At 38.0% G+C, this 72089-nt stretch overlaps 1 long non-coding RNA gene across 1 annotated transcript; it reads left to right on the top strand.

Annotated features, from left to right (window-relative positions):
- The first annotated feature begins 29020 nt into the window (after positions 1-29020).
- On the top strand, positions 29021-47171 carry LOC150082116 (uncharacterized). Its single transcript, XR_016547305.1, has 4 exons — positions 29021-29148; positions 37423-37615; positions 41620-41716; positions 46907-47171. It is a non-coding gene; the product is annotated as an uncharacterized LOC150082116 (long non-coding RNA).
- The last annotated feature ends 24918 nt before the right edge of the window (positions 47172-72089 follow it).

Below are 72089 nucleotides of genomic sequence, written 5' to 3'. Positions count from 1 at the left end.
TGGTAATATCTTAAACTGGACTCTTCACTAACGCCCTTTCTCATGACATACATTTGTAGATGCAAAGCAGTGGTAAGATAGTGGCTAGTACCAATGGCAAATTTTTAGTTGGTAACGGCAAATCATCAAACCATCCATCATGAAATGAAAGCCTTACATAGGGGGCGTGCCTATAAATGAATTGTTCAATGTTGAATGAATATAGCTACACAACAGTTTATAAGGATCATGTTAAGTAACCTGGTTAGCTATTTTGACACGGTTATTCATGAGCTGGATGCACGAAATGATTTCGATATTTATTCGGATTTTATCGAAGCATTGAGTCAGACCTTTATTAAAGGTTATTCCATAAGCTTTAACATGTTGGAATTATAGACAAGATTCTTAGAGTGTGGCCCCAAAGGATCTTGGATCATTGTTGTTTTTGATTTTTTCTAATACCTTCCACGAAGGGACAGAGAGAGAATGTCAAAATTTGCAGATGATGTAAAGATTGGTAGAATAGTTAATGATCAATGCTAAGCGCTGCCTCTTAAAGACGACTTAGACTTCAAGAATGCTCAGAAAAGTGGCAACTATCTTTTAATACATGGTATCACACTTAGGGAATAGCACACGCTAAATAATTTATACACTTGGTGGGTTCGAATTAAAAACAGTGGAGGAAGAAAAGGAGTTAGGATACGATGGGGCACGAAATTCTGAGCAGTGTACACAGGAGACCTATTCTGTCCTATCGATGATTTATCGTATATTAGCTTGAAAAATGGCTTTAATTAGCCATCGAACATTAAATAGAGAATTTTAAGGTCACAATAACCAGGAAAGTACTGCAATAAAACCAGAATTCAGTCCCAAAATTTAAGGCTGTCATTTACTTATTGGATAAAAATACATTAAAGCGATACTGAGTAGAACATGCGGACGAGAATAACTTGTAGAAGACAAATTTAATTGGGAGCAGCGAATCTTTTCTGAAAGGTATGAGGTCCCTGATGGATTAATGAGGATCTCATCACCGTCTTTGTCTAAGGAGTGCAATTCTTTAATTGGAACAATTACTCTCCGCGTATCATCTTTATTGCTGTCCCTCGGACGCTATTTCTATCCGCACGTGACCTTTTGCTTATTGTCGTCCACTTCACCTTTCCCACCGTTAAATGACCTGTATACCAAATATACCCCGTTGTTATCGCGTGCAGATGACTCTCCGGAGACCCGGTGTCCTTTCTATAAAGCACATTTGCCACTACTGAAGTTAAATGTTGAACTCACTCACCACAACATCCAGAAATTGATGTGTATTAGCAGGGGAAAAAACGTTCTCTTCAGAGATCAGTTTGCTCCCAAAACTCTGTAAATAGCAAACAGGTGGGCAGCAATGTCTGGTGAATAAATATTTACTGAATAATTCATGAATTAAAAATTCCCCGCTTCAATAAATATTAAATCACGCTGTTCACCACCAACAAAGCAGGTTTGCACAGAAATGTAATAACATTCCATGGCCCTTGTGTCCTTTCTGGAGTTTTTTTTTTAACATAATAAAGAGCAAAGCTGAATTCCAAATTCCGCACTATTAAGTTCGTCATGGCATATCTGTAGAAGAGGAGTTTAACTGCACTATTAAGGTGCCTTCAAGGTTTCATTCCAGAGACAACTCGGTGACTATAAATTACTTGAGGTACGCATACCTCAGAGAATTATCATACGACTAGGTTACTCCAAATAGTAAAAGTTCTTTCATAGCTAAATAATCAGTAGTTCAAATTGCCACTGACCACCTAGACTAAGTCCTCCTTCTATAACAAACCTAAAAATTTACAGCTTTGAAATCTAATTCTAAATTCTTAGATTAAGAGTGACTTGTCCCTGCACCAGTCTACACAACCGTGCTTGCATACATCACTTTAGTTGGAACTACCACCTGGTAAGCCACAAAAATTCCAGAATCATGAATTTTCAAATAACAGAAATTAATCCTCTGAAAATTTGAGCAAAAATCCCATGTCGACCACTACGTGCACACTCTCCCCTCGAACTTTCCAGATCTCATTTTAGCTTCCTCGTCAATGCCACGCCTGTTGCAAGCAGTTATCACAGCGAAAGGCAGCTCCAACACGCAATTACATAGATGGTCATAATATTTTGGCGCATCAATGTATATGCGCGAGACGATCGAAGGCTAAATGCATGCCAATGAGGACTAGAACAGCCTCATACTTTTTTCCATAGCTATCCAGGTTCCATGTTCCTTCACGAACACCTCAAGAAAGAATGGGTTGGCTTTTCTATGATTGTCAGTCACCAAAGACCCAACTCCCTAAAATGTTCTGCCAATTTTTGTTTTGCTTTAACCATAACTCCCATGTCCAAGAACGGAGAGAGAAAAATATCTAAATATTTACCCATAAAAGGGCTGAGTTAAGCCTCCATAGACCCTCCCTCACCCCCTTCAACTGAAGGAGCGAGCCCGAATGAATCACGTGAAAAAAAAGCGAAATTATGAGTGAAGTTGTGAACAACACCTTGATTAGACGTTGTCCACAACTTTTCGTTGTCAACTAGCATAAAAAAAGATATGATTTAGGCATAAGAAAAATTTGGAACAGGAATTAAATAAACTTGTAATACACTGGTGTGCAAAATTTAAGGACCAGTCAGGTTTCACCTGTAGCTTCTCATAGGAGTGGCCTGGATAAGAGAAAAGCATACCAAAGGAACCTCGTGAGGTACAGAAATGAAGGAAACAACACCGACACAACAACGGAAACAAAACGGTACAGAGGGACTTTATTCAAAAATGGCAACATAGCACTGGCTGCCATGATACAGATGCATGGCTGCCAAAGATGGAACAAAGGGAAGAGGTGGTCCTCAGGACGAGATATAGCCACCCCTAATGTCGATGCAGGCTTTGCACCGCCTGTCCATACTTAGAACAATGTTGTTGATAAGTTCTTGCGGTAACATCGTCCATTCCTCTGTCAGCATCAGCTTCAGCTGGTGAACACTTTCTGGCGGGTGTGGACGTGCCGCTGAGCGTCTCCCCAGAGCATCCAATATGTGTTCGATGGGATTTAGATCGGAGGAACGGGCAGTCCAATCCATACGAACAATGTACTCTCTTTCCAAAGGCATATCAACAGCTGCAGTGCGATGGGGTGTGGCGTTATCATCCATAAACACGAACTCGGGGCCAATGGCACCTCGGAACAGACGCACATGGGGAAGGATTACCTCAGTACAGTAGCGTGCACCGGTTACAGTACCGTCTTCCAGTATCTGGAGTTGTGTACGTCCAAAGATAACGCCTCCACAGAAGAGAACACCTCGACTGCCATATCGATCCCTTTCAGTGATGTTTGCTGGGTGATATAGTGTGCCAACCTGTCGCTAGATTAGCTGACGTCCAGAATCGCTGCTGAGACTGAATCTACTCTCATCAGTAAAGAGTACTGAAAAAATCTAATTATCTTAAGGATTAATTATTACAAAGAATACGCAAATTTCATCAATATACGAGGGGTGATCATTTTAATTCGCGGACTGGTGCAAGATCTTATCTTAATTTTCATTATCCGAATCTTCTGTGGATTTCTCCTTCTCGAAATGCTCTCCAACTTTACACACTTTTGCCACCCTCGTACCCACGCATTAAATGCTTCTTTCAAGCCATTTTTTCTAAAGACTGCAAAGTGCTTCTGTTGCGGCTTTGCGAGCATCGTTGCGTCGCACGCGAAACGCTTGCCTTTCAGAGCTTTCTTCAGACGTGGAAACAGGAAGAAATCACACGGGGCTAAGTCCGGTGAATAAGGGAGATGTGGCAGAATCTCGGCACCGATGGCAGTGATTACTGCCTGCAAAATATTAGCGTATGGGACCTCGCTGTTTATGCACGCGATTAACGATAGATTTAATAAGGCATACATTTTTTCAGCCGTACCTACAGCAGGAATTTTCAATCTCTCTTCGTTACCAGCTGCTCTAAAGTGACGTCAATCTGGTCATCAGATCACTGAAGCGCTGTATGACCATCCACATAGCTAAAATTTTCAAAATTTGCCTTTTAACTCAATTTACTGAATAAAAGAAATTACTTCATAGTGATAAACCAAAATTAAGGTTAGTCTTTTTGTTTTCTTTTGCTGTTTAAGGAAGGGTTATTTTTCTTCGAGACCAAAATAACTGGAAAATCTTATTTAAACTCCAATTAATCTTATTAAAGGAAATTCGAGTAAATAAAAGCAATTTACCCAAGGAAGCGAACATAAAAAGGTGTTTTAATGTCATAGCTGGCTTCCTAACTGGAAATATCCAATTAGAGAATATATTACTAAAAGTAATTGTTATTTTTTTTTTCACATCCAACTAAATGGAACTTAAGTGACCAGGAATTAAGCTCAACATCGGCTACCAGAACACATTGATGTTCGAAGCTATTACTTTTTTTTCCCTGTGGTTTGACAGCTTTTTTTGTTTCTGTCCACTAGCGAGAAACGTTATCATCATATCACAGCCAGCAAGCTCTTTGACTTCGGAACCAAAACACACTGGAAGAGAGGCTTAATCTTAAGACTCTCTTACTTTTATTAGACGTAAAACGTTGGATTAGGTAGGTGTTTAATTAGTCGTGTTGAGGTTGTTGGCTGGGATGCGTCTCCTGATAAAAAAACAACCGACATCCAACATCGGAGGAGGAGAAAACAGTTGAAAGGGTTTACTAAAGCTTAGCGGGAACCTGCTTGAAATACAAAGACAGCAACTGCTTTATTCACCTTACATAAACAGAAAACCATGCAAAATTGATGTTTTAATTCATAATTTATTTTAGCAATGAAACCCAAATTTAAAGATTGATGAGATTGTTTATAGACTATCCCTGAACCTAAGTTACAACAGCGTTGGGATAGGCTATAAGATGGAGTGCTTCTTGTGAAGCATTCCATCACTGTTGCTTCATCTACTATACTAGATTTAACACCCTATGACCTTTTGCTTTGTTTCCCAAGCTTAAAGCCCTCTTAAAATGTCCCAGATTTTCAACGAATGGAGAAATTACTCAGAACGCGACACACGAACAGCTGGAAGTTCCAAAACAGCCTCTCAGGAATGCTTCTAGAAGTTGTCAAGGAGATTACTTCAAAGGAGATCTATCATAATCGCCAATAAGCTTCATTATTTCCCAAATATTAGTTGAATCCCTGAACTTGATAAAACCTCGGTACATAACTGGAATCTCTGGATATCTCCACAGTTACTGGAGCTTAACTTATTAACAGTAATTAATCCATGGTCACCAGTTGGGTAACAAACTTGTTTGAATCCTGGGTAAAATATTTGCAGGAAATTTGCCCCTCTCCATCTGCAGTCAAATTTCTAGGTACCCATTTTGCTGAAAATTATTTTTCGTTTAATTCGTTGGGGAAGTTTGACGGAGTCGATGGCATGTCTGGTGTTTTGTAACCCAATCTAATGACCTTTTAAAATCATTATATGGACAGCTTAAATGTCTTCTGTGGTCGACAAAGTCACGAGTCGCTTTAATTTCATCTTTGGTGACGCCATGACTTGGTTTCCGAATTCATGACGCCATGAATTCGGAAACCTAGTTCCAGACATTGAAGTGTAATGTATAGCGTTGAAGACCATAAAGGTCAGATCCTTTCAGAAAAAGTATTTCAATGGTACAAGGCTTTCTTCTTTTTAGAAATTACAGGTTTCAGTGGACATGACTTTTTTAAAGCTAAAAGAGTAATGTTTAAGATGTTACAAAATAAAAATTGAGTAACATACCGTGTAATTTAGCATTATTTTGATTTTAAAGTGAAATATACGGCAGGTCAAACATTTCAAATGCCCTTAGGGAGTAAACTGTCATCTCGGACTATGTAGTAGTGGTAAATGATACAAATGCAACCAGTTGACCTCTGAATTGTTGGTCAAAGCGAAGCTCATCTTTAAAAAAACGCCTAAGGTTCCCCACTGGTAATAAATTGAAATCAAAGTATCTCTAAAAATTCTTTTCATTAACATATGTCAATACATAGCTTTGACTTCGTGGCATCTTTCAGTTATTCCATCATTGACGGGATTTGAACTCAAGGTCTTTTCCACTAGATGTGGAGAAGCCTGCGATTTTACCAACTGCGCAGGACCGTTACATTATCCATTCAGTGGTTGGTTTAAATGGAAGTTTATTGGCACAAGGGCAACTAAGGCCAAATTGCGCCCGTCACAGTAATTCTGCAAATGATTTTTTCCAGTCATGTCAGATAAGTTCATATAAATGAATTAGTTTTAAAAAATTAAATAAATCGGATCATTTTGCGTCATCACTGAGAATATGGTTCATGTGTAATGAATTGTTTTGGGTTAAAACCGATTTAAAATTTGTTAATCGAGCAGCATGATTATAGGGACACTCGAGGAGAATGTGTTTCACTGTAAGTAGGGCAGAACAATGACGACAGTGATGAGATTCATAACCTGTCAACAAATGGAGGTGGGTCAGATGGGAATGCCCAATGCGTGTCCTTGCAGGGACAACCTCTTCTCGTCTGTTTAATCGTGAACTAGATTTCCAGTATTGTGGCTTTTGCTTTATTTGGAAAAGTTTGTTATCGGTCTGTTGCTGCCATACTGATGTCCATTGGCCAATACATAACTGTTTTATGGTGAGTTTAAAGTTCGTATAAGGAATCGAGGCAAGTGAAGACACGGGGTTGACTGGATTTTTTGCTGCTTGATCTGCTTTTTCATTTCCTGGATTCCAGCATTCCCGGGAATCCAGCAGAATCTTACGTCTGTGTTATGCTCTGTGAGATTAATTCACTCTGCTCTGATTTCTTTCAGGATAGGGGGAGAGTTCGGACATTTATGTTGTAAAGAGGTTACTGCACTCAAGGAATCGGTATAGATTATTATCTCTTCATTAGACCTGTTGTTGACGTGTTCGATAGCCATTTTTATTGCATGAAGTTCAGCGGTATAAATACTGCAACTTGGGAAAAGTTTTTCAGAGATTGCACAAGTGGGAAGAACTACTGCAGCGCCTACATTTGTATCAGATTTGGATCCATCAGTATATATTTGCAGACAGTGTGTGTTTGTTGATGCACGAGCTAAATGTAGCTGCTGTATAATTTCATTGTTCAGCGCCTATTTTCCCCATTTTCGAAAAAAGTCATCACAAAGTTTTAAAAGTGGACCATGGAGGTTCTATTTCTCCGGTATCTTGGTGGATATTGTCCAATGGGACACTCCAATACTGAGCAACATACTTCAATCTGATTCCAGCAGGTTTATTTTCATTTGGTTTATTCCTGTAGAAATTTATGAAAGACGGGTTAGAGAGGTAAGGACAGATAGGACGTGAGGGCATACTCCGAAGTTTGGCAGGGTACATAAGCAGCGGCATCTGTCTCCGTAAGGATAATGGAGGTTCATGTGCGTCAATATATAGACTATGCACTGGAGATGTTCGGAAGGCACCTAGAGCTATTCTAAGTGCATTGTGTTGAATGGTATTTATGGACTGTAATGCTGACTTTCTAGCTGAGTCATATACGGGTGCACCATAATCTAGTCTGGATCGGATTATGGTTTTATATAAGTGAAGAAGGGAGTATCGGTCAGCTCCCCATGATATTGCAGAAAGAACTCTTAAGGATATTCATTTTTTTCAAACAAATAGTTCGTACATGCTGTATGTGTTTCAGAAAGTTTAATTTCTTGTCCAATATTAAACCTAGGAATTTAATATTGTCATTGACTGGAATAGTATGATTTCCCAGGCGCAATTCGGGATCAGGGTGCAGTTTTCGTTGCTTGCAGAAGTGTATAGCAAACGTTTTCTGTGGAAATTGTCGGTAGCCATTTTGTAACATCCATGATTGCGTTTTGTTTATTGACAATTGGAGTTTCCTTTCAATGGAGAACATATTTTGCGAGTGACTAGATATAGTGAGATCGTCAGCGTAGAGATAAGTTTCTACTGAATTCGGGATGGTTGTTAGAGTGTATTCTAACTGCGAAGAGTGTGGCACTGAGGACTGACCCTTGTGGGACTCCTTCCTCTTGTATGCAGATTTTCGAGAGTGCACTTTGATAACGAACCTGAAAGGTTCGATATTCGAGAAAGCTCTGAATTAATGATGGTAAATGTCCCCTTAGTCCTAGGGCATGTAAGTCACGAAGGATGCCATGACGCCACGTGGTTTCAAAGGCTTTCTCTATATCTAAGCTCACCATGACCAAATGTTCGTTCTTTATGAATGCATTTCGCACATTTGCCTCAGCCTTTATCATAAGATCTAGGGTAGACCTGTTTTTACGAAATCCAAACTGATCGTTGTTCATAGTAGTTTGAGTTTCAAGATACCAGGTGAGGCAACTGTGTACCATTTTTTCCAGAGTCTTACCCAGACAGCTAGTAAGTGAGATTGGTCTATAATTATGCGGGTCTGATTGGTCTTTTTCTGGTTTTGGAATTGGTAGAACAACAGAGTGTCTCAAGGAAATGGGAAAATAATTTGCAACAAATATTCGGTTGAAAAGTTTTAGGAGAGAGTAACGAGTTCTCTCATTTAGATTCTTTAACATTAGGTAGTATATGCCGTCTGGACCAGGTGTACTATTGGCTGAGTTTTTTAAGGATTCTTCTAATTCATACATGGTTAGTGGTTTATTATAAGAGAGGGCTGACTTCGTTCCGAAATTTATTTTATATTTTTCAGTTATTGTTTTGGCTTTCAGGAAAGTTGGATCATATGAGGTTGAGGCAGAATGGTGAGCAAAAGATTCCGCGAGGATGTTTGCAATATCCTCTGGAAGGGTTATCTCCTGTCCTTTATAGACGATGATTGGGGAAGGAATTGATGGAAACTTACCAGTAAGGCATCTTATTTTCCGCCAGATTAGTTCTGCACTTGTGTCTTTAGCGACAGATGAAGCAAAACGAATCCAAGATTCCTTTTTAGCTTTTCGCCGGGTGTAACGGGCATGGGCTTTTAGTTTCTTGTATATAATGAGACTAGCAGCGGTTGGATTCTTAGAAACTGATTCCACGCCTTGTTCTTCTCTCTCTTAGCAGTGCTACATGCTGAATTCCACCAATAGTTTTTGTGTTTGGATCCTTTATTTGAAGTTTGAGGAATGGTAGTAGCAGCAGCAGCTGTCAACATTTGTTCTGTGATGTGTTTAATGGCGTTATCTATGGAGTGATGTTGGATAATATCATCCTCTAGTGTAATACTGGATGCATATTTATTCCAGTCAGCTTTTGAGAATTTCCATTTAGATCGAATGCTTACTGGTAAGTTTCTCCTTGTGCAGAGCTTACAGATTATAGGAAAATGATCACTATTTAATGGGTTCTCTGAGACTCTCCAATCGAAGTCTGGAAATAATGTGGGTGAGCATATCGACAGGTCTATAGCAGAGGTTGAGCCTGTTGGAAAATGGACATAGGTGTGGGAGCCTGTGTTAAGCAGAGTAAGATTGTTCTTTACAAAAAAAGCCTCTATCGTGCGTCCCCGGTTGTCTGTCTGCAAAGATCCCCATAACACTGGGATGCGCATTAAAATCGCCCAACAGGCAGAAAGGAGAGGGTAGTTGTAGGATAAGATCATTTAGTTCAGTTATCGAGCAGTTCTGATTTGGTGAGATATATATTGATACAAGTGTAAGCGTTGTACCAAGAGCAAGGCGTACTGCAACAACTTCTAAAGTGGTTTGTAGGGGAATACGTCTGGAAGGGATTTTACTGTCAATCAGTATAGCTACACCACCATGTGGAGTGATCCCATCATGCCTGAATATTTTATAGTTTTTAACTGAAAGTGTCACTTGCGGAGAAAGATTCGTTTCTTGTAGACAGATGCCTACTGGATGATACTGATTTATCAACTGATCCATTATTTAGCTTTTGAAGTAGGTATTTCTGACTGCTTTTAGAGCCAATCTGTTTATAACGTTCCAATTTTATTTTATCTTTTCTCAGGAAAGTGGGTCATGCAGTATCCATGTCTTCTTCAGCATGTATTTCTAAAACGGTTTCATCATTATGAGTTTTGTCATCGATTTCCATATCTGCAGTTAGAATCTTTTGAGGTTTAACATTTCTCAGACTCTCAGTATCTGAGTGTGATGGAGTAATAGTTGGTGGTACGGTGACTGGGGTATTATTTGGTTGGTCTTTTACGTGTTCTTTAGGGGACTCCAGCGGACTCGCTGAGACAGCCCGTGCCCAGTCGGAAATGGATGTAGCTGGTGGTATGGACACTTCAGTTTCAGTTCCTTCCGATTTGTATTTTTGTGTTGTGGCTGCATATGTGAGTTTCGGTACTGTGAGCAAAACTTGTTTCCCTGCTTCTTGGTAAGTTACTTTGTTTTCTATTTTGTACTTCTGTATCTTCTTTCCAGTTTTCCAGGTTTCACCGATTTTCGAGTAAGCTGGATGGTTACCTTTACAGTTTGGACATACTGATGTTTGTGCTGGGCAGTCTATCTGTGTGAGGCGCACTATAGCCTCAGCAGCTTATGCGCCATTAAACCTCCATAACACACACACACACTCTATCTGTGTGTGTTCCTTAGATCCACAGTTAGGGCACACTGAAACCCCTCTACACACTGTTTGAGCATGGCCAATTTTTTGGCACTTGAAAGGATTGGGGATATAAGGTCGGATATGGCAGTTCAGATATCCAGCCGTAACTGTAGCTGGAAGGATTGGTGTTGAAAAGGTCAGTATAACACTACGAGTGGGAACTAATTCACCGTCTTTCTTGATTTTAATTCGCTTTGCCTATACAACTTTTTGGTCTTATAGCTCTTGGACTAATTCCTCTTCGGTAACATTTATTAAGTCCCATTCAGACGGCACTCCTTTGGATGAATTTAAGGTGGCATGTGGAGTTACTGTGACAGGAATATTCGCGAATTTTTTAATTCTTAGCAGGGCTTCAGTGTGCCTGCTATTCATTGTCTCTATAAGTAGATCTCCGGAGCGGAGTCTTTTCACCATTTTAGGTGGTCCAGCAGCATTCTCGAGACATTTCTGGATAAGAAATGGAGAAAGTGCACCTGCTGGTCGACTTGTTTGGGAATGTATAATAAGATACAGTGGTGTTTCCTTTTTGGATCCTTCTGTTCTTTGTCTCTTGGGATGGGAACTGTTAAAGTCAGTTTGGTCTGTCCTTGAATAAGTTGAGATATGAGGCTCAACAGATGGATTACGGACTTCGTGATCCGTGTTAGCTCCTTTTAGCCCTTGGCAGAGAACCTTTTCTGCCAAGGTTACCGGCCCCGCCACGGGGAGGCAGGAGCAGTGCCGCTAGAGTGACCAAGCGGTGTAATTTAGTTTGTTAGTTTTAAGGAAAAGAAAAGAAAGGTGATTTTCCTTTCTGTAACTTACTTACAAATCGTAAGAATGAGTTAACGGTAAATTACCTTAAACGTAAGAAAAACTCTCGAAAATTAACAAGAACTGTCACACTGAGAAGACGCTCTGTAAATCGCTCGATCACAATAACACTTGGCACCCTGGGCCTCCATTCAGTGGAACTGACGTTCAACTTTATGAACTAAAGTTCCAGGTGCTGCCCTGGAACGTTAGTTCATCTCCGCCTCGTTTCATTTTTAAGGTACAGGACGCTGCAGAAATGAAATGGCTGTTTGGCTACCCGGAATCAGCAGATCGGAAACGCGCCACCACCACGGGAAGGTGGACCAGGGGCTACCAACCGGCGGCAGCAGAAGAGAGGGACGCCAAGAGCCCAACAAAATTCGAGCCAAAGACTCTAGCCAAAAATAGTGAGAGAGAAAAAATCTTATACAAAAATTAAATACTGTATCATCTGTATTAAATAAAGTTAATAAACAATTAAATAAAGTATCATCTGTTTATCTCAACATCCCATCTACTCTGCCATAAATTGATCAACTCTTGCCAAATTCTTTGTCGTTCAGCTTTAACATCGACAAATGGCATCGCCAAATGTTTTTTCTGTTTCCTTTGTCTTTTATTTAAAAGAAACCACTTGCTCTCCATCCATCAGGATTCAGCAATTTCCCAACGAGACTATCATAGCAGTGTTCCTAAATAAATGGCGAAGCCATTTGTTTAAAAACAGTGCAATATCAAAGCAAGTCGTTGCAAAGCTGTTGTTTTTAGGAATATGGGCAACTGGTCATCTGGCTCCATTGTGCACTGTCTTTTAAAAAGTGTTCACTGACTGATTTGCATGTTGTACGGGCCGAAAATCAGAATCAACTCACGAAAAAAAACCATACCTCTTCGAGTGAATTTGGCTACCCACAGCCCCAGTGGAAGTCTTTTGGAAACTCTGGTATATGACGCGATTCGAAACCGGATTTCTGCAAACGAATGAGAGTGATTTGATACTAACTTCTACACTACTTTATGGTAGTTAAATAGTTTTTGACTCTCAACAGTGAGTTTGAGGAAGGTCAGTTCATGACCAAGTGTCCTGAAAACGAACGCCTGTTGTTGATCATGTCCTGGTATTAGTTGTTGGTGCAATTTCATGTCGGAATCTGACTTGAATTCTTAGACAGTTTAAATCCTGCTGGCCGCAGGAACACAAGATCAAGACAGTTTTTATCAACCTTATATAATTTCAAAAAGGCCAAATAACATCAGTTATTTTACAATTTCAAAGTTATAACTTTGTATTGTCATTTAGAAATGGTAACTGTACTTCAAAGGGCAACACTCCACTACTCGTTAAAGAAAGCGAATTGTCCCTCTGGTCTGGTGTCAAAATGTACAGGCGTGTATGGGCAGAATTTCCCATGCAGGGTTCTACCCGCACACGTTGAAACAAAACAAAAACACTACAGCGAAACAAGTATCCAACATGACATTTAAATATCTTGTTTAGTCTGTCGCATAGAAAAAATGCATTGAGGATAAAGCCTGAACAGATTCGTTTTTCTAATGAAATATTTCAAACTGAAGTTTGTATTATAAATACTGTAGAAAGAAATACCACAGATTTACAGTCGGATCATCTATTTACACAGTTAGTTCCATTTAAGGTCTTTGGTCATTAATAATCTTTCAAGGTCAAGTATCGAATAACAGAACTGTTCCACTTTTAAGATTTCTTTAATGTCTGCGAACCCATACCAACATTAAATTTGTTATTGTATCATTCATGTGGGATCCTAAAAGGTTTGTTAATATAATAAAATCTATTGTATTTGCCCACATAGTGCGCTAAAATTAATCTCTGGAGTGTGATGTTTAAACTTAAGTACATGTGGTAAAACTTTCCATCTGCTTCCTCTAAGTGTTCCTCAGCCAGTTTCTCTGGCCAAATTGTTCCCGTATGCAAGCCTTCTAGATTATTAATTCTCAAAGAGTTCTCTGATCAACTTTCTGCATTATAATTGTCATAGTACGTAAGTAACTAACGCTGAGTCACGGGCACAGTTTCGGCAAGCTTACTGGTTGCTGAAAGACCAATCAGGGATGCGCCAGACGATGTCACATTCTCTGCTAGAATTTTTGGCTCTTTATTTGGAGTTCTGGTTTACCACAAAGGACTGAATTCGAAGACACCAGCTATTGTGACTTTGGTAAGAAATTAAATTATTTCATTTGAAATCGAATTCGTTTCCCAAGAGTACAGTACATCAACGATTCAAGTGGAGAGAATTTGTAGCATCAAAATAGTTTGGCCCATATAATAAAAACAAATATTTGCTTTCGATTTTTAACAAAAAATAAACCGAAGCATAATAAATGAAGTTTTCTACAACCTCCTTTGTTGGTATTAGAACGTTTACCTCTGTAATCTTAGAATTTATTCCACGAATTTTAATGCTGACGTCAGTTAATAGCTTTTTTGGTAGTCTTCTATAAAAAGGATAGCAGGATTTTCATGCGGAAAAGCCAATCATAAAAGAATTGCGCTTATTGTAGTAAAATAAAATAATCTGGACGTAAAAATAGACTCCATTTCGTATTTATATATCAATCCTAGATTATGGTATTCATTCAAGTGAAACTGGGTTTCAAAAAGAAACATACTGACCGGAAAGAAAAGCAGTTCTACAATAAGAAAAAAAAAAGAAAAACATAAATATCAAAAACATTCCAAATACCAAGTATTAGTATCTCATTACGTACCTTGAAATACATTAATACAGTTCAAATTAAAAGCTGTCGCAAAAAAATTAGATATTGGTTAAACTTCAGAAAGAGACACTTACCCATGGATCTTTGCGCGACACGGAACAATAGATAAGCTTAGCTCCTCCTACTGCGTCACAGTTATTGGACGATCTATTCTTCGAGTAATTTTGTTTCCAGATTTAAACCAGTGGTAAGGGGGACCCTAAACCGTTTATTGTGAAATGAGTTACCCCCTCTTTGGTCCCGGTTTAAAATCAAGAAACGATTTTCCCCCTTTACCGTTGGTTGTAAATTGGGAACAAAATTATGCGAAGAAATAAATCGTCCAATAAGTGAAAAGCAGGGACGGAGCTAGATTAGGCCATCATCTGCTGTCTCAACGATCCATGGGTAAGAGTCTCTTTCGGGAGTTCAACCTCGGGAGCAAAAGTCTTTTAATACATATTCAAATAATCTTATTAAGTAGATGCAATAACTTTTCCAGATTAAATTATATACATTCTTATAATACAATTAATACATGCGTTATTAAACTTAGTATTAATATACTGAGGTAAACCGATCTTTGTGAGATCAATAACGTATAAGTTGACTAATAAAGGTCCCAATGAGGAACACCAGTAAATAATGTGGAAGACTTAGGAAAAGTTCCAGTGTATTCTTCATATGATGTAATCCTTACATAGTCAGACAGCTTAAAAGATGGTTACTGAAGCCATACAAAAAAAGTTAGCTTGAATAAGGCATGACCAATGAAGTTAAACCCATTGAGATCGATATGACCTCTACCTCAACGATCTCATTGGTAGAATTTAGTTACTTCTATTATTATCAATATTTATATCGAGAGTTGAATAAATCATGTGTAAAGATCGACTGGTTATATTTTCTATGTATTTAACTTGAGAAACATTTCCTGTCAGTTTGGGATTCATTAAGTTTTTTTCCAGTCAACTCTATAGTAGTTTAAATTACGAGTACAATTCTCAAGATATTTCTGTTGACCACCTTGACTAAAACCTCTGTGATCCGAGGGTATAAATCCTTTTATTACTTCAACCTTTATCTGTTTGAGAATATTAAATCATAGTAACATTGACCAAATTCAGGAAGGTTGAAGTCTCCAAGAATAACTGTCAGTTAGTTTACAGAGCAAGGATTAAATTGTCCATGTGATCTAGTTCCATTATTAAATCATGGCGGAGGGAGAGGATAGAGACAAAATAATCGAAATCAAACTTTAATTTCAGTTCAAGGTCCAGGCCCTCAACATTGTTCCAAATACAAAGATTATCTGGTGGGGAAGGAAGTGGGGGGGCAACTAAGTTCGATGGAGCTGAATTTTCTACTAGAAATTAACAGTAATATTAGGTTTTCGCTGAATATAAACCTTGGCTTGAACCTTGAGGGACACGTCAATATTGAGTACAGGATTCCCAGACAGTCCCATGGCATTGAGAACAGAAAATGTATTGGTCAGATTCAAGTGGACAGTGTACAATACAATGTTTTGAAGACATCACAGTATACTTTGTCCATTATCAATGGAATAAATTACTTGACAGACCTCCTTAATACAAGTTGCTTGTGTTAATCATAGAATTCTTATGTGCAACGATTAGAATAGGAAAATAATCTTTTATGCTTGCAGAGTTATTGAAATATAGGTCACTGGAAGGAAATATCAAACTTGAAAAGAGTACAATGGTGCTTGAACGATTTCAATAAGGTATGCAACTTTCTTCAACTAATAATATTGTTGATAATGCATATTTTTAAAATTAATCTATAGAAAGGGAAATACTAAATTACAAGTTCACTTACCAGGGAGGTACGCTAGCTTCAACAATTAGAATACAACTTGTAGAAGAACTTCAAACACAACCATTGAAGAAAAAAAAAATCAAAATGGCAGAAACAACTTAATGATCCACCCACTTCATGCATAATGATTAACTTAACGTTATGCACAACAGCGCCACCTTGGAATTTTCGTTGAATTTCTTACCATAATAAAAAAATTTCGAATCAAGTTTGTTGAACGAAATAATTCCAGGAATGATTTCATTTTTGGAGAAGCTTTTGAAAAATAGTTTGACACTTTCATTGTTTATTTACTTTTTTTTAAAAATAAATATTTAATTCTTTATATTAACCAGTGTAAGGAAATGTTATTATATTCTTTTGGAAATTTTGTACTCACTAAGCTCAAAGTATAAAATGCATGTTATGATGGTATAAGATTAGGCCCTCGTGAGTAGCACAGTTGGTACAATCGCCATCCTCCCCACACCGGGTGGAAAAGACCTGAGTTCGAATCTTGTTGATGGCGTTAGGAATTTTTATGGGCCTTTTTCACAACGTGGCTGAGTTAGTCGATGGGTACCATGGTTTTTTCTCCCGGAAACTATGGTTTATCGTCCAGCAAACAGAAAATCGACCATAGAACACAATTAATTTAGAGACAGTATACACGGAGCAATATGGCGTTAGTTGCTGATGCTCTTAAAACCCTACAAATACTACAACAACAACAGATATGCAATCTGGCCTGGATTTCACATTTTAAGGAAAATGAACAGGAAGTTTCATTTCACTGCTTCAAAGGATGATTTTTTTTAAAAAATTTAGCCCAATTGTTATTAAATGCAAACTTGTTCAGACACATCTTGATTTCTAATATTGCTTTTATTGCAGAGCTGTTTTCAATGCTCGTAGATTTAAATAGGCTAGGGTCCTGGCACACATAAATCCAGCTTTAGATAAATGCTGTCGACAGCTTATACAATGGAATCTTGATTATACAATTTACGGATTAGCCTTGTCACGAATGGAAATTCCACCTGTGGTTCTATTTTGGCAAGCTCTGAAATGCTTTTGAACTACTAAGTAGCCTACAGTTATCGGTAGAGTACAGTTAAACACTGAAAGTTTGTTCTTGAATTCTAAAACTCCCGCATGCTGGGCGCCATTCTTCTTGTAGAATGTCTAGACTGGAATTGCGTAAGAGTGGAGTGGCATGCTCCCACTCTTTTCTCTCGATGTAAAGTTTGCTAGACTGTTGGATCCTTTCTGTCCAAGTTACAGAGGTTACGATTCTAAAAAATAAAAAATAAAACGAAACTAAAATATTCTTTAAAATCAGATTAATATGATTTTAATGTAGACAAGCATTGCAACAGTAATATCAAAGGATTCCATTGCAACTGACAGTTGAGATTACCCAACCTATTGATCTATAAGTTGCTTACGTTTCTCTATATTTTAATTTATGAGGAGATCTGCTTTCTGTCCTTTATTGCAAAATTTCTGAATGGTTCTTTGCAGTTTTCATGTCCAGATCGAGAATCGATCCATGACCCGTATACTTATTTGCAATTTAATATATTTGGAAATTTAATGTATTTTGAAACTTAGGTTAAAAGAAAGAATTTATACAATCCTACATAAGAATTTAAAAACAGATATAATTTTAATTACAGACCAATACAAAAAAGGGACGTATACTTTTTATTAATATAATATTTAATAACGTGTCGACTCGTTTGTGTGTGTGTTAAGCTCCAAAACTAAGGCTGTTAGGAGATAGTATACTGTGTCTATAAATTCCGTGTATACTGCGATCGATTTGCCTTTTAGCGTGACGAAAAACCCAAGTTTCCGGGAGAAAAAACATACCATCCATGCCTGAGACTGATTAACTCAGCCACATTGTGAAAAACGCCCATGAAATAGTCCTCGCGTCACTAATGTGTTCAAACCGTTTCCACTCGGTGTGGAAGGACGATGATTATACCCACCGTGCTATAATAATAAGTTAATGCTGTCACCAGGATTTTCCCTGAAATCCTGGTTGACAGCATTAACAATTTCATCAATTTCTGCAGTCTACCAGAACGCTACAGTCGGGATACTGCACGTTTCTCGGCCTCTGACGCTTCCATTGGAATCACGAAATGGAAGCGTCATGGTATGACGCTTCCATTTCGTGATTAGGTTAGCTACCATTGACCTAGAGCAGAGGTTCCCAGTGTGCGGGTAGCATAGTTGATATAACCACAGTCCACACCACCTGAAAAAGACCTGAGTTCGAATCCTACAAATGATACGAAGAATTGTTATGGGCCATTTTTCAGGTGGGTAGGTAAGTCAGTCCCAGGTGAGGGCAGCATGCTTTTGATCCCAGAAACTCGGATTTTTCGTCCGGCAAACATCAAATTGATCACAGAACACACGCAATTTGCAGACATATTATATGCAATACAATATGGACTAAATTTCTGATGCGCCTAAAATCCTACAAGAATCGACCAACGAATTAAACGAATGTGTGGGATGTGTCGTCCCATGGGACACGAATTTAGTTTTTTTGGGAGCAGCGTTGTTTTTATGAAGCACTTTCTTTTAATGAAATATGGGCAAGTCAAGATATGAAGCATATTTTATTTCAATCTTTGTGATTAAATCTTCAATAGATTTAATCACAAAGACCAAAAAATATGAACATACACACACACACTCACTTTATTCAATGTCGAATCGAGCCGCCTTTGTTTCGAATAACAGCAAGTGTGCGGCGAGGCGTGGAGTCTATAAGACGTTTTAGTAAGTTTTCGTCTAATTATATCTATTATTCCAACAAATTATCGCTTAGCTGCACAAAGTTGAAAGAAGAGGATTTCGTTGCCAAATAGATCTACCCAGCATATCCCACACATTCTCAATAGGTTTGATATCAGTTGAACGTGGGGCCAAGGAAGATTATGAAAATCCTTGTCATGTTCTTCGAACCATTCTGGCACGATGTGCTATTGCATTGTCATCCATAAAGGTAGCCATCACGTTTCGAATAAAAGTGTAACATTGCAGTGTGCAGTAGATCTGACACAAAATTCAGGATTTTCAACGGACCTAGTACGCGCCAACAAAACATTTCCCACAGCATGATGCCATCCATCTCCACATGCTTGGGATGTCTTAAAAAGCAAGCAGGTTCCATCTGGTCGTACAGTTCTCGCCACACTCTCTGCCTACCATCAATGCAAAACAAAGTGTATCGTGATTCATCTGACCAAATGACTTTCTTCCATTGTTTCACTGTCGAATCACGACGTTCTTGGCACTACTGCAAGCAGATGAGTAGATGGGTAGGTGAGTGTTAATACTCAATTTCTTCAATGCGCATGGCTAGGTTGAAATAGGGCAGTTATGGGCTCGGTTGAATTCAAATGTTATTTGTTACAGTCGATGTCCTTTTTACCTGTGCAGTCCTCTTTAGAGTACAACGGCTTCGTTCTTGAAGTATTGTTTTTCTGCCACATTTACAAGTTTGAGATGTGGCAGAACCGCTTGCTTTCCAATCATTAAAAACCTTGGAGATGGATGCTCTTGAGAAAAAGCCAGTTATGTCTTTCGTTTCTTGAATCATGGCTTCTGCTAAACGTGCACCCGCGATAAAGGTGCAGTCTTTATAGTTTAGGAACCTGAAGCAATTCAATTTCACTGCAATAACAAGAACAGATTGATTGCTAAGATATGTTCCTGTGATCACTTCCTGCTCGAAATGGTTAAGCTCAATGCTATCTTTGCTCTCGGTACCCGCTTTAGCTGATATGTTTATGTCTAGCGGGAACACAATTGCTCTAGAAGTAAGAAAATCAATACTAGGATTCTCTATAAAATATAATAAGGTAAATAATGTATTCACTTCCAATGGTCATCAATCTAACATAAGACAAAATCTTCTGAATCGAATGAAAAGTGTTCTTATATGAGGTGTGATCGTCATCATTCCACACTTGCGGAAAACGCTTGGGATCCGGCTACCAAATAGACAAGACAAACCGTTGAGAAATAGTACGAACAATCCCACCAAGGTATGAAAGAGATGAGATGGAAAGAAGATTTCAAGAAAGGTGGAATATAAACATGATGGCAGATTACTTCTGGTCTTTTAAATGGTAGACATCTGGTGAATGAATCTCAAATTTATTTGAGACAAAAAAAAGTAGAATTTTATTCCAAGAAATCTTGTAAATAGCTGTCAGTTTTGAAATTAGGAGAGTAATTGTAGGGAAGATAATATATTAGAATATAAATCCCATTCTACAAGCTTAAATTGCAGGACTAGGCATTTCGAAACAAAAATGTGATTGGATATACGGGATGGACAAACTAAAGGAAACACCTGTGAAAAGAGTTACAAGTTTGCACTAATATGGCGTTGGGCCTCCCTTTGCTTTATAAACAGCTTTTATTCTACGTGGAATACATTCAAATTATTGTTTAACTGACTTAGGAACAATATTGTATCATTCTTCACGGAGGAACGTTTCAAGCTCCTTGAGTGATGAAGATGGAGGAAATCTGTTTCTCACTCTCCACCCCAATATGCCCAAGTACCTCTGGTGATTGTGCAGGCCGTGAAAAATGCTTAGCCTCAGTTTCTTGCTCGCCAAACCAAGATTGGACGCTTCTGGCTGTGAATATTTGAGCATTATCACCTTGAACCATGACTTTATGGGAAACAATTTTTGTATCATGGGATGAAACTAATCACTCAAAATATCAAGGTAATTAGTAGAAATAATTCGCCAGTTCAGGGTGATGACAGGACCTAAAGAATATCAAGATGCTGTCCAGACCATTAATGATCCTCCTCTATCTTTGATTGGCACAAGACAGTCACTGCATGTTTCTGAACGTGCAGTGATTACAAAAACTACTACTTTCATAAATAGAAAGAAGAATTGATTGAGTAATTATACTGACGTTATGTCCTTCCAGAAACTGCCATTGACATAATTATAAAATTTCTTACTGCACTGCAATAAGAAATAGATAGAAGAAGAGCACTAAGAAATGCATAGAAGAAGAGCACTGCAATTGGCAGTGCTCTTCTTCTAGTCTCTCTATCTTGATTACTTTTTAAACAGCCTCACCGACGTATAAAAAGAAAATTTATTTATTCAGTCGTTTTGGTAAAATATAGAGATCACAAAAACAATTTAAAAAATCATTTTAAAGCTTGTAATTTAAATGCAAATTAAAAGCACAGACCTATTACTTTTAGAAAATGGAAAGAAAAATCGATTAAGATAATAGAGCTCAGACAAAAGCTAAGTTAATGTTTTGACATAAATCAGGAAGGTTTTCAGTGCCCTATAACGGTAATTTGAATAATGGCCACCAACTACTGTAATTTTATATATATATATATACACTAAAACAGCGTTTGTTAGAAAAAAGGAATAACTTAATTAAGTGATAAATTTTCATTTTCCAGATAGTTCTGTGTAGGAGGAATGGTAACTTTATGATCCAAAGGTCGTAATAAATAATATTGATGTTTTGGTTGGGCTCTAGTATACGAGATGTAGTCCAAGTTGAATTGCGGTTAAATTCTGCATAAGCAATATACAGCTAAGTGCATTGGAACTCGACACCATCAATTAAATCACCCAATTTACGTACTGATTCATCAGGGGTGAAATGGATAACAGGTCAGCATGCATTCGCAAACATAGGAGATAATTGAATTCTGTTGAACAGACTTGTAGAATGGAAATATGTGATGGGGAAAGGACATTATCTTACAGATGTTTCAATCCAGACAAAAAAGCAAAAATAATTGGGTTAGTCTGTCCATTTTGAAATTTTCGTGCAGTTTCATAATTCTAAATTTAGTTGATATTTAATTATACAAATTAACTCAAAGAATTTCCCAGTTTGAGTTTTCCTCTTGGGAGAAACTTCGCTTTAATTTTCTTTCATCTGCAAAAAGAAACCAGTTATGACATCTTCAAATAGCCCAAACATTGTTATGTTGAATTAATACAATATGAATGCACTTACAGAGATAATGTATTATCATTTAATAATTGAGAGGGTTATATTTCTTCACTTAATTGCTTATGTCACCGAATGTACAGTTAGTTGGATTTAGAAGTTGTTATACAGTAAATTTTCAGCGTGGATTCCCTTGAGAGTCGAAGACATAAAGTTCAATTTATGCAACTGTGTCCCAATTGTTAAGTTGTCTAAACTACAACGGAACACAGAAATGGCTTAAGGGATATTGCTAGTCCCTTAACAACAGCAACCTGCCTACCAATCTTGGATTTGAAACCCACCAATGTTGTTAAGCATTCCATAGGTGTTTTAGAATAATGTTGACTTTGTGATAGCCTGTGAAATTTGAAGACAACTCCCGCATAAATGTAATCTTTTTTCTACAAAGGAAGCTTTTTCACCCACAAAATGGAATCCAACTGCCAAATATAGAAAAGTTTAGGATAATTCAAAAACAGAATTACTTATCTTGCTACTGTGAGTGCTTGTGAGCTAAGGCGCCGATAGAAACGATTTTTTAAGTTTGATTTTAAAACTCAACATCCACTGTGATAACGCCCTCGTGGATAGAACAGTTGGTGTGTAATCACCAAGATATAATCCATTTCGTGATTAGGTCAGCTACCGTTGATCTACAGTAGAGGCTCCCAATGTGTGGGTAGCGCAGTGGATATAAACACCGTCCTCCCTCATATGGAGGGAAAAGTCCTGATTTCGAACCCACTCAATGATGTGAAGAATTGGTACGGGCCTTTTTCAGGTGGCAGGGTTAGTCGGTCTCAGGAGAGGGCAGCATGGTGTCTGATCCCGGAAAATCGGGTTTTTCATCCAGCAAATCGAACACGCGATTTACAGACATATGGCGAAAATTGCTGAGGCGCCTACAACCCTGTGATATCGTAGCCACGTGACACAAGCAATAAATAAATCCTATCTTTATGTTGCCAAGTGCTTTCTTAAGTCCCTTCAGTAAATTCTAATATGTTATTTTAAAGAATTAATTCGGATATAAAATTTTGGTTAGCTAGACAAAATATTATGACAAGAGATTCATAAAGCGATGAAATCTTTTGTTAGCCCTGTGTTCATTCGGTTCTGAAAGATAAACGAGCTAGCAATTGTAAGTTAGACAAAGAACCATCAATATTTAAAGAGATTTAAGTTAATTTTAAATATTAATTAGCGTCATGGGATATTAACTCCATGGGTCCCACTGGAAACAAGAAGACTATAGGTTTTAAAATAAAGTAAATGAGTTTATGTCAATGCCCCAGTACTATTTATATTTAAATGAAAAGGATAAATAAACCACTTTGCCATATTACGTATCTGATTTTTTAAAGCAACTCCTAACAACATTCCAGCGAATAAATATTATGCTTGTTTGAATTTTCTACAAAAGGGGAAGTTTAGTTTCGATAGACTTGCAAACAGTAAAGAATATTTTGCGTTGGTGTTTATATAATCAGAAATTCGGCTCTTCCAAGTTAATTTGAATCAACTGGCAATGCGAAAATCGTTAGACAGTTTTGTACTTCAGATGGGCATTAGCGACGTTGATATGTTCCATTATTTCCTTCACAAGTGCAGTGAGTGTGAAAGGTAGACGTCTTTGTTTGGAAGAAAAGAAGACGTTGTGGTAATTCATTGTGAGGTGGGACACTTCGAGTGTGAAGGGAATTATTCGGAAAATAGAATGCATTTCTGTGGGTAACTTCTCAAAGTGGTGAATATAAAATCTGTAATCTTTGTAAATTCAATATATATTCGAAATCAATAGCGCTATTATTGGTGATGTTGTTATCATCATAATCTATCTAAAATGTCATCTACAAAATTTGAAAATATTAATTGAAAATTCAAGCAGTATTTATTTGATTTTATTGATTACGAGAGGGGGTTGAAAAGTTTCTACCCTTTCATAGAGAAATGTTGGAAAGTTTTGAAAATCCTTTTATTTTTCAACATAAGGCCCTTTTTAAATCAACAAACTTTCTGCCACGATCCACTCGCTTTTAACAAGCTCAAATAAAATTCAAAAGATGTTGACTCAAACCAGTTGTTGACTGCATCCATCACTGTCGACTTTCTGTCCTTTTTTTTGGGATTTTGAAATAAAAAATAGTCCGATGGGGGGGGATTCAGGGATATTCATGTGTTGTTATGGCGGATCCCAGAGTCCCCCCATTAGCTGCTATTGTTTATCGTATGGTGAAGCTTGCGCCAAAACCGGCCATTTGTATGTAGTGGGTTGGATGTATAAGTATCATGATATGTTCTGTTACCTAGCTCTTAGCAGATGGGAAGCGGCAACATCTGGTCACCATGTCCCACCCTCTCCATCCCTGCCACGTGGAGGCGGTCAGTATCTATCTTGCTTGTCTATACTTGTCTATACCATCTTGCTTGTCTATACTTGTCTATACCATCTTGCTTGTCTATACTTGTCTATACCATCTTGCTTGTCTATACTTGTCTATACCATCTTGCTTGTCTATACTAGAACAACGTTCCAGGATAAACAGAAAAAAAGAAAAAGGAAAGAGAATACAGTGGGAATAGCTGAAGATGGGTAAGATAGGAAAGAACAGTACAGTGGTCGTTCAGATCAAGGGACTTGCCATAGTAAAGAGAAGTTAGGAGAAATTTAGCAAAGCAAAAGGAGGTGAAAACAGTCTTCAGCCATACAGTAGCCACTTCTTGTGGCATAATCCTATCTTATAATTAGGATTAGTAGAACCCCATATGGTCGACATGATGTCCACAAATCACACTCCAAACCATAAGACCCATCACTTACGGACTTCAAAGCAAGATGCAAGAAGATGAAGATGCAGTTCTTCAGTTCAAGTTGACACAGGATTTACAGCATCAGCAAAAATCCTCTTCAAGTTCCAAGCACATTGGAGAAAAGGAGAATAACAAATATACTTTAGCATCCCAGAAGAAATTTCAAGGTAAACACTAAGCTAAAGCCATATCCATAAGCCCTAACAACAATCAATAGCATCAGCAAAAGAACTCTTGATAAAAAATATAATTTTCTTCAATTACAGAGAGGTCAAGATCCATTCCATCAGAAGTCTCCAATATAGAAACTCCAGAACATCACAAAGTTATATACAGTTCATTTACAAGTTTATAAAGCATACATTGCATATATCTACACAGATATATAGACAAAGTATAGTAGTATACTTCAAGTAGCCTACAGCAAGTTGATAATCCCGTAGAACAACAGAGTCCCTTCTCTGAATACCACCAGAGAACTTCAAGTTCCACTTCAAGAAGCATAAAAAATCAAGACGTGGCATAGAAGTTAAGCATTAAGATCTTAAGTCCGATGGGGCTAAATAGGGCAGATGCTGTAATAATTCGAACCCGTAGTCAAGTCACAAACGATGTATGCGCCGGTGTCTTGATGCAAGATGACTCCTTTGGGCAATTCTGCCATCCTGAGCTTAAATTCCTCAAAGAAACTTCTCAATACGTTAGAATAATGCTCGGTTTCACCTCGTTTCAGGAAATCAACCATGATCACTCCTTCTGCATTCCAAATGACGGATGTCATGACTTTCCAGCCGACTTCTACACTTTAATGTTTTTGGAAGAGGAGAGATGCTTCCACTGTTTCGATTTTTCTTTTGTTTCAGGATCAAAGTTGTGCACCCATGTTTCATCTATAGTGACATACTGCCCCAAAATTGAGCTTCATTAGCTTCAAAATGCTGTAAAATCTCATAACAACACCTCACTCTTCTCGATTCTGATCTACATTCAGTGCTTTCGATGTTATTCTGTGGTCTGCCATGAACAGGTCATGGATGGGGTGTCGACACGGTTATAGGCCTCCCACTGCAGGGTTCAAACGGTGCAGTCTTAAACAAAAGTAATTATTGATCCGATCTCCTGGAGGCTTATTTAGTGGGCAGTACAGAAAGAGATGATTTGTTTACGCTCCATTCCAATGATTCACAAACTTTGGTCACTTAAATGTCACTTGGATTTAAAAGACGCACATTCGCGTCACACCTAAAGACTGATTGCCAACAGAGTTTTTTTATAATCTCGTGAGACACTTAAAGAGGATTGTGGCACGCCACAATCCTCTCATTTTGACACTCATTTTGGGAACTGTTAAGTTTACTCGCTAAATGATGTACTCGTCAAAACGAGGTTAGAAAAAAAGTAAGCACGCTTTGAGTGACCGTGGGTCAAGCCCATGTGACTATTAAAAAACAATATAAAGTTGTTGTGTTCTTGTGCATTCTCCTGATCGTCTCGGAGAATAAACAAATACGTATTTTGGGCTAGTTTTCGTAACTTTTTGAAGACTGAGAAGGGTGAAAAGAAACGTGTTTCTCTGCATCAAATGAAGGATACAACCCTGGTGGAATAGTTGATATTTTGCGAGAATATATGCACATCTCTTCTATCACTTTGTTCTGTCTTCTTTAACTTATTATGTTGCCAACTTCGTCAAAGTTTCCCTCTTCTTTTATCCTACCTTTATTATTCCAGTAAAGCCCTATTTTCTGTGGGACCTTAATCTTGTCAAATGCGATTTTTCCACACCACGAACATATCAACGCGGTTGGCAAGGGAATCCTGGAATGACACTATTAAATAACTTTTCTTTGAAGCAGGTTATACAATAACTCGTTTTCTTGATGTTAAAAATATCTTTAGGAATATTTTTTTCATTCTGATGCTAAGTTCAAGCTTCTTTACCACAATTGCTACTACTGCGATAGAGTGAAACGGTTAGAACAAGTTAATCAGTACTAATCAAGATCGTGTTGAGCAGTTGGTTCAAACTGTTACATTAGACTCAAAGTGGGGCTGAAAAAAGATTTGCATTTACCCAGAAGTAGAGTGATAAAAAGATGAAATATTTTTTGGTTCATACCTTTAATCTAGCAACCAGACTAATCTGACAATTCATTTTTTTTCTTTGCAGCGCTGAAGTGAAGTGTGTCCAATGGATAAAGTGGAATACAGATCAGTGATTCGGTCTGCAAGGGAAAACACTCAAAACAATCCACGAAGAAATGGTTGCTGTTTATGGAGAAGACTGCCTAGGTTACACTGTTGTTGCACAAAATTGTATAAACAATTCAAACGTGGAAGAACCTCAGTACATGATGAAGAAATCCCAAGACGCTCAGCAACTCCGTAACAGAAGAGGGTGTTGCAAAAACTAAGGCATTAATCCTGAAAGACCAAACTAGCTGCAGAGCTCCAAATCAGTGTAGCGTCTATGGAGAACATCATCCACTATCAGTTACATATGAGTCAATTGTCTGTTAGATGGGTTCCCAGAATTCTGGTCCCTTACTAGAAGGAAAGGACACAGTCGATGTGCTATGAAAACTGAAATCTTGTCGCATCCTACTTAATCCTCCGACCTTGCACCGTCGGATTTCTTCCTCTTTCTCCCCTTGAAGTCTTTTCTTCGTGGAAAATTTGCTGATGATGGTGAGGTGATTTCTGCTGCCGAGCGGTAGTTTGAAAAACAGTTAGGGGGCTTCTACAAAACTGGTCTGCAGAAGTGTATTGAGAGGTGGCAAAAGTGAGTCATTTTTGTCTGGTGACTATGTTGAAAAAAGTGTAATGCATGGTGTTTGCTTCAGCTTTCTATCATAACCACTTCTAGGCGAATCCAAATTTTTTTTTGAACCCCACCTCATATTTTTGACTGGATTGTAAGATAGAAATGCGAATTTTGAGAGATTTATCATTATATTGATCTTATTATTTTGGTATGCAATTTCTTTCCAATTTTAGTACCATTTTTATTTATAATCATTTTATTATCCACGGTATTATTTGGTTCAGAACAGGTCCTTCATTGGCGCGTGTGTCCAAATGATGGAAACAAATTACTCGCTTGCTCGAAGTGATGTAGCCAAGCCTAAAACACACAAAGCAAAAACTGCTCAGTTGCAAATGCGTGTATACATAGTACACCGAAGCTCCTATTTTCGATGCACAAAGTATGGGATGTAAATGTGTAGTTCAAAATCGTGAGAGAAAACAGGATGGATTGGTTACGCAAAGAGCCCTGCGAAAGAAAAAAAAGTGATAACACGGAGCCGAGGTTGGAGTGAGAGAGAGAGAAGGCAGGCCGAAGAAAGTTGCGATGGAGGAATAATAATATGGAAATGAAGGATGACAGTGGCTTAGGAGAAGGGACTCAGTGTGCTGTGTTGCATTTTTAGATGAATGGTATCCTCATCTCACTCTCTGGGCCGTCAATGTTTATACAAGATTATTATTCAAAAGAAAGCGGCTCAGTATTCTTTATTGAACCTTTACTCTCCTTCGTCAAACACCCCTGTATCCCGTTATTACCGTATCGCTTTCCAGGATCCAATTACTTTATCCATTTTAAACCCGAAGCAATCCCTCCTTATATTTATCACCCTCCATAGAGGAAATCGGCTGTAGAATTAAAGTGCATCCGTTTATGTTCCTCATCCCAACAATTTCTGTGGTTATCATTTTTCCTACGTATAATTTGAAATATTCGTGGAGACTACAAATCTAATTCTGTTTATAATCGGCTTAACCTTTCTAATATTGTTCAGCAAAACCAGCGAATTTGTTGCCCATTCCAACACCAAATCGATAAACAAGATTAGCCACTGACTCTCTCTCTCTTCTACGCTTTTCCGTTGTCGTCAGTGCACATCCCGTTGTTTCGGAGGATATGGGAAAGAAAGATTGACAAATATTTGATCATTTGGTTGTAGTAACAACGTTCTGTGTCCTTTTAACTTCAACTGTTGCCATTTTAAACTTTTTTTTGCGTTTGGAATCATCCAATTGGTTGGAAACTCTGAAAAGGGACAACCATTGTTATCTTTAGATCCGGAGCATGCGTAGATAGCAACGTGCGGAGGTGGAGAAAAAAATACAATGTCGTGTTCACTCCCTGTCTACGTAATAAAGGGGGCAGTAGCTACGTAATATCCAGAAGCTACTTTGGAAGTTGTATATAAAGGGGTTAGACAGTGGTAACGGGGTCTACGTTTGTAAAAGACAACAGCGTTGTACCAGTGCTTCCTAAAAAGAACTCATTTAGTTCCGATAGCGGGATTTCGTCCAACACCCACCCCTCAAAGGTAAGATAAATTTATCGTGGATATTTTTGGTTTTTGAAGATAATTCGTTATTTTAAGATGGCTTTTTATACACGAGTCCTATTAGAATCTATTACAAATGTTATCAAAAACTAATGTTCGCAGTTGATACATCGCGTGTTGAAGCCTGCCTGTGTCATAAATACGCAGATGTAGTTTTAGCCGATGGCAGTGTGAAAAAATATCCTTAATTGTGTCTGTTGAAATGGCCTACTTTTAAGTGTATAGCAAACGCTCTTGTTGTAGACAGTTAAGTTTTTGTTCGCCAATAAATAACCATTATGTACTCTGTACGTTTTTTGTGTGTAGAGAGCCCTCGTGGGTACACAGTTGGTATAATTACCGTTCCTCCCCACATCGGGTAGAATAAACCTGAGTTTCAATCTAGTCCATGACGCGAAGAAGTTTTATGGATCTTTTTTACAACGTGACTAAGTTAGTTGGTTTCAGGTGAGGTTAACATGGCTTTTTCTCCCGGAAATTGGGGTTTAATGGACATATTATATACGGAGAAAAGTGGCATAAGTTGCTGATGCGCCTGAAACCCAACAACAACAACAACATATGCTAAGAGAACACTAATTACCTGCGTGTGTTTTCCCAACTGTGAAGTTTGAAGAGGAGGTCTGGGGATGTTTCTCGTAGTATGGACTAGGTCACCCTACATAGAACCATGAATACTGTATCCTACGTTGCACTCCATATTACAAAACAAGAGTTGTAAATGCGTGGATTTAAGAAAATAACATCGGCACTTTGAAGTAGCCAGCACAGATATCCCGGCCTCAACTCAATTGAATTTCATCTTGACAGAATTTTGGGCATGGCCAAGATGCCTCTCAGTTTTCTCACAAATGTTTTAAAGAAATGGAGAAAATTGTTGTAAGTATTTGGCACATCAGCAAATTAGAACATACTGCGTCGTGTGTATTATGTTTGTAAAAGTCTGTGTTCACAGGCCGATTTTAGCGTTGTGCGGGCTGAAAAACCCGGAATAACTCATGGATAAAAACTCTTCCAACCTCCTGCATTACTCCCTTCATCATCTGAACTGGTCTAAGTACAGCCCCGATTGAAAGGGCTTTTAGAAATTCCTCCAGTCTATGGCGAACGAACCCAGACGTTTCTAAAAGAGTTATAAGTAACGAAACCACTATACTGTCAAGGAAGACGAGAGAGGAAACTACCACCAGGTTTCTGGTGGTAGTTTTTTTCCCCTCTTACCAACTATTACTAGAAAGTCTTGAACAATACAAGGAAGCGGTCATTGCAGCAAAAGGTCGGCCAATTCAATTTGTGCTGTTAATTTATTTGAATGTGTGCATTTTCCGTTCTTCGTTCCCTAACTTTTGTTAGCCAACCATTATGCATACTGGTAGACAGAAAGACCTAAAAATGTTCTTTTTAATATATTGCCCTGAAGCACATCACAGAGCGACACCTACCAAACAAATCTAAACTCCAGCTTCTGAGAGAAGTAGTTGGTCCTTTACAAACTTCAGTCGATCGAAACATGTGCCCTGCGAATAAACGGATTAACAGCGTAATGGACGCCGACAGATAACCTTACTTTAAGATATCTTATACGACTGGATAGTAGTCATCATACATTCACTGGCCAAAACAATAAGAAATCTTTATTGAATACCTAGTACGGCTACATCTGTCCGAATTACAGCCCATACATGTTCTGGCCTGGATTTCAATAGGTGTCTGAGAGAGTCCAGCTCCATATTTTACCATTCTTCCATCAGGATAATTGTCAGCTGCTGTATTGTGGTCGATAGAAAATTGCGAAGCCGAACTGGGCATTCCAAAATATCTCAGACATTCTCAACTGGATTTTGATCTAGAGAATTAGGCGACCAGGGTAGATGTTTTAAATCTTCGCTCTGTTCCTCGAACCATTCAGACTTTTGCACGATGGATAGGCGTACTGTCGTCTTGCAAGATTCCATCGCAATCCGAGTAAAACGAAAATATCGAAAGGTGAAATTAGTCCGATACGACAGAAAGATATTAATTGGACGTAATACGACCTTCTAACTTCTAGAGGCTGCAGACAATATCATGATACTACCGGCAGCCTCTTGAGTAGTGGACACGAAAACGGTCTGGATGCATGATTTCTTGTCCACTGCTCATTGGTCAAAAGTATAAACGAGACTTGTGAGACCACATGGTTTTTAGTCACTGTTTCACAGTCCAGTGTTGGCGTTAACGGCACCATTCCAGTCGAATCTTTCGATTTTTTTACAGAAAGAAATAGTTTTTGTATAGGCACACGACTACCAAATCCCAGATTCTTCAACTCCTGCCGCATAGTTCGGTTGGAAATGGGCCTTCCTTTGCCCGAATTGAATTTTTAACTCATTTTCTGCACAGTGGACCTTCTATTCTGAAGCCCAATTCGCTTTAAATTCCTGAGGTCTCGTCTTGGAGGGCTGACTTCCGCAGCAAGTATTCCTTTTGGAGCTCCTTTCTCTTTCGTCTTCCACTCATTGTATACTTTTAAGATTTTTGCTTTCGACACATAACGACAACAAAACCTTTTGAAAACCGGAAAGATTATCTGTCTTCCTAAGAACGAGATCGACTTAGACCTGGGAAATCGTATCGTATTTATCTAATAACAATAAACTTGTGATCATTCCACATAACAACTTGCATTTGAATATCCTACATTTAATTAACTGTTGACGCCGATTTAAAAGATTTCTAATTATTTGGCCATTGAGTATATATACCTAGATCCAATTTGAATGAAAGCAGCATTTACATTAAAAATGAAAGGGATATCTTCTGTGTTCTCCATTTTCATATTGTATACGTATGCATAGACAATCCTTGAACAAGTTAAGATAGATACTCAAATTAATTTAGGATAGCATAAAAGACAAACGTTTGAGAAATGCTGCCTTAATCTAAAGATATCAAAGAAACTCCTGCTCTAGATTTATGTATCCCCCCATTAGTCACTCAAAAAATTGTAATTCATTAATGTCATATCCAGATTTAACAAGTTTCATTGAAAGTCCTGGTTGCTGAATACCCAGATATCGAGGAGAGTGCCAAATTAGTTAAAGTATCAGCTTATCGAGAATTTTCAAATAAGAAATCTTGTGGAAAATTCTAAATAGAAATAAATGTGAGGTAGTTATTGAATGTGGTTCTGACCTGAGTTTTATATTATATATTTCAAGTGGATTCCACTGTTGACAATCTACTCTTTTAACCCTTCTTCAGAAACACACTTGTGTCCAAAATTAAAGCAAATACAAAAGCACGGTTTTGTATTTGCTGGGTCGCAGGTTCAATACTACGTTTGAATGTAGTAGTAGAATCATCAAAAAAAAAAAAAAGAAAAGAAAAAGAAAAAAACCTGCACAGTTCACCCATCCGTACCCTCCAAGAATTTGTCTAGTTCTTCCTTGAATTTGTTCAATCCATCCACTTCCACAACAACAGATGAAAGCCTGTGCCAATAAACAACCATCCGCTGGTTGAAGACAAAATTTCGCACATCTATCCTGCAACCACTTTCTTCAACTTGAATTTATGTCCCCTCATGTGTGTAGTGTCAGCAAGTGAAGAAATGCCATTAACATTCAACTTACTCAATCCATTCAAGTCTTTAAGCACCTCAATCAGATCTTCCAGCAGGTGTCTAGTATCAAGACGCTGCAGTTTGCAGAGTCTCGAGACTAGACACCAGCTGGAAGATCTACTAGGTAAGAGCACCCTTCGCCAATCTGGTTGCCCTTCTCTGCACACGTTCCAGAAGATCTGCATCCATTCTAAAGCGAGACCTCTAGACCTGTATACAATAGTCAAGATGCGGCCTAACCAAGGCCTTCTACAAAAAAATAATCACCTCCTTATCACTGCTAGCAAAGTTCCGTATATCATTATCAAAACCCAATGAGCTATACTGGCAGCATCTCTCCGCTGCTCAGAGAATTTCATATCTGACTGCAGAATTTACCGTCTTTTTCATTCTCCATTACCCTGAGTGTAGTACTACACAGTTGATAAGTTACTCTGGGTTACTGATAACCATATGCAGTACCTTGCAAATGCTAATGTTAAACTTCACCTACCATTTCTCAGCCTATCGACCTAATTTTCCTAGATCTTATTTCATTAGCTCACCCTGATGACTGTCGTTGGTCATCCTGCCAACCTTGGTATCATCTGCAAACTTAGACATTAAGTCTGGTATACCTTCATCAATATCATTGATAAATATTGAAAACATCTTGGCCGACCAACATCTGATGTTGGTCGACCAAGACAACGATGGCGAGATCAAGACCACCTCCAAGAGCTACAAAAGAACAGGCCTTAAAAGACCTAAGCCGGACCAAGTTCATGATGATGAAATATTGAAAACAATATTGGACCAAGCACAGAACACTGGGGAAGTCCACGAAGAGCAGTGCTCATTAATAACCACTCCGTGTTCTTCCACTTAACCATCCCTTTATCTATATCAGTAACATGCCCTTAATACCACATTTCTCCAGTTTGTGCATCAGTCTATTATGTGCAACAGTATTAAAAGCCTTCTTGAAATCCAAGTATATACTGGTGTGCAAAACTTAACGACCAGTCAGGTTTTCACCTCTAGCTTCTCATAGGAGTGGCCTGAATATGGGAAAAGCATACCAAAAGCATATTATTTCTCTACCTCGTGAGGTACAGAAATTATGAAGGAAACAAAAACAGAAACAAAACGGTACAGAAGGATTTTATTAAAAAATGGCAACATAGCACTGGCTGCCACGATACAGATGCATCACCGTCAAAGATGGAACAAAGGGAAGAAGTGGTCCTCAGTAGAAGTTATGGCCACCCCTAATGTCGATGCAGGCTTTGCACCGCCTGTCCATGCTTAGAACAATGTTGTTGTTAAGTTCTTGCGGTAACATTGTCTATTCTTCTGTCAGCGCCATCTTCAGCCGGTGAACATTTTCTGGTGGGTGTGGACGTGCGCTAGGCGTCTTCCCAGAGCGTCCCATATGTGTTCGATGGGACTTAGATCGAGGGAACAAGCAGGCCAATCCATACGAACAATGTCCTCACTTTCCAAAAGCATATCAACAGTTGCAGTGCGATGGAGTGTGGCGTTATCATCCATAAACACGAACTCGGGGTCAATGGCACCTCGGAACAGACGCACATGGGGATGGATTACCTGAATACAGTAGCGTGCACCGGTTACAGTACTGCCTTCCAGTATCTGGAGTTGTGTACGTCCATCCAACATAACGCCTCCCCAGACGAGAACACCTCGACTGCCATATCGATCCCTTTTAGTGATGTTTGCGGGATGATACCGTGTGCCAACCTCTCGCCAGATTAGCTGACATCCAGAATCGCTGCTGAGACTGAATCTACTCTCATCAGTAAAGAGTACCTTAAGTAAAGATTTTGTGGTTGTAACCTTTAGAAATAGTGTTGGTCCTTAAGTTTTGCACACCAGTGTATGATATCAAAATTATTTTTGCCTCCAGTTCCTTAGTCATTACATCATAGTAACCTATCAGATTGGTTAGACAAGACCGCCCCTCAACAAATTCATTCTATGATTTCCGTACAATTGCATGTCTGTCCAGATGGTCTTGCATTACTTCTGTAACCATGATTCCATTATTTTTCCTGAAATAGACGTTAAGCTGACAGGTCTGTAATTACACTAGTTGACTTTTGATCACCCTTTATGAACTGGGGATACATTCGCACATATCCCGTCCATAGGGACCTCCCCTGAATCCAATGATACTCTCATAATTATGACTAAGGGTTTGCTTACCTCCTTTGCTCCCTCCCTTATTAATGTATAATTGGATATATGCCATCCACCACAGGTGCCTTTTTTTATGTTCCTCTTTAATAATTTCTCCTTCAATTTCCTTTCAATTATCACAAAGTCATTTAGTTCCCCGTTAGAGTTTGATAAACTTCTGGCATTCCCTTCCCTAAAGAATTGCTGATGTGTGAATGTAGATGCGAAATACTCATTTAGTTTGTCAACTATATGAGCATGATCATCAACAGTCAAACCATCGATATCAAGTGAATCAATCTAATTCATCCCCTTCCTTCTAGATTTTACATAAGCAAAGAAGAGAAGTCTTTGCTATTTTTCTTTGCATTCTTTGCCAGAGACTCATCATAATTTGCCTTCGCCTGCCTAACCTTCTTTGTGACTTGATCACAGACTAATTTATATCTACCATAGGCTTCTGATAACCAGATCAAGAGTATTGCTTACTCTTGTTGCCTCTCGAGCATGCTGCTGTAGAAAACAGTCATCCAAGAAATCTAACAGTCTTGCTAGTGTGTGAGTGACCAACCCACAAATTCCATTCAAGATCTGGAAAGTTAAAATCCCCCATTATGAGACATTCTGATTTGCTGGCAAACTGTACTTCTCTGTGTTTGTTATGCTCATCAGATTTATTAGGCCTATAACACACTCCTACTCTCAATTTTGTTTTCCCAGTGCTTATATCACACAAACTGACTCAACACCGCACTCGTCACCAATGTCAACTGGATGCACTGCCTTAGATTTAAAGTTCTATTAACTAAGAGCATAAACCCTATGCCTCTCTTGTCCTGTCTGTCCTTCCTGTATTCATTGTACTCCCCCACATTCCAATTCAGCATCAGTTATGTCTGCCCATGTTCTTACTCTTAGTTACCCTAACACAGCCCATATATTTATTTGTTCTTTGATGATCAACAGCAGGGCCTCAGGTCCCAGACATCTTGCTTTCCAGGCTGCTGTATGTTCCAATAGTAGTAGTAGTAGTAGTGCAAGAATCACTTTCATTTCCATAGCGGCCGATGCGCCTAATAAATCCCTAAACCAACCAACCAACCAACCCACTTTCATTTCCCTGCGGTCTAATTATGATATTATTCTGTGTATCCTCCAAGCTAGCAGTTTCCTACTCACCATCACTCCCTCGATAGCATCAGCAAGTATTCTTGCGCTCGTTCTATTCAAGTGTACTCAATTCCTGTAAAAATAGTCTCCCCTGTTAACAAGCCTAGACCACGCTGAGAAAAAATTCTATTCCATCAGCCTTGCACATTCTCTCAAGGGCGAATTGATTGACAATGCTCTCAACATATACTTCTTCCTATTACTTGTTAAATATGTCCTTAGATCTCCTACTCTTAATATCATTAGTGCCAACGTGTACAACAATATCACGTTTTGTGCCCTTAAAAGATGATATATGCTGGCAGACATACCCTAGCCCTATTCTACCTATCCTTCCTGCACAACATATTTCCCATTTCCCTGACAATAGAGTCACTGACAATAACTAGCTCCTATGGGACCAGATCATTGCGCCTTGAATATTGTCGCTGTGCTTTCTGATGCACAAGAGTGAGCTCTGGCCTTGAGTTGGGCAGCGGAAAGCTTGATGGGCCCGTTTTAATTCCTTCGAGGCCTTTTACCTTACTGTTCAAACTCTCATAAACGCCCGTTAGAACGCTGAGTTGGCGCCCAATTTCTTCACAATGGCTAGACCCTCCCCCAAAAAACGTCATCTTCTAACCGGTCTGATTTCAAAACAGTTCGTCTTCTGTAGAGCTATTTTTGCAATGTGGCCAAATTAATTCGTCTGAGGAGAAGGCACTGCATAGTTTTAGTTACACGAAATTTGAGTTTTTCATCCAGCAAAAAAACAAAACGATCTCATACAATGTATAGCAGATAACACTGACCAATATGAAACATTTATTATCACCAATAGAGGGAAAAATTACGTGTTCTCAAGCAACAGAGAAACTCGACCGACTCTTTCCTTTCGGGAATTTCTTGAGAGGCACTCTTACACTGTTTCCCAATTTGAAAGCTTCCTTAAAAAGAAGCTTTTGTTTCCCAAGCTTCAGTATATACAGTATCAAGGAGACCAGCTCGAAGGAGATCCATCGTAAAACCGGTAAAACCCTTTTTTTAGCCTTACGAGCCTTTGGAGCCTCGTATATTTCTCTAATCCCTTGGCCTTTATTAAGTATTAGGATCTAGAAATATTGGCTAATGTTAAATCTTTAGGACAGAGAATTTGTTTGGAATTCCAAATAGGGTTAGAAAGAGAAGTCCAGAAATTACTAGATCTTTCAGTTTGTCATGCGCAACGTGTAAAAACTCAATATATTAATAATAACTTTCAAATACTAGGAAACATCTTAACCATGACTGAAAACAACTTTTATGTTTCATTTTCACAGATGAGATCGCTGGTACTTACAGGGCTATGCCTACTTTTCTCTGTGTCTCTTATCAACAGTGAAGACAGCCAAGAATGGAATCTTGCTCTAAGTAAACTGAAACCGGGCTTCCTAGATTCCGCGGAAAGTGACACTTATCAGCAACTAGCATCTTACTTGGCCAGGAATAACCCACTTCTGAGGAAGAGGATTGGTAAGTATTCTGTAATTTTAATTCGAAAATTTAAGTATACAAATGAGACCCTTCTTGCTCACATCAATACTAGAAAACGAGAGAGGTTTTCGGTACCCATGCAAACCTGTTTGATGAGTGTGTATTAAAGTTCACTAAATGGTACTGATTGCTGTACCAAGAACGTATCCTGAAAATACATTTATGCTTTCGGTACTGGGATTCCTCTTCGGATTATAATTTTAGGCCCTTTTATTCAAAAAGAAAAGTGCTTCTTATAATCCAAAAAATACGGTACGCGATTTATCATATTTCTCAGAAACTGGATGTAATAATTATAACTCTTCTTGAAGTAACTCTAACACGGGCAAGCTCCGTGTTAGAGTTACTTGACTTAGTGCAACAACCTCCTTCTAAAAATGAAGTTGTTGCACTAAGAAGAGACCTTGTCGACTGTTTGGCTAGACGAAGCTTTTATTCATTTTCCACTTATAAGAACATTGTTGAAAGTTAAAACTTGATGTTATTTGTGTTTTTCTCACATTAATTTCTTATTTGTAAATGTCTGGGTTTCAGTCCAGCCAATCTAAAGTCATTTTGGACAGTTGTTCACCTTGCTTTCTAAGGAAGAATTCATGTCACTTCGCTTGTCCTTTACGAATTAAGAACAGCTATATCCTAACGCATTCTTTTTTAATAAGTGTCTACAATGCGATCAAAATCATCACCATCCACGATATCTGCCAACAAACAATGACATATTCCATGAATATTTAGGTCCTATCAAGATTCCTGTCAATACGCTTCATTCAACTACTGCATCCCGCTCAATCTAGAAAATCACATGACATTCCCCCATCCTTACAGTTGATATTAAGTTTTTCTAACAACCTTCACTTCCTTCTATACATATTTTAGTAAAAGCTTTGTAGAGCATCTTCCTTGAAGCAATAACAACACCCCCAAATTGGATGTCTCACCAAATCAAGATCATATAAGGGATGAATAAATACGCCACGTATTTGTACTCTTAAACTAATTGCTATTTTTTGAGAGCATAAACGAAAAACTTAAAAAAAAAACAAAAGCACTTTATTTTTATTTTACTTCTACTACTCAGAGAAGACATAAGAAACGTGCGATGAACATGCTACTTTTTTTATTTAAGCATGGAAACTCCTGGAAAAAAAAAGACGTTGCTCTGATCGATGAATGAAGACTGCAATCGAAGACCAAGCGAAATTACTTCCATTTCTAAGTCTTCCTTTATACCTAACCTTTTATATTCTTTGTTAGAAAAAAGCAGCTTCTTCGTAAACACAATACTGGTCAAAGAAGAGAAGCCAGTTCACGAAAGCTCCGTCCAAACTAAATTACAGCTGTTGACTATAGTTCGCCTCAAGATCCATTGTTGCTAGATTGCCACAATCTCTTCGCGTGAGTACGAGGGTTCTTGCATTCGTGGTGGATGTTGTCATAACTCTAAGGAACAGCGTACGAAATTTCGGACGAATCACGATTAAGAAGTAGACAGGTGTGTCTAAGGAAACGTTCGCTGTATCCATTACGGATTTTGTACATAGACAGTGTGACTGATTTTGTCTTTGATATCCAATTGACACAAGTGGTCTCTGCTTTCTTCATTTTGGGAGACAATTCGATGTCTTCTGGTAACTCTATAAGATATCATACAAACAAATCCTCGCATCGCAACCCATTTCTCCAATTTCAGGTTGTTAATATTGTCCATTCTTCTTGGACTTTTTATTGATGAACAACGTCTCCGTCAGTCTTATTGTCAAGTGTCCAAAATTTATTTTCACGCCATAAGAATTTTTAAATTCCATCATTTAACACAGGTCTTATAACTGAAATATAAAGGCAATTTTGCCTTAGAGTAGTTTTAGTCCATTCTGGGTAGTCCTCATTCCACGGAAGATAAACGTTTATTTACTTTTCTGCGGATACAGAAATTTTGTTCACCGCTCTTGATAACATCTTCTAGGAATATATATCTATTTCCAAAACTGGAGTCTTCGATCTTGAACATTTTCAGAAAGGTCTTGCCTTTGGATTTAATGCGTGTCACTTATGTTCGTCAAGGAGAACAAGTGTTACTTTTATGGATATAGCATCTTATATTTGTATTCTGGGATCTGCTGTGATGTCAATTATGAACAGATCCGATTTTATTTAACTTGAAAAATTTGGATCAGGACAACCCAGAATTTTGGTACTGGTTAACCAGTACTGATTTTCCCCGTCGAATTCTTCGACCTTCGATGTCTAGACATAACCATCCTTCCCATATTTACTGTTAATCTAGACTCACCTGCCAAAAAATTAGGGACCATTATTCAGAAACTTGTAGGGCTACCTTTCGCCCGAACTACAGCCATACATATCGTGGTATGCGTTCCAGTTGGTATCTGAGTGAGTTCTCGCTCCAGCTTTGACCATTCTTCCATCACGATATATCTCAACTGCTCTATTGTGGTCGGCAGAAAACTGAGAAGCCGAACTGCCCTATCAAACATATCTCATTGCAACTGGATTCACATCTGCAGCATTAGGCAGCCAACGTAAATGTAGATGTTGTAAAACTTCAGAATGTTTTTGAGCCACTCAGATACAGTTGTTACACGGCGGATGGTTCCGTTGTTATCTTGAAAGAGTCCATCGCAATCCGAGTAAAAATGAAGCATTACAGGGTGAAGTTGAGCTAATACGACAGAAAGATATTCATTTGAGGCAACACGACCTTCTAACGGTATGAACGCACCCACTTTGTACCAAAAGAAGCTATCATGATTCCAGCTGCAGCAACTTGAGTAGTGGACACGAGACAGTCTTTATGCATGGCTTCATGAGGTTCATGCCACACTTTCACCCTACCAATGGTAGCGTGAAAGTGTGGCGTGGGCCTCACGAAAAAGTATAAATCGAACTCCTAAGACTGCGTGATTTTTACCACTGTTCCACAGTTCAGTATTGGAGTTGGCGGCATCACTCCAGTTGAATATTTTGATTTTTTATAGAAAGAAGTGGCATTCGTATAGGCATTCTCCTTTCCTCTTCCACTCACTGTATAAGTTTGAGATGGTTGCTTTCAATGTATCATTGATTTCCTTTGTTTGCCTTCTTGTTATTGTAGTTCTTGCTAAACGTGACCTACCTTTCTGAAAATCGAAAAGTTCACGTGTGTTCACTATAACCGGATCAACTAAGAAGCACCAGTAAAGCGTATACAGTATTTATGTGATACGAAGGAACTTGTGATCATGCCATGTGACAACTAATATTTGCATACCTTATGTTTAATTATCTTTTGGCTGCAATTGTAAAATATTTCCAATTTTTTTGCCAGTGAGTGAGTGTGACAGAAGTAACAAACACTTTAATAGTTCCCATGGATAAGCTACTTAGAATTCGTATTCAGGAAACTGAGATCATGAGGTGTCAATACACCGTGCCTGTAAATTGCGTGTGGAGTAGTCAGTGGTTGTCTTAGCTGTTCTTGCGGGATGAAAACTCAGACTTTCGCAACTTTGTATGGTAACGAAGGTTATAAGAAAGTAGCGATTCTAATCCACTGCTGCAAATATTTAAACAATTCTTTATAAACAGTCAGCTTTTTTAAAGAATTTCAGTTATTCCGTTCTTAATAAGTTGTGAATATTCAATGTTTCCACCATAAATTAATCTTTAGCACATATTAGAATAACAAGTTTTAGACACACATCCCTTAAGTTTAGCACAAATGGATTAAAAATCCACTCTTAAAGTTTCAACGCAAAGAGCTGTACATAATAATTTGAGAAGCAGCTTTAGAACTTCCTAAGAAATTGCTGGATACCATTTTAACATTTGAACATTGGTTTAATAGTCATATAGTATATGAAATAGTGATCCTTTTAGTAAGGGCCCATTGGACATGAAAAATTGGTTGTAGGTTGTATAGAGTAATATCTTGTATGCTTTTCTGAATGTTGTCCGGATTTCTCACTGTTTTATTTATGTTTCAGCAATGGGTGTCGATCTTCCTGACTACCTTCTCAATTACAGAAATAAAGTACCCAACATGGCAGCTTTCAGAGAAAGGATGCAGTTGAGTGGCCGGAGGTAAGTGCAACAAAAAAAAAATCATAGTTACTACTAAGGGTTATGCTTCATCACTGAAATGGCAAAAGCGAAAAGCATTTACTCATTAGTATCCACAGGATGGATGAGCAAAAATTTTAGCATGTGCTCACCCGAGAAGTACCTATGTTATTCGTTATCCAAGATGGATGACTTTTACGCATTTGCTGGACCAAACAGTTTTACGGAAAACCTTTAACTACGACATGGGGCAGGATATTGAAATTATCAGACGGGTTTAATCCCTCTAAATGTTTCCTTCTAACTATCTTGTAGAATATTTGAAGTTATACTCAATGATTCGTAAAATAAATCTTAACTGCTGTTGGCAAGTTCTGCGTCAGATGTTATTGTTAAACATGATATCTGATTACAGAATCTAATTCATGAGTCTCAGACATAGGTCGATATGATGGCTTGTGATTGTAATTTATCAACGAGTCTGAGGACTACAGTTGAAAGTTTGAGGAAGTTATGCAGATGACAGTAACTCCATTCGACTTCAATATTTGTTAATGCGCTCAGTGGTGGCCATTGAAATTTGAACTCTTACTCTCCCTCCATCACTTGAAATGACCTGGTCCAGCTTAATGAAAAAATAGTTAGACTACAGCTGGTAGTATTCACTACATTGAAGGATGTACTGCATTTACGAACTGGAAATTATACCCAATATTAGAAAATAGAATGAGATTTCCTGTGCTGCCATTACAGTTTGTTATAATAAAAATTTTATGTCATATCAGTTGATGGACAGCGTTGGTAGAAACATGATAATCGACAACAACCTTTACATACTTTGCTTAGAAAAACAATGACTGTTTTTCTAAGCAAAATATGCCAAGAGTGACACGCCAAGCGAAAATTTACTTGGAACATTAAAGATTTTTTTGTATTTTTCCCTTTTTTTATTTTATGGCTTCCATTCCAGGAATGCTAATCATTCCTTCACTTCGTATTCAGCTTGCCCTGGCATATTTATGTGACCATCGTTAGATTCAGGAATTATTTTCCTAGACTATAGACCTGCCAACGTCTCTCCAATCCCTTGTGGGTAGAGAAGAGAGACGTTAGCCGATTGGGGAGACTAAAAAATTATGGATAACTATGTATTTGACTTCTGTGGTTGGTAATTCGACCACCACTTTTTAAAGTCATCTTTCGCATCAAGCAGAGTGATGTTTAGAGTAAAATCTGAATTAAGAACCACTGTCTGGTTTTGAATTCAATTATTTTTGCTCTTTCTTTCAAAATGTTACATTGTGACATTTTAATTCATGCCTTTTTCTAACACTAATTATTTAGGCTTTCATGCTGGGAGTGCAAGTCAACATTAAAATTTTAGAAGATTTTTTAGGGCTTCAAAAGTCGGCTTATACGCCAAAACATACGGTATTGAAATATTACGATTTTAAAGCGATTGCGAACACCAAAATAAAATATTCTATCTCTCACTTACCTGCAGAAAACAAAAATAATGTATACTAAACATATACCAAATTCGAAACTCTAATTTTTACTTTACTAGCGAAGGAAGGAGAATAAAATGAGACAGCAACCAGACTACTGCGCCCTCTACCACCTGGCTTCGCATTACTAAGGTAATTCATTTTCCTGTAAAGTTTCTACCAGCTCAAATTATTCTTAAGAATGATTTAATACAGCCATCTCTCAAATCTACTCTTAATAAATAATTCCCCAAATTTTATAGCTAACTCTCTACCTTCCTAACAGTGTGGTACTTAAAAAAGATAAATAGAGTCTAAAACAAAAAGAAAAATCCGATTAATTTTCGCCAGAGGATTTTGTTATTCATTTTTCAGCAAGAAATGCAAAGAGCAAAGAGCATAGATGTATCAAGTGAAAATACACAATTATTCAAAAATCTGGAAATACAGGTTGAAAGAAAAATGTTTTATTGAAAATTTTAAGTAATTATGCTATCCATTCTTCTCAATATGATTGATAATTAATCAATTATTTTGAAATTTTATGTAAGAAAAATTCAACTCTTCAGATAGGCTGTCGGATTAATAATCTGTGAGATTTAACTGTGGAGATCATACAGGTTGGGATTCTCAGACAGCACTGCCTACATAAATGAAATAGTTGACTATTTTATTTTTAGGCATTTTATTTATGACTGGGAACTTCACAGCTGATGAACGCAAGTAAGTATTCAAACACTACTGGAAGATCAAGAGAGTGGAATTTGTCTGGAGAAGGTGGCATGAATTCTTCCACATCACTCTCTCCAAGCAGAATACCCATCTACAGACTTCGTGAGAGATTCGACTGGACACGGTCCATTGTTAAAGTACCAAAACTGTTACCACCTCCGAAAACAAAATGTTAGTGGCTCAAGAAATCTTGCAAAGTTCAAAGAAATCAACCGAGGGGACGACTTCTAAAGAGCTAAACCTTTGCATCTGTTAATGGAGCATTTACATTTGAAGTCGTATGAACCGAGGCTGATACGCGATCTGTTAGATAAGCGGATCGATCTTACACTTCTGTATGATCATACTGAATAAGTTAAGACAGAGCAGTATACTTTCTTAAAATTATCAGGCCATATCAATAGGTACAACTGTGTTTACTGGTCATCCGAAAAACCCCAATATCACAATAGAAGAACAACTAAATAAAACAAGTGTTAGTTTGGGGTGGAATTTCATATTCCAAATCATACCAAATTGTTCTTCCAGCAGGATGAATAATTCTGTACACAGAAGAAATGCATCTGAACGTGTTGAGGGTCATCATCATACACAACTAAACCGAATTTTTGAATATACTAAATCGAATTTTTGATTGATTTTATATCAAGAGCTTGAATGATTTTGTAGTCTCGGCTATTATTTCGGAGCTCAGTCTAAAAATAAAAATCCTATTACGCTTGGGAAGAGTTGTGTAGACTAAATTTCGTTAAAGCCTTAATATGAAGTTTCTTACATCCATTAGACGCTAGGCTGATAACATTTTCAAATTAAGATGTTGTTGCTTTTGCGTTAAGAATCATTACTTGCTTATTCTCAGACTTCTTACTACAGGTTTAATTTGTTAATAGCCTGTTTGTCTGCGGATGAACCGTCCATTATTTTTTCTACTTGTTCGTGATGCTTTTTTCCCTTTTTTTTTAAATGCGGAATCTGCAATAGTCTTATCCATTGAATGTAGAAAGATTTATATATTCATGATTTTGGAATATACATTGCCTACCGTATCATTTGGTGGACTGGAATTAATTTTGGTTTTATCTATATGTAACTGTGCCTTCTCAGCACATTTTATTTGATTAGTTAGTTGCAGTATTAAATGGTCCAACTCTGTTGGTTTTAATCGTAGGTTTGAATGAGCTTTCCTAAAATTTGCATATAACATTGAACTACAATCGAAAAATACTCAGTGTCCGAGTGTGGATTCTCTGAGAATGCATATTTTGATCTAATATGTTTCATTCTTCCTTAAATTTATTGAAACAACCCACTTCCACAACACCAGATGATTGTTTGTTCCAATAATCAGTTACTCTCTCGAAAGCAAGTTTTCGCACATCTATCTTGCACACATTCTTTTTTTCAATTTGAGTTTCTTGAACAACACACACACAAGGAGACTTGTGTGTGTTGGCCAAGGAAGAATAAAAATACCATCATTATTCAATTTACAAGATCCATTTAAAGCCTTAAACGCTTCAATCAGATCTCCCCGCAGACGCCTAACTTCCAAGCGCTGCACTTTGCAAAACCGAGGTCTTTTTATGGTAAGAGTACCCTTTGTGTTGACTAATCTGGTTGCTTATCTCTACAACCGTTCCAAGTGATCCACATCCACATTAAAATGAGGCGTCCACACCTGTGTGCAATAATCAAGATGTGTCCTAACTATTAACTTATACAATGGGATAAACATCTCTTTTTTATCCTGCTGGCAAAGTTCATGTATATCATTAATATAACTCCATTTGCTGTTTGTAGCCTGTCTGCACTGCTCAGAAAACTTCATGTCTGAGTACACAATTACCGCCCAGTTGCACAATTGGTATAATCACCCTTCTCCCCCATATCGGATGGAAAAGACCTAAGTTTGAATCTCGTCAATGATGCGAAGAATATTTATGGGTCTTTTTCACAAAGTGGTTGAATTAGTCGATCTTGGGGGAGGGTAACGTGGTTTTTCTCCCAGAAACTCGTTTTGTCGATCAAACGATAATTCGATCATAGAATACACGCAATTATATAGGCGCAATACGGCCTAAATTGCTGATAAACCTAAAACCCTACAACCAAACAAGCACAATTAACACCGGTTCTTTTTTGTTATTGTTTTTCGCCTCTACCTAATTGGTATGCTACTCTGGGATTACTGTTGCCTATAAGCAGTACCTTGCATTTACCAATGTTAAACCTCAATTGCCATTTCTCAGCAGATCTGTCTGATTTATCTAGGTCTTTCTGCACTAGTATGCCTTGATTCCTATCATTAACCACCCTGCAACCTTTGTATAATCTGCAAACAAACGTTAAGCTTGCCATACCTTCATCAATATCATTAATAAATATCCAAAAATGGCCCCAGCACTGAACCCTTGGTGACTCCACTAATAACATTAGTCCAAGAGCAGTGCACATATATAATTACCCTCTGTTTTCTGTCACCCAACTACTCCTTTATCCATAGCAGTAATTTACTCCCTCGTGGCACACTGCTTCAATTTGGACAGCAGTCTTTCGTATGAAACGGTAAGTTAAAATCACTCTTTCTAAAATTACCTTTAAGTTACGCTGACAATTGAAACTTGCCCATGATTGTAAATCTTGCAAATATTACTCGTAGGTCTGTTTCTTTCTCTGTTAGATCTTTTAGCACTAAAAAAATGTTTTATGATGAAATGGAAGCTGGCCCATTGCATCAATCCCCCAACCTGGAGGACCAGGGTATCTTTTTTCGTCTAGCCTCTAGCTATAAACCTTTCTGGCTTGGGAGACCCTACCAGTAGCAAGCTACCACCAGCATAGCTGGGTAGATCATTGAGACTATAATATTATATTACTCGTATGACATGCTATATTCTTATAGAAAGATAACAAAATATGAATAGTTTGTTATTTATTAATACTAAGCCCCAGTTCAGAAAATTTACTCCATCTCATCTTTATTCTATTTCAGGTAAAAGATGGTAACACCCGTGTGGAACCTTCCAGGATGTCCTCATTGATCACTTTCACCTCTACCTGGCGATGGTTATATTGCCGTATCATCTCCCTGGAATTAATGCACCGTTTTACCCCCTTTATAAATACGACGTTTTAAAAGAGCCGGGGAAATCCAAGAGGCTGAATTCCAGTGTTTGATGTAATAGAGTAGCCTTCTATTTTCGTACTTTCTTGCGTTAATGTAAAGTTTATTTGCAATAAACAGTTCAAATTCGGCATTCAAGCATTGTCCTTATTCTCCAGAAGATCTTTCGATGCTAATGTATTTTTTTCCAAAATTACAATAGCATCATTTACATAAAAGGGTAGTCAACAGAGTAATGCCACACACACACATTTAAAAATATAATAATTCCTACTAGAAAATTTTCTTATATTTATTATTATTATTGTTAGAAAAGATCTTTCGGTAAACAAACTAAAAATAATGTTCATCGTTACTGTGAAAGTCTTTCAATGGATCGCTAATAAATTGTCAATGCAATGTCTTTGGTGTTGTATCTACACGGACATTTTATTGTGTCGAAATCCAAAAATAGAACATCTACTTATAAACCACACAAACAAATCCTGAACTAGAGGTTTCTGGGGACCATATATTATGCCAAAGTCATTGTCTGTGCACAATGTCGTCCACTGTGGTGATAAAAATTACAATGGTTCCCACAAGATGTAAACTTGTGGAAACATTGACCAGTTTAATTGAGGTAGACTGTCAATTTCTGCTCTGTAGACTTTACTACGGCAGTTTACCAGAAAATAAAGTTACAGAGGTTGTTACATGCAAATAAATCTTAATTAATGAACTTGAAAACACATAAGGTGTTGCAATAAAGTTCCCGGACAGGTGCAATAAAAAGAACACAAAGTTAAGGAGAAAAAAAATGGTTTTATTTTTATTACAAGTAATAATCACCTGGTTGAATTCCCTTATTACAGCTTCTGAAAGTTCTAAGTTTCTGAAAAGAGTCAGTGAAGGTGTCTAAAGAGATGATGTTCAACGGTTATATTTTTCTTTATATTTTCAACATCCTAAAGTTTCTTTCCTTTTAAGTCAGTTTTCACATTTGGGAAAGAGGATAAAGTCCACTGGAGCTAGATCGGAAGAGTATGCTGGATTGTTGATCTGTATGGTGTGTTTTGTCAGGAATGTCTTCACAAATGCGGAACGGGGACGTTCGTGTATTTTTGTACAACAAGAACCGGTTGCTTTTCTCTCGAAATTGCGGTTTCACCAAAAAAATGCGCTTGAATAATCTCTGAAGCATTTGCACGTAGAACGCAGCATTGACTTTCCCCCCCTTCAGATACAAATTCCTTGTGAATAAAACCCTGTTTGTCGAAAAACATCAGCATTATCTTGATCCTGGACTTTTGTAAACTAAGCTTTTTGGACCTTGGCGATAATTTTAAAATCCATTTCGTGCTCTGACTCTTCGTCCCTGGGTCTTACTTAAATACCCAACACTCATCTCCAGTGACAATACAGCAATACAGTCGAGGAAATTAGTACAGCCTTGATAAGTCTGAATGAAGTCTTCACATGATAATATCCTTCGTTGCTTCTGTTCAACCGTGAGCTGTGCGGCACAACCTTTGCACAGGATTTCCTTTTTCCTAAACCTTCATGAAGATTTTGACGAACTGTCGCCCTATTCATATCCAACTAATCAGCCATTATTCTCATGGTCAAAAGATGATCTCTTGCCACAGTTTCCCGAACTTTTGCAAATTTCTCCATATTTCGAGAGGTTAAAGGATTCCCACGTGTTGAGTCATCGCGAACATCCTCATGTACATCTTTGGACCGCTAATGCTATTCAAAAACACACACTGATACGATAGCATTCCATCACCATATAGGATTTTTAACGTTTTATACGTTTCTGTTTCAGATTTTCCTAGTTTAAAATAAATCTGATATTTTCGTTGCTCCATTGCAACGAAACATTGATGAACTCCATTGCTATGGAACATTGATGCTGCTAACGAAACTGGTTGTTTCTTGCAACCTGTCAGGCTACTGGCTAATCTCTGTACCATCATCTGTGGAGGAAGTTTGAACTACATCTTACCATTTCCCTTTTATTTCAAACTCATCGAACGTGACCACAACAGCACCAGTCCAGGAACTTTATTGCCACACATGGTACTTTCTAATATAGATTATGGACTGTTTAATATAAACGCCAATAGATTATTTTTTTACATATTCATAAAAACAATTGAGATGACCAATGAGGTGATGATATTCAATGTGGTATTAATTTTTTGTTCACATCTGATACGACACTAGTCACATCGATGGCAAATAGACATTTCCCAATAACCTTCAATAATTTACGTATGAATTTATGGGGGTGGAATATGTTTTGTCTGCAAAAATCAAGTAGTGTCATGAAGTTTCTCACAAGACAAAGTTTCCAGTCTTTATGCCACTTTGAACTGCTACTGTAGATACACGCCCACTACAAATAAAATTTGGGTTGTATCAGAAGAGCATATACAAATACTGACATTTTCAAAGGGTGTCTGTTTTTGTTAATTCTGTTTCAGATTTTCGGGGCTGTTAATATTCTCGTTCTATTGTTCAACTTTTGTTTTCAGTTTTTAAAATTTGTTTAAGAAGCGGGATTGGGCAATTTTAAGATGGGATTTTGGTGTAGAATTAAATTGATTTTTGGATGCTACCCCTTTGGTTATATGATTTGGCCATTCGATAGGTCGCTACTTTGTGAACAATTATGAACTCGAGAAGCCTAACTTCATGTATACACTCTGTCATCAAAAATATTGAGATACCACCGGCAATCACATGGTTAGAAGTGACTTCGGAAATTGGAGGAATTCTATAAAGGTCCATTCAAATCATGTCAATAGTTCGCCGGTCCCAAGGAAAAGGAAGTTGGATATTCTCGTGAGTTGTTCCGTTTTTTAACCTGCACAACATGCAAACCAGCAAGTAAAAGTTTGCTTGAACAGACAATACACGACAAACGGTATCAAGGCCAAGAAAAATATTTACAAGAATAACAAGAACAGCTGTACCACGATCTGATCAGGCGATGAGCTAAAATTTTCCAAGAACAAGCAACCGTACGCTGAAGAGATGCTGTGCAAAATCGATCACTGAAGACGAATTTAAAAAGCTGCATTAAGCTTTCTTTTGCAAGTTGACACTTACCAAAACTGGTGGAAAGTTTGGCGTGTAGGCTGTATGTTGTATTCAAGGAGAAATTGAATACAACATGAAGTCTAAGCCTTGAATACAACTGTATGTTGTATTCAAGGCTTAGACCATATTAAAATAATAAATAAATTAATTAATTAAATTACCTTTATTGTTGCAGACATCCTGTTGGCCCCGTTGAGAGGAGGTTTCTCAGTACTTTCTATAGGCAGTGTATATTTGAACAGGAAAATATTTCAATGAAATTGGAAGGGATCCAACATCAAACGATTTTAATCCATAGCCGAGGTTTTATCAAAGAGTTATACTGAGTGTTAACATGCGTAAACATAAATTTCTTACACATTTCCACAGAACTTCTTCTGATGGGGAACTGCTTCCTCCCTGAAATTGGCGCGAATTGTTCAGGATTTACGTGTTTTAAATTATTCATAAAAATGAATTAAACTCAATCATCAAAATCCGAATATAGCTCAAGTCTTGATTTAGTAACTTCGAGATATTATTTATATATCAATTTACGCCCTAAATTGATGCTGATTTGCCAACCCAGGTTTGTGTCCGGCAGATGCCCCCTGAAGGTTATCTAGAACGTTATTTTAAAAAATAGTCACTCAGAAGTTTAACCTCCAAAAACTCCAATTGAGTATTTAATTGAATTCAGCACAGTTCCCAGAATTCCACTGCCTGCTAGTTTTAAAACTAAATCAAAACCATAATTCTCACCACAGAAAAGTCCTCTCGTCCTACAGCAAGTTCGTGTGATATTGATGCCTATGTTGCGCAAGAAGATTCCAGCATTCCATCCCCGAAGACAAATAAGAAGTTAACTAAAATCCAAGAAACAGAAAAGAATTGGAAGAATAAAGGGATCACGGGAATCGTATAATACAGGGTTGTTAAAATTAAAGTATCTCTATGTAGAGGGCTCTGGAGTGAGTTCTAAGGCTCGTACTGAAGAGAAATTTGGAAAAGAGGTACAAAAAAGAATGCGCTTGCCATTTATTGGAAAAAAAAATTAGTTATAAAACTTGTCACTGTGTGGCGTGTAACTATCTTAGTTACGATTATGCAAATAACTTTAGTTATTTGCATAATCGTAAGTTGTGCTGTTTGTGCTGTCCGCAAAAAAGATTGCGAAATTTGAAGCGACATCTTGGTTTTCAACCAGGTAGAGGTCGCAGACGAGTGGACTCCTCTCGTGTTGAAGATGTGGCTATGGCTGTCGTGGATTTATCAAGTCAATCTCCATGTGGAAGCGCAAGTGTTTCTCGTGAAGTGGACATGCCGTATTCCACTGTAAAGCTAGTAATGCGTCAGGTGTTGCGGTACTATCCTTACAAGATGCATATGCTAAAGCATGGTGATGCAGATATTCGTTTCACATACGCACTTCAGTTTCTGGCGCGGATGACAGTGGATATCACTTGGCCATGGAACATCCTTTGGAGTGTTGAAGCCCACTTCTGCTTAAATGGAAAAGTGAATACGCGCAACTGTCGCATTTCGGCAACAGAAAACCCTCTAGTTATCCAAGAGGTCCCGTTGCATTCTCCAAAAGTGACAGTGTGGTGTGGATTTAGGGCCACATTCATGATTGGGCCATATTTTTTTGAACAGGTAACACCGACTGGACCCCGCACCTGTTCCCTCACTAGACAACGATATTATGAAATGTTGGCAAATTTCGCAATACCCAGAGCTGCAACAACGTGGGTGCCTTCAAGATACCATATTCATGTAAGATGGTGTGCTACCCCACATCCACCGTTGTGTCCAAAGATTTCCTTAGCAATCTTTGGACACAACGGACACTTTACAGACGAACGGGTCACCAGCCGTTGTTTCCAGACGTCTTGGACATCCCGATCACCGGACCTCACCCCATGGGACTTCTGTTGTGGGGTTTTTTGAAGAACCAGGTGTATCCGGAAGGATGTCAAACTCTGGCAGATCTGAAGGACAGCATTAGACGTCTTGTGCTGGCTATTCCAGTTGACATTTTACGTTCTGCTGTAGAAAATGCTATTCTCCGAATGGAAACTGTTGTTGATCAAAATGGAGGACACATTGAACAATTGTAGCGCTGTTCAAGTGATTTGTATTGCCACGGCGCCATATAGTGACAAATTTTGTAACAAATTTTTTTTTCAATAAATAGCGAGCGCATTCTTTACTGTACCTATTGTCAAAATTTCTCCTCAGTATGAGCCTTAGAACTCGCTCCAGAGTCCCCTACATAGGGATATTTTAATTTTAACAACCCTGTACATTCAGAAGAGCATCCACGCCTGATGATCTCCAAAAGGTCCTATTTTGGTAATTAATTGCTGAAAAGCAGTTAAGCATTCATTGGCGCCCCTTTACTACCTGTAACAGAACAAACTGAAAGAACACTAACTTATCTAAGTCCTCTTCAAACTAACCCACGTATATCTCCCAAACATTGAATTTCGCATAAATATTGATTCACTTGTGATTACAAAAATTATTATGCAACCTACTTACGATAAAATGTATTCAACAATATCAGGGAATGCAACAAAAATAAGAAAAACAAACGCCATTAAATTAGAGGAAGCTTTAAAAAAAAAACACCTTGTAGTTGTAATTGCTAATACGTATCGATAAGGAGACAATAATCCCTTAAACCGTTGTCTTGGCAATGGCATGCATTATTAATAAACAGCAATATACTTCTTCGTGAGAATAAGTGCCATTTATTCGAAATGCAGGATCTAAGCAACTCATGATTTGCTTCACAATATGAAATTGACGCATGTAGCAGAAAATGTTTTCTCTTAGCTACATACAAAACTGAGGCTTTCTTAAACCCATGCTGTTCTGTTAAGAATCATATTCTATGCTGCGAAAAAAAAAAATTGCAAAATATCTCTCGGAGTTTTAATACGAGAAAATGAACAACCCCGATGGGGGGGGGGGGGGAATCGGCGGCGGTGCAGACTCCGCATGATTATTCTCCGCGAAGAGATTTCCTTGGGAGGGAAAAAAGCTATCTCAGCATCACGTCAATGATGAATTGAAATGACAGAGGTACGTGCATTTTCTTTGCCTAAAACCTTCTGGTTTTCGATAAAGAAACTAAATCTCTGGTTTTCTAGACAGACATTCAATTTTTTTCGGAACCCAGCAAGAATTGGTTTAGCGACTCTAGAAGACATGGAATCTGAAGTATATCAGTATATTTTCTTCTGACAGAGAAGGGGGATAATGATTGAAAATGAAAGGGTCCCGAAAGAGGGATTTTAGTTTCGGGAACTCTGTCAAGTGTGTCATTTTAATTAATAACTAAATGTTTTTTGGCAGTAAATTTTAGATTTATCTAATAATTAACATTACTGGCACCAGATGTCAGCACATGCATTTCGCATCATGACTGGAAGCACGGTACAATTTCAAAAAAATGATTTTTAAATATTCTATATTAGACAAATTACTTCGGTTATTGTCTTCGAATGTGATTTTTTAAAACTGAAACCCCACTAAGCTGCCTCCCCCTGAGTATGGTAACACCCCACTTGTTGAGAATCCTAAAAAATGACAAAGCATATTTAGTGTTTCAGTCATTTTAACGAAGCTGTGGATGAAATTTGCTAACTTAAGTTGTTTGCAGAAATTAATTATGAGTTGTTAATAAATTCCATGACTTTCAGTAAACATGCTCCCTCGACCAGGAGCGTATTCAGGGGTGGGCAGAGGGGGAATACGTCCTCCCTTAACCAAAAATTTGAAATTAAAGAAAAAGAACGCAGGAGGCTTTCTAAAAAAAAACTTAAAAGCCTGGTCGCCATACCCCCCTTACGATGATACCTGAATACGCCACTTCCCTCAACCCATGCAGGGTTTAGGAACTTCGTGGGTTAGAGTTTGAAATCTCCATACCCGATTGCTTTCAACTATTTGAAATTCAAATTTTAAGGACTGTATAGGATGACTCAAAATTCGCCCAACTCAAACATCAGCCATTATCAATCCACTGCAGGATGGAAGCCTCCTCAACCATTCATGCTGAAAAAAATGGACCATAATCTGTCACACTGGTCCAGTGCTGGTTGGTAGATCGACCGTATTTAGCAGTCAGGGGCTTGAACCCCGGTCTACTCAAAGAGTGTGCTACTGCACTCCCGCTCCTGACCACTCGGCTACAGAGGCCTTCTTTTAGGATGACTCAAAGTTCAAACATCGATAATTAAGATTTATTATTTTACTACGACATTATGTAATGAAGTACTTATAGACCAAACTATAAACCACTCGTGAGTTACTTCCTGTACTACCGAGGTGAGAGAATTGAACAGTACCATCGAGGTGGTGCCAAGGTCCCAGACATTGTTGAGGGTATCCGGAACTGGGATCAGAGCTCACCATGAAGAAATGCGAGTCGGCCCTGGAAAAAAAGTATGCTTGTCCCAGTGCCCTTGCTGGCTTTTCGACATTCCTATAAATAAAAGCTTTGTTTTTTAAAAGCCAAGGAACACCCGCACAACGAATTAGTTCGGTTAAATTTTAAATATTTGTTAATACTTGTATTTACACTTTAATAGCATTGCTTTCTAATTGTAGTGAATTTCTGGGGGCCCTCTGAACAAAACAAAACTCTAATATTATCCACTCTTCCTCCACATCATGTCCAAAATCATGACGAAGCAGTCCCAATGATTTTTTCTATTAAATTAAATCATTAAATTCAAATTATTTAAATTTAATATTACTCTTTCACGTCAATCAGTTTTATTTTTATTATTTTTTGTTTGAATCTATCGGAAGTTATAAATTTCAAAAGGGATTGTTCGAAATGAAGTAAACGATAATGCAATTCGTATTCGTAACGTTTAAGACCTCTTCTGACTACGAGAATTTATTAAGGCTATAAATCTTTATATTAATCATTATAATATCTACTAAATAATGATTAAATGAGGTAGAGAGAAGCGCATACTTAAATATTCAAACGGTTCCCTCAATTAGCAACTTTAGCAATTAAAAAATAGAAACGAAAAAAGGAAAAAAAAAACGAAATATATTGTACAGTTCAAAACTTTCATTTCTTAAAAATTAATAGAGAAGATAAGAGGATAACTAAAACAGCATATAATTCTAGTCCAATAGACAATAATACCTTCAACTCTTCCTAATAGATGGCAGCACTAACTCCATCCACCGAATTGAATTATGGAGGTGGAAAAAATTTTCATTTATAAAAAAAATTGCCTTTTGTATATCAAAAAGATTTCATATACAAAACGTAGTTTATTTGCAATAAAAATATAAATCATGGATTCGATTTTGCGTATTTTTGTTAGAAATGATCAACAACGATTTGGAAGGAGATGGACTTTTTATTAATCTGCTCCACGATGTAGTCTCCATAGCAACGGCACAGGCCTATACAGTCAACAGTTTCGTGCAGAATTCCTGCAAACATTATTTTCGTTTTCAAATGGAAAATCCTCTATTAAAAGCTCGTAACAGTTTGTTCTATTAATAAACGAATCCCTTGGTAGACTAGACTCCCAAGATATGTTAAAATCCAACACAGTTTTTGTTGTTGCTTCTACTGTTGTGTTTATGCTGCTGACCACTCTTCTTTGAGTCTTTGCGCGTTGCAGAAACTAATTTTTTTGATATTGAGACAGATTTTTTCTCAAAGTTTGAAAAATCCATCTTTGTTGGTAGTTTTTTCGGGGGAAATTCGAGTGGGCTTGAAGGACTGCTTCCCAAAGAACCGTCCGATATCCTTGCAGGACTTGGTGGAGACGAACTTCTGGTGATTACTCTATTTTGTCCACTAATACCCGGTCCCATCATCTTTTTTAGCTTATCCTTAAACTCTTTATTATTTCTCCTGCTAAGAAGGTCAGTAACATCGTGGTTTTCCTGCAAAGTTAAGATTTGTGTTTAAATTTTATTTTGGGAAAAAGAAAAAAAAAAAAAAAAAAAAGAAACGGACCGGCACAAGTAATTTCTACAAATAACTGAATTACTTAAACGAACCTGATAGTTATTAAATAAAATTTTAAGTTTGACTAATTAATTTTTTTAATCTTACTTCCAAATTACCAAGGCTGTTGAAAAAGTCCATATATTTGAGCACGGAAGGTTACATATATCAAAATGTTTATTTATTGCTCTGTTTATAAACTTATTGCCAAAGAAATCGCCAAATATTTAGTGGAAAAGTATTGTTTTAAGAATCAGTCATATTCAGTTTGGAAAAAAATATACTATTACTTTCATGAGTCATAATCATCCCATCATGATTACTGAAGGGTTAGTCCTGCAAAAGTCAAAATATTCGGTTTGAATTACTGTTCCTGCACCTGGGATCTATTGGCCCCCAGAAGCTCTCACAATCTCTCAACTCCGTATCACACAAACCGTCACTTCCAGCCGCATGCCTCTTCTACAGATATATCGCATCTGAATTCCACCACTCTTTCTTCCAAATCAGACCCCAGACGAGTCTCGACCTATCAACATCCATTCATTGTCCAATCCTAAAGTCACAGAACTAACTTTTCCACATTTATCTTTTCTATTTCTGTTCTTCGAAACAATATTTCTCTGTACATGTATTTCGTGAAAATTACAATCTGAGATATTCGAGTCCAACATTAACAACTGCATTTTGTCCTCTCAACTTTCAGCACACGCAGTACTAAAATACTGTAACTTTTTATACCTTAGTGCCCTTTAGGCTTTAAGGATTAGAATGCATCCATAATCAGTTTAAAACATGAATCTTAGCTCCTCTGTAAAGAGAAGATGCGTTCCATTGGTCTTAGCCCAGAAGTGGTACTGCTTGCATCAAGACAGGCTCTTCTGTGAGCCTGTGAAAAGGAGAACAAAAATCATGAACAGTCTTTTATAAGTCCCCTTTCCTAAAACCTTCGACCGGGAACTGCTTGGATGACATCACTTTATGACATCTCACTTGTAATATCTTACTTTTATGACAAATTGTATGGCATCTAATTTTATGACAACTGTCCCTTGAGATGTTCTCCTGCCCTCTGATGATATTCTCTTTGGCAGGTTTTTTTATGTAAACCTCAAACAAGAGAGGTATTAGAACCTATAATACTTAGTACCGTGTATGGGCTGAAGGTTGAGAAGATGAAAGAAAATACTTATTTAAATCAGACTTCAATTCTGTAGATTGTAATTTTCAGGAAATGCATATGAAGGAAAGTTGTTGCAGAAACGGAAGTGAATAAAATGAGGAAGAAGAGAAGTTGGTTCTGTGAGTTTGAAAGTTGTTGCAGAAACGGAAGTGAATAAAATGAGGAAGAAGAGAAGTTGGTTCTGTGAGTTTGAAATTGAACAGTAAAAGGATGCTGACTGGTTGTGGCACGTGTTTGGCTGCTCTGGAAGGGTGGGCGGGAATTACAGAAGCCAATCCAGAAGAACAGTGCCCATGGAAGTATCTATAGAAAAGGCATGCAGCAGAGTGGACAGACTCTGTTAGAGGTGGGTGATTAATTAACTTGACTGACCTCTTTTTTATGGAATCTAGAAACCTGATAGAGGCTTTGGAGGCACCGCTTCAGATGTGGGATCAATATTCCATGGTGCGGCGAATTTGCAATTTGTACAAATCATCGAGTGTCATCGAAGGTAAGCATATGAGCAGAAGAATTTTTTTTTGCGAAATATAAGATAGAAGGCAGTCTTAGAAAGACTGAAATCAATTAAGTTATCTTTGCCCCACTGGAGAATTACCTAAATGAGATCTCTTCGGTCTTCATTGAATAGATTTTTTTATAAATACTGGCTGAATATGAATGCTTATGAATACTCCTTTTATGAACTCCTGGCTGAATACTGACAGACAGGAGATCATGTAGACCTCAGGAACTGATACAGGTATGAGAACAATAAGTGGTGAGCTACATGATATCGGATTTTAGGGAAGAGTTGCAACACACAAACCAAGCATTACACAGTACACAATGCATAATGTCGATTAGACCTGTGATGGCCGTGTTTGTGTCAGAGTTGCCAGAAAGGTTACATATAAAGTCGCACAATTTCACGAGAAAAGTAGCCAATTATGAACTCGAGAAGCCTAACTTTATGTATACACTCTCATCAAAAATATTGAGACATCACCAGATAATCACATGGTTTGAAGTGACTTGGAAATTGGAGGAATTCTATAAAGGTCTATTCAAATCATGTCAATAGTTCGCCGGTCCCAAGTAGGAGGAGGAAGTAGGATTTTCTCGTAAGTTGTTCCGTTTTTAACCTGCACAACACGCAAACCGGCAAGTAAAAGTATGCTTGAACAGACAATACATGACAAAAGGTATCAATACCAAGCAATATATTTACAAGAATAACAAGACAAGAACAGGGACACCATGGTCTGATCAGGCGATGAGCTAAAATTTTCCAAGAACAAGCAACCGCACGCTGAAGAGGTGTTGTGCAAAATCGATCACCGAAACCGACTTTAAAAGCTACATTAAGCTTTCTTGTGCAAGTTGACACTTACCAAAACTGGTGGAAAGTTTGGTATGTAGGTTGTGTGCTGTATTCAAGGAGAAAGGAAGCTTAGACCATATTAAAATAAATAAATTAATTAATTAAATCACGTTTATTGTTGCAGACATCTTGTTGGCATTGTTGAGAGGAGGTTTCTCAATACTTTCTATAGGCAATGTACATTTGAACAGGAAAATATTTCAATGAAATTGGAAGGGATCCAACATCAAACGATTTTCATCCATAGCCGAAGTTTCATCAAAGAGTTATACTGAGTGTTAACATGCGTAAACATAAATTTATTACACATTTCCACAGAACTTCTTCTACAGGGGAACTGCTTCCACCCTGAAATTGACACGAATTGTTCAGGATTTACGCCTTTTAAATTATTCATAAAATTGAATTAAACTGGATTATTAAAATCCGAATATAGCCCAATGTCTTGATTTAATAACATGGGGATATTATTTATATATCAATTTACGACTTTTCGCTCGATCTGACCAAACCCTGGTTTGTAGATGGCAGATGCCCTCTGAAGGTTATCAGAACGTTATTTTAAAAAATAGTTACAGAAGTTTAACCTCCAAACTCCAATTGAACATTTAATTGAATCCAGCACAGTTCCCAGAATTCCACTGCCTGCTAATATTAAAACCAAATCAAAAGCATAATTCTTACCACACGAATTTGCTCCTCTCGTCGTGGAGCAAATTCGTGCGATACTGCTACCTACGTTGCGCATTCCAGAATTCTATCCCTGAAGACAAATGCAGACTCCCAAATAAGAAGTTAACTAAAATCCAAGAAACAGGAAATAATTGGAAGAATAAACGGATCACAGGAATCGGTAATATCTTCAGAAAATAATCCACACATGCTGATCTCCAACAGGTCGTATTTCCATAATGAACTGCTGAAAAGCAGTTAAACATTCATTGTTGCCCCTATGAGACCTGTAACAGAACAAACTGAAAGAACACCAACTTATCTGCAGAAAACATGAACTTAAGTACTGCAAGTCCTCTTCAAACTAACCTAAACATCGAATTTCGCGTAAATATTGAGTTTTATTCCCTCTTCCTTCTAAAGAAGACACTTGTGATTACAAAAATTATTATGCAACATACGATAAAACGAATTCAATATTCGGGAATTTAACAAAAAAAACACGATTGTACTTGTAATTGCCTATATAAGGAGGCTGTAATGGCATGCATTCATTATTAATAAACAACAACCTACTACTTCCTGAGAATAAGTGCCATTTATTTTAAGTGCAGGATCTAAGCAAATCATTATGATTTGATTTACAATATGAAATTGACGCATGTTGCAGCAAATGTTTTCTCTTAGCTACATACACAACTGGGGCTTTCGTAAACCCACGCTTCTGTAAAGAATCATATTCTTTGCTGCGAATAAAAAAAAATTGAAAATATCTTTCGGAATTCGAAGTTTTAATACGAGAAAATGAACACCCCACGATTTGGGGGTGGGAATCGGCGGTGCAGACTTCGCGTGATTATTCTCCGCGAAGAGATTTCCTTGGGAGCGAAAAGTTTTACCTCAGCATCACGTCAATAATGAATTGAAATAACAGAGGTGCAGTTTCTTTGCCTAAGACCTTCTGGTTTTCGGTAAAGGAACAAAATCTCTGATTTTCTAGAAAGACATTATCTTTTTTTTTCAGAATACAGAAGGAATTGGTTTAGTGACTCTAGAAGACATGGAATCTGAAGTACATTCGTATATTTTCTTTCGACTTAAACTGAGAAAGAGGATAATGATTGAAAGTAAAAGGATCGAGGAAGAGAGAGTTGAGTTTTGGGAAAGTCTGTCATATGTGTCATTTTAATTAATAACTAAATGTTTTTTGCAGTAAATTTTAGATTTATCTAATAGTTAAGGTTTCTGGCACCAAATGTCAGCACCTGAATTTTGCACAATGGCTGAAAGTACCGTACAATTAAGATGCCTTAAGGTGCTACATGGCCTCTATTCACTGGGTAGATATCTCAGAGGAAGCGAATACAATTGAATTATGGTATACCTTTAAAATATTAATCACAGAAGCCTTGAATGCGTATATATTATTTAAAAAAATATTCCACGAGTAGGATTCCAAGTTGGATGAATGAGGAAGTTGCAAAATTATTGAGCAGAAAAAGACGGCATGGAAAATTTACAGAGCAAAAACTACTGAAACATATAACAGCTACAAATTGATCTGTTGGTTTAGATTTTATTGGCGCATTAGCAACTTAGGCTATAATGAGCCAATTGATCTGTAATAATGCCACTGAAAAGGTTAGGCTGGCAAAGGCAGATTATGAGAAATCGCTGGCAAAGAGAGCAAAGAGGGGGGATAAGAAATTCTTCACATATATAAATGCAAAGAAGAGAAGAACAAACCAGATCGGACCCTTACGTAATGGACGTGGGATAGTGTTAGATACCCCAGCTGAAGTTGCACATTAACTCAACAGTTATTTTTATCGATATTTACAGAAGATAAACCCTTCACGTCAATGAGAAATTCTGGGAGTGAAGTTGAAAAAATTGTAATTAATGATGTTGAAATTTCATATGTTTATTTAATTTGATAATTTATTTATCCCTATTTTGTGTTACAATTGTTGGGAGATAACAGCAGGAAGGGAGGGAGAACACATAAGCCAGAGGCTTTTTAGGGGGTGTTCCCTTTGAAAAAGATAACAATAAAACCAAACCTGAAATTACACAGGTGTTATAGATACATCATAAATCGGACATGTTTCTACATTCCATTACAGAGACTTCGTAAACCAACCACACATGTCGCGTTGTTAACAAAAGTACTTATAATTACATTGTGAGTACTTTTATAATAACAAGTATGAGAGAAAAAAATTATAAAATAATTGCGTAGAGTGTTACAAGCTTTTTGACAGCTATTCCTTCAACTTGTTTACATAATTTCCAAACTGGTATGCATTGTGGAAAGTTCAGGAGTTGAGTGGAAGGTGATTTAGATCAGACATCCCTGGTGATGTGTTCAGTTAGGAGCTTCTTGAATCTGTTTAGTGAAATGGCATTTTTGATATTTTCAGGAAGATTATTCCAGGTTTTTGCGCCTCTGTATTTTATATTTTTCTGACCTATGGCTTTTCTAAAAAGCGGAACCTTCAGGTTCGCTTCATTTCTTAAATTATATGTTATTGCTTCTTCTTCTATTGTTATAAAAAAGGATCTGAAGAGAGGAGGAAAGTTTGGTGTTTTCAAAGCATTGTAGACAAAGACCACCTCAACTTTTTGTATCAGTTGATAGATGCTTAAGAGTCTCGCTTCCTTATATCTCGAAGTCACCGATGCATTCCAGGGAAGGCCCAAAATTGAACGAACACATCGATTGACAACTGAATTGATTCTCGCAAGGTTATCTTGACTGGTCGTACCCCATGAGATGATTCCATATGTGAGGTGAGGCTGTATTAAGGAAAGGAATACTAGTCTGAGAAGGGAAGGAGGCACCCAGACAGAGGCTCGGGCGAGTATTCCTGCTAGTGGCGAAGTCTTCTTTCGTAAGGTGATCATTTGTTTATCCCAACTCAGCTTGTCATCTAGCCAGATTCCTAGAAACTTATTCATCCTTTCTAGTTGTTTTCCTTTATATGTTATTTCGAAATCAATATTTAATGGTTTATTTTTCGTCCTAAACACCATATATTTGGATTTTTCTGGGTTTAGCATAAGCTGATTCTTTTGTAGCCAACTTTGCATTTCAGAGAGCAGGGCAGAGATCTTGCATTGAAGCTGGTTAGGGTCTTTATCAGTGATTAGAATGGAAATATCATCGGCATACGCTACTAGGTGGGAAGATGGAAGATGAGAGAGAAATTCATTAATGTAAAGAACAAATAGGATAGGTCCGAGAAGTGAGCCTTGAGGTACTCCCCTGGAGAAATAAGAAATGCCTGAAAAAGACTGGTTTGTTTTAACGACAAATGGCCTATCAGTAAGGTAGTCTTCAAGGAGAAGGTTAATTTTTTCTCTCAAGCCAAGATTGTTGAGCTTGTTGAGTAGGATTTTATGATTTATGCAGTCAAAAGCTTTTGATAGGTCTAGAAACAGTGCTATTGCATAGTGACCCTTTTCAAGACAGTCCGTGATCCTAGAGCAGAAGTCAACAATTGCCAGGTCAGTGGATCTTTTCGAACGATAAGCGTACTGTTGTTGATGGATAAGCTGATTGACTTCCAGGAAGCCCATGAGTCTGCCGTGAAGAATTTTTTCGAATAATTTTGCAAACATTGAGAGTAGAGCTATTGGACGAAAATTGTTGATAGAGTTGCAGTTTCCCCTTAGGAACAGGAACAATGACTGCTTTTTTGAATTGAGACGGGAATTTACCAGATTGAAAAGAAAGATTGTAAATATACTTCAGTTGTGTTAGAATTGAGTTAAGGATCTTTTTCAGCAGAGCAGGAGATATTTCATCAAAGCCAGGGGCTCCCTTTACTTTTAATTGATGTCCTGCTTCTAAAATCTCTTGATCTGAGAGCGGAGAGAGGAAAAAAAAGAGCTCCTCATTGAGTGCTTGACAGATTCTCTCGTTGCGCTATCTCTAGAGTCAACTTCGTCTTTAAAAAGGTTATTCACACTTGAGATAAAGTGATTACAGAAAGCTGCGGTTTTCTCCTGGTCATCTGAAATGAGTACCTCTTCTCAACTTACATCTCCAACGTAGCTCTGTGATTTCGTTTTCCTTCCAGGAAGTAGCTTGTCCAAGACTGTCCACTTTTCCTTGCTTGTAATGACGTCTTTAAGTTGGGAACTATAATATTTCCTTTTCTCCGACCAAAGTCACCGAATACTGTCGGTGACTTTGTTTCTGTACGTTGTGTATTTGTTTTTATCCGCCTCCTTTCGTGTTTCTCTAGCAATTCTTGCAAGTTTGTCCCTTTTCTTTAGCATGTTACAAATTTTGTTTGAGATAAATGGGCATAATTTCCGTCTTGGCCTAGTGATCTTTTTATTCCCTGGGATCCTGATGTATGACGCGCATTTTTCGTAACTCTTTAGGATTTGCTCAAAGAAGAAGTTCGTCGTAATTTCAGGGTCATCTGTAGCAATCACCCCATCCCACGAAGACTGCTGGAGGTCATAACAGAGCTCATTGAGTGAGAGCCTGGAGTGACAGATCTGTAAGTGTCCATGATCTCTTCCACAATTTCTTCATTTTCAATTACCATTAAGATGGGACGATGATCAGAAATGGTTGCATCCAGTACTGCATAGGTTAGTGAGCATTCCCCAATTGCGAAGTCAAGAAGGGAATTGTGGGACTCTCCCATTCTAGTCGGGATAATTCCGTCAGACAGAAGAGAAAACCATTGGAAGAAATGACATCTAGAAGGTCTTGCACTTGAGAGGAAGAGCTTTGAAGTATGTTAATATTGAAGTCTCCCACCAGCAGAAGACTAAGGGATTTGCTTGTGAAGTGAGATAGAATATTGTCAAGTTAATAAAAAAACTTTCGCGCCTACACGCCAGTAAGGCTCCTGTAGTTGATGGCATATACCCTATAATCTTAAGGGAGGCGGCAAGTGAGTGCATTGAACCATTCAGGCTACTTACGAGAGCATCACTGGACTCAGGGAGTGATTCCGTTGGACTGGAAAAGTGCCAATGTGTCTCCAATACGTAAGGGTGGTTCTAAGAGTGAAGTGGGAAATTACTGGCCGGTTAGTTTAACTTCAGTAGCAGGGAAAATCATGGAGGCAATTATTAAGGGTGGAATTCAGGATCATTTAGATAGAAATGAAATTCTGTAGGATACTCAGCATAGTTTTGTAAGGGGAAAACCATGTGTAACAAATCTTGTTAGCTATTTTGACTTGGTCAAAATGGATTTAGGGATTAATTTCGACATTGTTTATTTGACTCAGTCCCACATGAGCGGTTACTTTGTAAGCTGAAACAGGTTGTAATCACATGAAAAATTCATTCTTAGATGGACAACAAGATGGTTTCAGGGCAGGAGGCAGAGAGTTGTGATAAATGGCTATTCCTCAGATTGGGTTGATGTAAGAAGTGGGGTTCCCCAAGGATCACTATTAGGACCACTGTTGTTTTTGATTTTCATAAATGACATCGATGAAGGGATAGAGGGCGTGATGTCTAAATTTGCAGATGATGTAATGATTGGTAGATAGTTAATGATCACCGCCAAGCAGAGCTTCTTCAGAGTGACCTAGAAAGACTTCAGGGATGGTCAAAAAAATGTCAACTATACTTTAATCCAGCAAAGTGTAAGGTATTACACCTGGGGAACAGTAACTCCAAAATAACTTATACACTTGGTGGAGTTGAATAACGCCAGTAGTGGAGGAAAGGAACTTGGGTGTTACAATACGGTTAGACATGAAGTTCTAAGAGCATTGTAGACAGGCTGTAAGGAAGGCCCATGGCATCCTATCAATTATTTATCGAACATTTACTAGTAGAAATAATGCCATTATATAAGAATACTGTGTTCAGGTATGGAGACCGCACCTAAAAATAAGACATTGAGCTTCTTGAAAGGGTCCAAAGACGTGTAACCTGCCTGATGAGATCGGCAAGAGGGCGTCCATATTAGGAAAGACTTCGAATAAGTGAGTTTCAGAGCTTGAAAACTAGGCATCTTAGAGGAGACTTGATTGAGGTGTTTAAGGCTCTGAGAGGCATAAGTAAAATGAATGAATAAGAAATTTCCACGGGTATAAATGATTCTAGAAATAGGGACCATAAATTCAAGTTACGAGGGGAGATGTTTAGACTAGATTGCAGAATTATCAAGGGGGGATAATTTTATTTTAGCCAGCGAGTTATAAATTACTGTAATAAGTTACCTACGTGGGTGATAGAGGCTGACAGTGTGAGGAAATTCAAAGGTCAGCTGGATAGTCATCTACGGGAGGAGGAAAACGCGTAGGTTGTCTATTTCATTTTCTTTTATTAATTTTTTTTTCTTCGTTTTTCGTTTTTCAAATTTCAAAAGGGATTCTTCGAAATAAAGTAAATCGTAGCGTGTAAGGACTCTGCTGACTGCGAGAATTTATTAAGGCTATAAATCTTTATGTTATTCATTATAATATCTACTAAATAATGAATAAATATCTCGCTCAGTCTGGAAAGAAAAGAGGCAGGGAGGAGTGCACACTTAAGTATTCCAAGGGCTTCCCTCTAATAGCAACTTTAGCAATTAAAAAATATAAATTAAAAATGAAAAAAACGAAAACAATTTTACAGTTAAAAACTTTTGCATTTTACAATTAGTAAAGAAGATAAAGTGGATAACTAAAACAGCATATAATAATTCTAGTCCAATAGACGATAATAGTTTCAACTCTTCATAATAGATGGCAGCACTAACGTCATCCACTAATTTGAATTATGAAAGTGAAAAACAAATTTTATATATAAAAAAAAAATGTTTTTGGCATATCAAAAATATTTGATATACAAAATAGATACGTTACAGCAGAAATAGCAGCATTTTAGTATATAGTTTATCTGCAATAAAAATATAAATCATGGATTCGATTTTGCGTAGTTTGTTAGAAATGATCAACAACGATTGGAAGGCGATGGACTTTTTTTATTAATCTGCTCCAAGATGTAGTTACCATAGCAACAGCACAGCACTATACAGTCAACAGTTTTGTGCAGAATTCCTGCAAACATTATTTTCGTTTTAAAATGGAAAATCTTCTATTGAAAGCTCGTAACGGTTTGTCCTATTAATAAACGAACCCCTTGCTGGGATAGACGTTGAAGATAGATTAAAGTCCTACGTATTGGTTGTTACTCCTACTGTGGTGTTTATGCTGATGACCACTTTTCTTGGAGTCTTTGCGCGTTGCAGAAACTAAATGTTTTGAAATTATCGCAGACTTTTTCTCAAATCCATCTTTGCGGGTAGTTTTTTCGGGGGAAATTCGAGTGGGCTTGAAGGACTGCTTGCCAAAGAACCGTCCAATATACTTACAGGACGTGTTGGAGACGAACTTCTGGTGATTACTCTATTTTGTCCACTACTACCCGGTCTCACCATCTTTTTTAGCTTATCCTTAAACTCTTGATTATTTCTCCTGCTCAGAAGGTCAGTAACATCGTGGTTTCCCTACAAAGTTAAGATTTCTGCTTAATTTTATTTTGAAAAAAAAAAAAAAAAACGGACCGGCACAAGTAATTTTTACAAATAACTGAATTACTTAAACGAATCTGCTAGTTGTTAAGTATGACATTGAATGAAACTTTAAGTTTGGCTAACTAAATCTTTTTAATCTTATTTATTCCAAATTATGAAGGCTGTTGTAAAAATTCATATTTTGAGCACGGAAGGTTACAATACAGTATATCCAAATATTCATTTACGAGGGGTAGTCATTTAATTTGCGAACTGGTGCAAGATTTTATCTTAATTGTCATCATCTCAATCTTCTGTGAATTTCTCCGTTTCGAAATACTCCCCCTTGAACTTTACACACTTTCGCCAACGTCCTACCCACCATCCGACACAAATATGCTCGCAGGGCATCGTTGTGTTGAAACGCTTGCCTTTCACAGCTTTCTTCAGACGTGTAAACAAGAAGAAATCAAACGGGGCTAAGTCCGGTAAATAAGGGGGATGTGGAAGAACCTCGGCACCTATGGCAAGCCGTTGGAGCCTGGCATTGTCTTGATGGAGAAACCACTTCACAATGGAATATGTCCTACCTACCAAGACACTCTACCATACGCTTCATTCATCTCTTTAACCGTTTCCGATGCATTTAAGTCCCTCTGATACAATAACGAATCACATATCTCTGTTCAATCTGTATGTCCGACATGATACTTGCTTCAAAACGATCGTTAGTGACACGCGGCAAAAAAAAACTCTTCACACAACATTAGCTCGACAAGTACTGGCACGCAGAGCCTGCTCAGTAGCGATCAGAGAGAGCGCCTCTAGTGGCAGTTATGGAAATTTTGCGCGGTAAACATAAAATCTTGCACCAGTCCGCGAATTAAATAATCACCCATCGTCTTTCTCTGTTTATAAACTTATTTCCAAAGAAAGGAAATTTAATTCTTCAGCTGCGCTCTGAACTTTGAATTCCGTTTTGAAAATACTCCTTGTCTTGTATACACAATCCACAAGTTGTACACATAATCATGTTTCAGCGTTCCGCCCAGCCTTGATCTTGCGTAGAAATCATCATTGAGTGTCATCGAAGGTGAGCATATGAGCAGAAGATATTTTTTTTTGTTTGCGAGATATAAGACAGAACTGAGTCTTAGAAAGATTTAAATCAACTAAGTTATCTTTGTACCACTGGAGAATTACCTGGAGTTACATTTAAGGAAATGGTAGTGGATATTCCAGAAGTTGAAGCTGTTTGTGCAGAGCAAGGTTTCTCAAACTGGAAGATGAAATGCAATGTGCTATCATCAGCAAAACTATAGATAGGATTTCTGATCAATGGAAGAAGGTCATTAAGATATAAGAGGAAAAGAGCGGGAGAAATATCCTGAGGAACACCAGCATTAGTGGAGAAGTTAGAAGACAGAGAGCCATCTGCCATCACCCACGGCAAGCGGTCAGAGAGAAAACTGGATACCCAAATATCAGTTGGCAAACCATAAGATGGAAACTTATTTAGAAGACCTTTATGTCAAATACGATCAAAAACCTTTGAAATGTCAAGAGAATCTGGTTGAGTTCCACCAAACTTTTCCATTGAATTTGTCCATAGATGGGTAACATAAGAAAGAAAATCACCAGTGGACTGACACTGACGGAATCCATACTGGCGATAGTTAATCAGATGGATGTTTCCTAGATAGTTTAAGAGTTGGCGGTTAATTGATTTCTCCATTACTTCAGAAAGAGTAGAAGTAATTGCAATGGGACGATAATTGGATGGAAGGCATTTGTCACCCTTTTTTCAGTAACTGGCGGCTGATACGGGAAATTTCCAAGCAGAAGGGAAACCACCTTTGGAATAAGAAAAAGGGAAAAGGCGAGAGAGAACAGAAGTAAGTAGAGGAGCACAGGTTTTGAGAACACGTGGAGAAATATCATCAGGTCCTGGAGCTTATTAGCATCAAGATTGTTCAAAATTCGTCTGACATCCTTTAGACGGAAGGACACAGGAGGCATTGAATGGATTGTACTGGGAATGGCAGGAGATAGTTTACCAAGATCATCAATACACGAGTTGGAAGAAAAGTTGGATTCTAGTAGGTCAGCTTTATCTTTGACTGAAGCAGAAACAGACATCCGGTTTTGACAGAGGTGGGAGAAGAGATGGGCAAAAGTTGAGGCCAATAGCTTTGAAAAGAGACCAGAATGCTCGACTACCATTTGGACAAGAAGCAAGTTTTATACTCTTAGCCTGTTCGAAATCTAGTTTGGACTGATTAATAACTGCTTTACAATTATTATGAGCTTTGGTGTAGGCAGAAAATGAAAGTGAAGAATTGGATACAGGCCAATTGCGATATGCAACATTCTTATCTTGAACAGTCTTAGAACATTTATTGGAAAACCATGGTTTAGATTAATGACGAGATTTTAAGGTGGAGTGTCGAATAAAGAATTTCATCCGTACAATAATAATTTCACTGACACGATCTGAGCAAACGTTGACATCAGAAGATTTGAAAAATTAATACGACCAAGAAAAAGAAGAAAAGAAATCTCATAGATCATCCCATTTTTCATTCTTGTTAGGCCAAACAACACGTTTCAGAAACACAGTTCAGAATGGCCACGAGAAAAAGGCTCTATTGCTGAAGAGATCATCACCAAGTTATAATCTGAGGTGCCTAGAGGACCACTCACCTCGACCGTGTACTTAGAAGAGTTGTTTGTGAGAAAAAGATCAAGCGTGTTGGCTGAGTGGTTAGGATTGTCTTGTATTCTTCATAAATTAACAATCTGTGCGAGGTCATTAGTAATTGCAAAACCCCCAGCATCTCAACTAGCTGGGTCCGCGTGACCATAGAAAACGGAAGCCGGCTGGAGTTGTGAACAGTAAAATCACCAAGGAAAATTATCTCACTGTTAGGAAAGTTTGAATGGAGAAAGTCAAGTTTCAAAGAGCGGAAGTCAAAGAGTTCCAAGTGATTAGTGGAGTTGGGAGAATCATAGGGGCAAAAGATGAATTTGACAGAATGTGATGGAAAGATTTTAAGCCAGAAAAGATCGAAAAGGGGATATTCCAAATTACTAGATCTTTGACAAGGAATATCAGAACGGACATATACACAAGTACCACCTTTGAAGCGAAAGGAATCACAGAGCAAATAATTTGCACAACAGAGATGAGAAGTGGTTGAAACAACCGATAACTGAGATTCTGTCGGAAAACGTTCATGGGGTTTGGCAGACTGTAGTAGTAGTAGTAGTAGCAGTGGCATGTGATGCAAGAAAGCAAGTGTATGAGCTTATGCAGCATCAGCCAAAAACAAAAAAAAAAAAAAAAATCACACCATTCCCTCCAAATGCCTGTCCAGTTCCTCCTTAAATTTATTCAACCTATCAACTTCCACAACCACAGATGGAAGTTTGTTCCAGCAATTAACCACCCGCTGGCTAAAGGCAAATTTCCGCACATCTATTCTACATCTGTCATTTCTTAATTTGAATTTATGCCCCCTTAGGTTCGTAATCTGAACAAGTGGAAGGATCCCATCAGAATTCAGCGTGCTCAACCCATTCAAGGCCTTATATACCTCAATCAGATCACCGCGCAGGTGCCTAGTCTCCAGCCACTGCAATTTGCAGAACTTAAGCCTCTCTTGGTAAGAGGATCCCTTCATTCCCCTCACCAATCTTGTTGCCCTTCTCTGTACACGCTCAAGTAAATCTACATCCTTCCTAAAATGAGGCCTCCAGACCTGTACGCAGTACTCAAGGCGTGGCCTGACCATTGCCTTATACAGAGGGATAATCACCTCCTTTTCCCTGCTAGCAAAATTCCTATATATCATTGACAAAACCCCATGACCTGCCCTGGCGGCCTGTCTGCATTGCTCAGAAAACTTCATATCTGACTGCACAATTACTCCCAGGTCTTTTTCATTTTCTACCACCTTAAGTGTAGTACCACACAGTTGGTACGTTTCTCTGGGGTTACTTCTACCCATATGCAGTACTTTGCATTTGTCAAGGTTAAACTTCAGTTGCCACTTCTTAGCCCATCTGTCCAAATTATCTAGATCCTGTTGCAGTAGCACACTGCCATTACTGTCATTAACAACCCTGCCAACCTTTGTATCATCTGCAAACTTCGACATTAAGCCTGATATAACCTTCATCAATATCATTGAAAAATATACAAAACAACAGTGGACCCAACATCGAACCCTGTGGGACTCCACTAATAACATTAGTCCACGAAGAGCAGCACCCATTGATTACCACCCTCTGTCTTCTCGCACTTAACCATCCTTTTATCCATTGTAGCAACTTACCCTTAATAGTATTCCATTCTGCTCCAATTTGTACAATAGTCTTCCATGCGCAACAGTGTCAAAAGCTTTCCTGAAATCCAAATATATGATATCAAAATTATTTTTTGCATCCAGTTCCTTTGTAACCACATCATAATATCCTGTCAAATTTGTCAGACAAGACTTTCCCTTAACAAACCCATGCTGTATCTCAATTATTGCTGCAGTCTTGTCTAGATGGACCTGCAATGCATCTTTAACCAGTGACTCCATTATTTTACCCGGAACAGAAGTTAAACTAACTGGTCTGTAATTACTCGTGTCACCCTTCGATCCCCCTTTGTGAATTGGGGATACATTTGCACATCTCCAGTCGGTGGGAACCTCCCCTGAGTCCAAGGACGCTCTCAAAGACTCAAAGACGCTCTCAAGGACTGTAAGTAGAAACGGACATCATTGAGATTAGAACTGAGACCACGTGGGGAGGACATGTCTGTATGAATGAATGAATGAATGAATGAAATTTTTGGATATGGCGTACACATGACAAGCATATACCCAGTTCCCTGGCATAACGTGGCCTCGGCAATGACCCCCGCATGACTCTCTCCAGTCACTATCTGGCAGAGTAGAGGCAGAGATTATGCACTAGCTGATCTGGAAGCCTCCTAAGGTTGGGATGATCTCTTTACTTAAAGATCTGAAAATTCCTACATTTTAAGAAAACACATAGAAGATAGTTAAAACGAGAATGTCTGTTTCAGCACTTTTGGCTCATTCTTATTTATGAAACAGAACGAATTCGAATCTAGAAATTTGAACCGATTTATTCATGAACGAATTCTAACAATTATGTGGATAAGGAGTTGGCATCCACAACCACAAAGTTTTCTTCGACAAAATGGGACACCACCAAACAGCAGCGTTCCGTAAAGCATGCTTCTCTTGATCAACACGTTCCAGT

The sequence above is a fragment of the Mastigoproctus giganteus genome, chromosome 8 (genome assembly GCF_048544385.1).
Source record: "Mastigoproctus giganteus isolate SK-2022 chromosome 8, ASM4854438v1, whole genome shotgun sequence".
NCBI lineage: Eukaryota > Metazoa > Arthropoda > Arachnida > Uropygi > Thelyphonidae > Mastigoproctus > Mastigoproctus giganteus.
This window is presented reverse-complemented; position numbering and strand designations above follow the sequence as displayed.